The sequence below is a fragment of the Apteryx mantelli genome, chromosome 18 (assembly GCF_036417845.1).
Source record: "Apteryx mantelli isolate bAptMan1 chromosome 18, bAptMan1.hap1, whole genome shotgun sequence".
Classification (NCBI taxonomy): Eukaryota; Metazoa; Chordata; class Aves; order Apterygiformes; family Apterygidae; genus Apteryx; species Apteryx mantelli.
This window is the reverse complement of record NC_089995.1, coordinates 16,211,613-16,272,560: the sequence shown is the minus strand read 5'-3', so window position 1 is coordinate 16,272,560 and position 60,948 is coordinate 16,211,613. Positions and strand designations below refer to the sequence as shown.

At 48.3% G+C, this 60,948-nt stretch overlaps 1 protein-coding gene and 1 long non-coding RNA gene across 2 annotated transcripts; one reads left to right on the top strand and one right to left on the bottom strand.

Moving 5' to 3' along the window:
- Window positions 1–6,270: 6,270 nt before the first annotated feature.
- Window positions 6,271–34,853, bottom strand: SLCO4A1 (solute carrier organic anion transporter family member 4A1). The gene is made up of 12 exons (XM_067307844.1): window positions 34,820–34,853; window positions 21,459–22,460; window positions 20,281–20,371; window positions 18,853–18,974; window positions 17,679–17,790; window positions 13,521–13,675; window positions 12,668–12,863; window positions 11,877–12,039; window positions 11,276–11,448; window positions 10,852–10,916; window positions 9,951–10,099; window positions 6,271–8,914 (listed from the first exon to the last, which is right to left on the bottom strand). The coding sequence occupies exons 2-12, from the start codon at window positions 22,276–22,278 to the stop codon at window positions 8,765–8,767; spliced, it is 2,196 nt and encodes a 731-aa protein (XP_067163945.1). The 5' UTR covers window positions 22,279–22,460; window positions 34,820–34,853; the 3' UTR covers window positions 6,271–8,764.
- A 2,068-nt stretch (window positions 34,854–36,921) lies between these two features.
- LOC106498634 (uncharacterized) lies at window positions 36,922–42,069 on the top strand. The gene is made up of 3 exons (XR_010886005.1): window positions 36,922–36,950; window positions 39,875–40,094; window positions 41,987–42,069. It is a non-coding gene; the product is annotated as an uncharacterized lncRNA (long non-coding RNA).
- The last annotated feature ends 18,879 nt before the right edge of the window (window positions 42,070–60,948 follow it).

Genomic DNA, 60,948 nt, shown 5'->3' with positions numbered 1-60,948 from the left:
TTTTTTGGTGGGGAAGGCTCAGTTTTGATAACAAATTTGCCATTTGGAAAGTTTCCTGGGGGAAAAAAATGGAGGATTTGAAATTTTCAGAGGAACTTTTTATTATATGCAGATTCCTGGCTTAATTTTCATTTAGACATTTACAATAAAACTGAAAAAAAGGAGAAGAAACACATAGTGGAAATATAAAATTCTGATTAATTTTGGTAGAAATGAATGTGTGTGTGTTCAGGCTTTCAGCTCACTAAAGCCCTAAAGATTAACATTTTGTTCTCATCCAGAAGGGGAGAAAATATCAAAACCTTTACGATCATTATGGGATAGGAAAAAAAATATCGCTCCCTTTTAGTACTAATGATGCACAAAACAGTGGCAAGCTCCCGCTTTCCAAGACTCTTGCATGATTCTGTATTTCGGGCTTTTCTCCTATCATCTCCTCCCTTTCCCCTCATCGCTAATGTTCAAATAAAAACGCGAAGCATTTTGTAAAGACACAAATGAGATGAGCCTTACAGACAGGCAACATGTTTGCGACTGCCGGCAAAGAGGCATTCGCCGCGGCGCAGCCTGCTAATGAGAGCAACCTCGCGTTGCGGGGGAAAGCTAATCAATTAGACACACCGCGTCCTAACGACGGCTTTTTGCCTAATTAGATTAGTAAAATACGTGCACAGCAGCTTTCCTTTTTTGCCTTGCAGCTAGCAGCCCGTGCCCCCGAGGAGCGCCCCGCGTCCGGCCCCGGCTGCTCCGGAGGGAAGGTTCATTGCCTCCGAGAGAAGAAGCGCATGGTTTGATTCGGAGCAAGACGAGAGCCAGATAAGCCTCCAGAAACGCTCACAAGCCTGGAATAGTATTGACCTGCAAGGAAGCGTGGGATCCCTGGGAAACGCTGATAAGCTCTCCCGAGCGTTCACCGGTTTTGCTCACGGTTACCAGATTTCTGTGATTTCCGTGATTTCTGCGCATCGCCCGACCGCCCAGAGAAGGGATAGCAGTAACGGGGCACCCCAAAACCAGTCCAGGGAGGCAGCGTTTGCAGAGCCCATCCAAGCAAGGTTATCTTCAAAGGATCACACAAAACCAAACAGTCTTCCAGGCTTGCTGGTTAGGAATTGTGGATTATCCTGTGGAAAAGAGAAAAATCCAGTTTTAAGATGCTGTTGAACAAGGATGAACCATGCATCAGAGAGCATGTTGCTCATTCCAGGGGCCAGACTGGGTTTCTTTACCAACTTTGGCTGTTTTTCAGGAGAAAGTGTTTCTCTGTCAACACGCCATGCAACCTCCGTGCCTGTCCTCGCTCCGGAGAAGCAGCTATCCCGCACTAGGAGAAGGAGCTTTATAAAGGGAGTTAGACAGACAGCCTGTAACTGATGCAGATTGATATAAAAAAATGCAAACTTAACAGTGGCCAAAACTCCTTTGCTGAGAGTCTAAACACTTCGGGGTAATTCGTCACACTTTCCTGCAATGACGATGGTTAGCTAGCGATGGCAAAGGGAGGCAGCTTAAACGGACTCTCCCGAACGCTGCATTTAGTGCATCATGCCCAGAGCTCTCCGGGTGACCACAGGAGGCCGGGGGCTGCACATCACCGACGACAGCCCATATCTACCCTTTCTGGCAGGCCCAGCTTGGCCCCATTGCCTATTTTTGCAGAGAAACCCCAAAATATGCACGTGCACTTGGTGGGGCAGGCGAATTTGTGGGCGAATCCGCCACCTCCCTGGGGGCACAGCTGCTGTCAGACCCAGCAGACCTCCAGGAGGAGGAGAGATGTTGCTCACCTCGCCTTACACCGCAGCTTTTGGATGGCCGGCCCGTGAGAAACACATGCAGAACTCGTCGCCTTGCTGTATCGGAAGAACATAGATGAAGACGTAGAGGTTTAAGGCGAGTTACAGTGATTTACTGCCCCGTATTCACGAATAGCAGCAAGCCATGAATTTACCTCCATCCCTAAGAAGGAAGGCGTGCGCAGGTCGCAGGTGGTTCACCTGCCCTGCTAAATACAGGTTTCCCCAGTATGGCTTGGGTGGCTGGATTTAACTGCTGGGGAGATTTTACCCGTAATGCTGCGAAGGCTGGGGCAGCTCGGGATTTTTAATTCCCACCTCTGCCAATGCGGGAGGCTTCACCTGCGATTTCGCGTGCTCCTCTCAGAGCAGACTTGGTGTTTTGAAACCGGCTTGCTGGAAGAGGGAGAGCCCCCATTTTTCCTGTGAGCTAGAACCAGGGCAGATTAGCACAGCTAAAATTCGTGCCTACAGCTACAGTTTCTATAGTTACTGCTGCATTTGTGTTTCACTGAGCTGCTGCAATATTAATTTTACAGGAGCTCTGCTTCCCCACGCAGGAAGGGCTTGGTCTGTCACGGGGGGGTTGGTGGGCTCATCCCAGGTACCTACTTTTAGGCGATTTCTTGGAACGCTTAATTAACTCAGTGCATGTTACTTGGTAATGAAGCAGACGAGACACGACATAGCTGAACCTGCCGCCGCGGGGACGCGAGCCGGCTGTCCGCGTGCCGGGCGCATCCGTGACACCGGACCTGTCAACCCGTCCGTCTCGTGAGTCAGGGCAGCGGCACCTGCCTCAACCTTGTGCTGTGCTCCCTCGAATCCCACCGCGGATGTGGCGCCTGGCAGCGGATAAATCACCGCCGAGCGCAGCTGGGGCAACGGAGGCGAACCGATCCGAGGCACCAGCCCGAGCCGACGCGCTCATCCGTAGCGCTAACCCCATGTAATGCGTTTTAACACACACGTCCCTAATGGGAAACTCTGAGCAGCCTCATTTTCGTCTTCCAAAATTGCAGGACGATATGAAAACTTGCAGGGGAGACGAGGTGATTACGGTGTTTATCCTGTTGCAGAGGACGTGGTTTTGGCCAAAGGAAAAGCCGGTGCACTGTGCTCCGTTGAAAGCCCTCAACCCGCTGGGCACCGACACGGTCCCGCTCCCGGCACCACGCGCACCTCCCGGCGACCACGACCGCGCATGCCTGGGGCTCAGGTGCTGCCCAGCCCGGCCAAACCCCGGCACCCCCTTCAGTCTGCCACCGGCCTTTAGCTCCGCCTGGGTTTAAAGCAAGCTGGAAGAGAAAAGGCATCAATTGTGAGCCTGCTCCGAAGCCCGCTGGGCTCGATGACGGAGTTCCCACTGAATTCAGCTGGTGCAGAGCTCCCCGTGCTTTTCTGTGCTCCAGAACAAGTTTCGATCGCAACGGACGGAAAAGGCAGGTAGCTTTTTTCCTGCATGATAAAAACAAATGAGGACTTCCCGCGGAGCAGTAAAGATTTTGTCCTCCTATAGCTTAATTATTCTCTCACTTTTGTTTCTTGCCCTGTGCAGCTTAGCTGACTCCAGCCGATTCGATTTCTGTCCTAAGCAAGGGGAGATCAGCCCTGAGGAGCCTGATCCTGCTGTCGCCGAACGCTGCAGCCTCGCTCGCCCCTTTGCGCTCAGTCTTTAGCCATTTGCAAGTGGTGTTTGCTGAAATGCCCCAGGCCCCGCTACCCAAAGCATCTCCCAAATGCCCAGGAACACACGTTAGCAATGCTGCCAAGATGACGTGCTTTTGCACGTGCACACCCACACTAAGAGCATGCAAAACAGAGGATTTTTCCCGGCTGTTTCTTCCACAGAATAAGCTCACTCGATTTCCTATTTAGACTAGGCTACAAGGAGCGCCCAGGGTGCTAGACGGATCTGCACGTGTTTTTTCCTCCTTCGCTTAGCCCTGTTTTTATGATTTCTTCCAGCACCTGCTCTCCTGTGCAGAGAGGCAACTTTGCAGGGAAGCTGCACCTTGGATGAGGTCTGTGCATCACGCTGGCGGCTCCAACGTCTCCGCTGGTGTCCAGGAGAGCTGGAGGACCGTCCAGTTAACTTGGACAGGAGCGGAGCTGGCTTGTCTCATGCACCGAGCTGAGACAGCCCCTGGCGGCCTGTTCTTCCCTGTCGCAGGTCTAATTCCCAGCCCAGCAGCTGATTTACTCGGGATAAAATTCAGGGGGTGACGGGAACCAACCTGCCGGTGGGGAGCGAGTGCTGGGCTACCCCTTCGCCCGCTGACCCCTCCGGGCGCTCGATCTACCGCTGGGGGACGGTGCGGGAAGCGGAGTCCCCGGCTGCACCCTCGGCTATGCCGGCCGCTTGCAGAGCCGCTGCCGCCGCGGGGTCTCGGTCCTGCCTCAGCTCCCAGTTTCTGGGAGGAAACACACTGGCTCCCGGGAGCTTCCCTGCCAGCTCCTGCCTTAATTTTGTTGTTCCCAGGAGCAGAGCTGGGCATTTCCCAGTGCGACTCCTAAATCTTTCCCTTTTCCTCTCTTTTGCCATCAGGATGGGCTGGTTGTGACGGGAAAGCTGCAGTAACAGGAGGGATCGTCCACTTCATCCGAGGCTGTCGAGCTTCATTATAACCCTGCTTGGCACGTGCAACCGCCGTCCCCGAGCACAAGCTGCAGCGAGACCCCTGCACAGCCCGGGACAGCTGGGTGGCTTCTGGCACCCTGCGCGGGGAGCGCTGTGCCATCTCGGAAGCATTTCAATTTTCTAGCTGTGGGTAGTAATTAGCGAAGAAGAGTGGAGCGGTCTTAGCTGTATCCCTCTTTGGGAAGGGAAGGTTTAGAATACAAATTTGTCAAAGTTTCATACAAATAATACAGCTATCTGGACCCTCATGTGGTGCAGTATCACTTTCTGGTTACAAATGATGTCTGTTTTCCCTGGAAATATCTCTGATTCCTTTTTTTTTTTTAGGTGCAAGAACCTCAGGACCTTATTCGTGTCTTTTAAAATATATTTGCAACTTCACTGGTGTAAATCTGCAACACGACGTATTGATCTGCATTCGTACTTCGCCGAGAAGAACGGGCGCTTGCTCTTAACCAGCGCGCAGAGATGCTGGGAGAAGTCGCCGATAACGATTAAGCGAAGGCCGCGCGAGCCGCTTTTAGCCTCGCGGCTTGGCGAAGCTGCCGTCTGCATTGCCATCTAGCGGCACGGCCCCGGGCCCGGCCCCGGCGGCCCACGCGAGATCCCGACCCGCGGCGCTGCTCCGGGGCGGGAGAGGGGGCTGGCAACCCCCCGGCCAAGGCTGCCCTTAGCGGCTGCTGGTGTGATGCAATCAGATCATGCCACTCAGGTTTGTTTTGTTTTTTTTCCCCCCTCCAGGCTATTTGCTGAACTAGATTAATCCAAGTATAAAAAGCGAATGACGTATGTTTACTCCTGTTTCAATCCCTGGAAAAAATGAAGCCCTGGGGCGTAACGTAGGGATGAAACGTGGGAATCCCCAGGCAGCGCGAGCGGGGCCGCACCGGGAGGGAAGGGAGCCCTTCACTGGCGCCTAGAGAAGTCCTGGCAGGAGAAAAAGGAAAGCGAACGCTGCAAAATCAGCTGTCCAGAGCTTTTCTTCACCATCCTTTAAAAACCTGCAGGAAGCTTCTACACAAACTCTCCACTTCGGGAGAACAGCTCATCGACCGCCTTGCTTTTTCCCCTACAATAAATAGCAGTCCGTTCTTCCTGCTTGGACTCACTTGCGTGTGCTCATTTGTTTTTTTTCCCCGTTGCATGTCTTCAATACCCAGCATTGTTTGTTTGCACCCTTTCACAGAACGAACCAGCCCTAAAGCAAATTATATGTGGCCCAGGACTCTGACCTCATTTGCGTAGGGCAGGTCTGGGAGAAACTCGGTGGCTTCGGCGGGGTTGCTCTGTGTGCAAACGAGTGACGCCAAGTTACTCACCTTTCGCCCTTGGTTCTTCTTCCTTAACATCCCCAAACCTCACCTTGCCTTTGAGAGCCAGTGTCCTCCTTCTTCTCAGGAGGAGAGGACAGGCCAGCAGGAGAAGACACAAACCCGTGGCGTATCGAGCGGCACCCGCAGCCCAGCGAGCGCGACGGCGCTACTTGGAGCTCCCTAACCGAGAGATGCTGTATTTAACACCTCGCTTTAAACACAGACCTAAATCCAAACTCGCCTCGTGGGGTGGCGTCTCAGACCCTCGTCGGTCCAGCTCAGGCACCGGTAAGAGGTGGCAACAAGGCAAAAGCCTCGAGGACCCTCTACACCGGGTCCAGCTTGGTCTGCAGTGACCGTGGCCAGGCAGGTCTCCAGCTGCTGGGGACCTCAGAGCAAGGGACGGCTGATGAAAGACACGGACAAAAGTACCTGTGAAATACTGGTTATATTTCTATTCCTTTTATAGCAATATAATACTCTATACAAGACTGAGAAACATACTTTCAAATAGGTTGGGTTTTTTTAATTCCCTGTACACCTACATAACATGTTTATGCAATAAGAACACATTTTTGCTACTGAATTAAGCTCATAACTTTTCAGTCCCACATTGACATAATAAGCTACCAGAACCCTGTGAGGTTTTCTTTTGCTCTTGAAACACACATTCAGATAAAGCTTCATTCAGATAAAGCTTTTATAAACACTGAAATTGCATTGCAATATCCATTTTATATATATATATATATGCATATATTAAAAACAAAACAACACAGTTCTACCTTTCATAAATACATCATACATAAAATACGTTCCCAAAATACATTCATGCATTTCCCCCTTCTAAAGATCCCTGCTTGTAGCCGAAGTGTCCGTACGCTGCGAAGGGTGGTCGCTGGGACAGGGTTGGAAGGACGGGCTCTCGTGTGCACGTGGCTACAAAATCGGGCAAAGGTTATGAAAACCTTGCAGCATTTGTGTACCACTGGGGTTAATTCCTGCCTACGAGCCCTCGGGAAAAGCAGCTCCCAGTGTTCCCTGTGGCTACCTGCCCATCCCCTTCCTGGCTGCCTCCGGGGAGATACTGCTCAGAGGTGCACGTGCTCCAAAGCAAGCGTTTTTGTGCCCAAAACCACACTCGAAGGCTTGCAATACAGCAAAAAGCATGAGCCTGGTGCCGCGGCCACCCTCGCCGCCTCCACGTGGCACCAGCTGCTGATGTTCAAGCAGACCAAGCCCACCCTCCACCTCGCTGCTAACGCTCCCAGGTCTTTCAGCAGTGACCACGTTACCGGAGACGCCAAAGTCCTTCCAGCGCTAGACAACAGTTGGCAAATCTGGACTTTTGAAAAGGCAAGCCAGCTCCCGGGCTTTGGTTGAAGAGGATCTGCGAATGGAAGAGGTTTGCTTTCCGTAAAGCCGCTCAGGGGATGGAGATTGACCTCAGCCTCGTTTATACCCCCAGTACCACGTTCCCCGTTTGCAAGGGGAGAGGCTCAACCCCGAGCAGGCTTTGCCTTCACTCAGGGCAGATTTGGTCCTTTGATAACGAACTAAAACCAGCTTCCCATCCATCCTGCGTCCGCTTATGAGAACATAAATATACAAAATATACAAAATATCTACAGAGTAATTCTAAATAGCACCTGGCACAAAATCAGTGCCAGTTATGCAGCTCAGCACTGTGCGACCTGCCCCGGGGAGCCGGTTTCATACAGTGCAGGATCCCCAGGATCGGCCCCAGTCTTCCCACGGGCCTTCGCCTGCCCCCGGAGTTGTACCTGGATTTTTTGTCTGTGCAAATATCAGCAGACTGAGCAATAAACTGGCCTGATTGGGGATGTGTAGGGAAGTCTGGAACCCAGACGTACGACTGTCAGACACCGAAATCCTGTTCTTTACCCCTTAGAAATGACCTGTGTTCAACACTGCAAGCGCGCATTCGAAGGCTGTTTTGAGGACACTGCCCTCTCTATTTGCAAACAACAGTCCAGCACCCACTTTACACAATAAAGTCTGTCACTATGGCAAGCTCTCCCTTAAGCCAGCAGTCTAGAGAAAAAAAATTAAATTCATTCTGTTTTTTCACATGTACCCCAAAACGACGTCTTTACAGAGCAAACAAAGAGAAGCTTTGCATAGATCCGTATCCCATGTGTTCCTGCACCCCACGAGAAAGCATCTGATGAACAGCAGCAAGAAATAAGTTCAAGTTTCGTACAGTACATTACAAAAGGCATCACCTTCAAACAACACAACAAAAATGAAGTGTCACCACGCCGTAAATCCTGCAAGTGAAACCAGGCAGGGAAAGTGCAGTGTCTGACAGCACTTGGGGTTGCTGCCTGTAGTGTACTGATGAATTTGCTAGACAAATCCCATCTTAAACCTATCTCCCGTTGCACAGTAATATGAACTCTCATAATTAGATGCTGAACGGAAGAGTTCAGCACAGCCAGAGCACACCGGCGCAGACGGCAAGCAATGCTGGATGCGTCACGGGGAGAAAGAAGACACCGTCTGGGCTGCCTGCTTTGCGTACAGGAGTTTAAGGGCCAGTTGTCCTCTTTGAAATGCAGACTGCAGGGCAGCAGGTCTCTTTTCAGGCCCAAGAAGCCTCATCGCAAGCTTTGCTACAGTTGGCTTTATAATGGAGATATTAGGGACCAGATCCTCTTGTGGTTTAAACCACACACGCTCCATTGGAGTTACCGGTGCGTACGTCCACTAGTGGAGGATGTGGTCCTTGCTTGTTACAGACATGGAATAAAGCTATAATAGCCCTTTCTTTAAATAAAATTAAATAACTGCATATGGCATCAGCGCACAACTTTACATGTGCTTCTGCTGTTAAGAAAACAGCAAGCACACCACTGGTTAATTAAATTATCCTTCTTGAGCTAAAAAAGCAATAATATTACTATTAATTAAAAAATGCTAGGAACTGAATAATGTCTTGTCGTAGTATTTTTGAGACTGAGAGAGAGACAGTCACTTGCACGTTTATAGTGCTATTTCTCCTCTTCAGTCTGGAGCGAAGGTTTGTTTTCCTGGAGGTCACAGTTGCCATTTTCAGATGTGCCCGAGCTTCCCGGAGCGGATTCTGCCAGTGGCGGTTTGTAAAGTAAACAGGCGACTATAAAGAAGGCAGTTCCCAGCACCTGCAGCCACAAAGATATCCGTTAGCGCTTGCACTCCCCAAACTGGGCCCAGTCCTCGGCTGGTGCAACCCAGCGAAGCAACTGCAGGTCCAGCATGACGTCCGACCGCGCGGTGCCCTCGAGCACCCCGAGCCGCCGGCACGACGGGAGACCCCAGGGCAGCCCTGCTCGGCCCCAGGACTCAACAGAAGCCAAGCGGCTGCCAGGGATGGAAACCAGAGGTCTCCAAATTCGCGAGGACAGGTCTGGAATTTTTGGCACCAGCGGGCAATTCCGAAATGAGAGCGTGAATTTGTCCAGCGGCGGTTGCTCACTTTTGGGATGAGATTTGCTGACGAGGTTTTGGGGAGGAGATAAGGGTGAAGGCTAAACTGGGGAGCAGGGCCAGATATGGCAAAAATCTGAAGTTATTGGGCTCCCCAGCAGTGAGACACTGAAAGTCTGTCCAGCTGTTCAGGCACGGATAAATACCCGGAGCACAGCGCAGCGCAGACCAGCACTACCAGAGCTATTTTCTCAAAGGATTTTGAAAGCCTCTTTATCACAGCAACTGCTAAACCCTACTCTATAAGCCAAGTGCTTGTTTGGGAGCAGTTAAAATGATGCTTTAGAGCTAATAAATATGAAATGTGCAGCTAAGCTCTCGTATCTTCCAGCAGTGATCGGGGAATGGTTATTTACAGCTTGCCCATAATGCTCTCTCTCACTCTCACTAACACTGCCGTCATGTATTTAACTCCGTTTCTAGGAAAAGTCACTTTAGTAATTGCTAGGAGGAGATTTTTCATACACTGCAACAAAAACTGTAAGCCTAGAAAATAATGAGAATATAAGAGAATGATGGTGCCGAAGCACCAGTACATGGCAAGAAGCAAATGGAGCTTTGCCTTTAGTAAAGAACATTTCCTGAATTACAGCATAATTTGTGTTATGGGCAGATCCACATAACACAGTTCTGCAAAACCCTCTCTCAGTGCAAAATGCTGCCTCCTACAGTACTGTTCATTTTATCAGAAAACGAAACAATCGGCATCACCTTGTAGACGAGTCCAGCAATCAGGGTGTATCGGCTCATGGCTGAGTTCTGGTAAACGTAGCAAGAACCTTGCTCGCCGCACTGGTCCTGCCAAAGCAGGCACGACTTATCAATCATCGAGCCAAAGGCGATGGGGCCGGGAATGCCTCCTGCGGGGAGAGAGAAGGGACCTTCGGGTTACAGAGCATCTCTCTGGCAGCCTTGCAAATGCACCAGGCTCTGCTGCTGCTGGGACTCCCCAAACAAGCTGCACCCTGTAGGGCTGTGATTTTCCAAAGAGCCCCTAGCAAAACGGCACCCAAAGCACGCCGAGTTTTAAGAACGCACAGTCCAGTGAATACTTTGACCATCCTGGACTACGGATTGCACAAGGGTTGAGAGACACACACACAGGGCCTTCAACACCTCTGCTCCTTTTGTTCTTAAAATACAGGCACGTTGCCAGGACCCTCCGTTGCCTTTACCCCGTTCTGAGATGTGTTACGAAATTCTGCATTTTCATCTGAACAGCCAACTGGATGGCTAAAGAGATGCTTCCTTCCAAAGATGACCAAAGGAAGAGACCAACTAAAAGGAACTTTTAGCATCTAAAAGCACCTAAACATCTGAATCCCCTACCTGCATGACCGTTTCTCTCACGTTGCCCCAGAGCTGTGTGAGCTATTCATAAGGACCGATCTGTTTGCTATGTTCAGCTCTCTACTTCAGTTTGCAAACCGTATGCAAAGAGAATTACTTTTTTATGAGTGCACAGGCAAGAGAAAAGCTCCTTCTTTCAACATCGTATGTCTTATCCCCCTCCTTTCCAACCCTGCATCTTTCTTCTTAGATAACAGTGTCAGATGTGCTCCACCAAACCAGTAGACCACATCTATGTGCACAAATTCGCTTTGTACTCTACCTAGAGTTCGTACTACAATCCACTGGATCCCGAGCGCGAACGACCTTTGCCTGTCGGAGACACACCTAGGGAACAAAAAAGAGGGATCGTTGGAAAACGCTGCCGGGCTGCCCAGCACCTCCGTCCGCGCACCACCACCACGCTCGGCTCCGACAGCCTCGCTCGCAGCATGGGGCCTCCTTCCCCTTTGGAGACCGAGGTTCGCCCCGGGGCAACGTCACGAGCCGGGGGGGGAACGCCTGGGTGCCTGACGGCTAATTGCTTCGCTGCGAGCGCAGAGGACAGAGCTGCAAACGCCCGTATTTGCCTTCCCAGCTAGACTGCAACAGACTGCACATAGCTACAGCCAGCAGGATAAAATGGAAACAGGGATTTTGGGGGTTTCCTGCGGCGCCGGCGCACGAAGTGGTGATCCCGTACTTACCGCAGAGTTGCTGTCAGAGCGGGAATACTGCTTAGGAAGGTGAAGAGGATCACGACGAACATGAAGAAGAGGAGCAGGGGCCTCTTTGCACAAGAGGAGGTGCACTTCCCTGCCTCCGCCTCGCCGGGGCCGGAGCGGTGGCTTTCGGCAACGCAGCTACACTCGCCGTAGACCTGGGGAACGAACGCTCGCGGTCAGTTTGTCGGGGAGAGCCCGGCGATGGGCACGGCTGGGCGGGAAACAGAAAAACTCAGGGAGGGCGGAAACCCATTGGTTTTGCTACTGAAGCGGAGAGAACCAGAAATCAGGCCACATTCCTGACACACCTCTGTTTTCAACAGGTTATTAAATAAGAGAAATGGACTTTATTTACCGGGCAGCCCTTGGGTGTCACCACCCCGTACCCGACCTCAGGAGACCTTCCACCGCCCTCCCAGGTGGTGCCTGGCTCTCAGGTACGCCCCACCTTCCCCGAGCCGTCTCTGCCTTTTCCACTGCCTTGAAGTGATGCTCAAATCTGTGCAGGCGTTTGCAGACCAGCCAAAATACTCTACAGAGCGCGTGTCGATGCCTGGCTAACGCATGGCGCTTGCAGACGTACCTTCTTGCCGCTCTTGAGGTTTCTGGACGCCTTGCATCCCGCGTGGCAGGGAGAGTAGTACATAACGCCATCGCTGCCGCAGACGGGGCTGTAGGTGTCCCGCGGGCAGCCGCACTCCGCGTTGCACGCCGCCGACAGGTTGAGGCGGCCTCCTGGCAAAGCGCTGGAGAAACACGGGAGCAGTCAGGCCTCGAACCGCTTCTTCCAGGAGGAAACGAGGTAGAACCAGAGGAGAAGGGGGGGCGATAGGAGATGCTAGCGCAGGGCCACCCCAGAGGGCCCAGGTACAACGCCAGGCTGGGGAAGGGTTTTGTCTCCCCTGATTTTAAACATGAAACAGGAATTGCGTCCTGGAAGTGCCTGTTTCCCGCAGCTGCAAAGGGAATTTAAATGACCAGCTCATGGGGAGACATCTCCATTTGGACAGGAGATTCCCACCTATTGTCTAAACCAGTAACCTATGCTATTTTTATAGCCGCCAGAGACAGCCGGGGACCTTGTGAGGGCACCTGAACAGCAGTGTGAATCAAACTCTGGCAGTGCTGGTATTTCCCAGACTACATAAGGAACCTGTTCCATAAAAGCAGATTAATTGCATAAATTTGGACATCTGTATTTTGGGGACATGGCTCTCACCCTCAGTACCTGCCTGTGAGACTGACCATGCAGTCACACTGGACATTATCTTCTATCACCCACATGATAACACATGAATTAGCACTGCACATTCAGAGTTATCCTTATCTTCTGACCACGGCCACATAGCACAAGACATATGGGATTATCATTACCTTCCCTCGTACATCTGGGTTACTCCTGCCATAGGCATGTTAGGGCAGTGGATAAAAAAGATGAAAATAGCCAGCAGACTTGACACTGTGCAAAGTAAACACAATTTGATGATTCCTGAACAGCGGAGTTTAAATTTATTCACAAGAAATCCTCCCAGAAATGTGCCTCCCCCTCCGGCTGGCACAACAAGATAACCTGAAAAAAGAAAAACACACAAACAAGTTTAGAAATGCCAGCAAGGAGTTTCTGGGTGTCTGCATATATTAATTGCAATGTTTCTGCACAACGATAACCCTTTGGCTGCTCTTTGGTGAGAGTTCATTGGATTTTGCTACGAAGCAAGCAACGATAGCTGATCCTCTGTAGCAGCTCAGATAACAGGCCATGAACTTGGTAAGGCAACGCTTTCTACGCAGAGCTCTAAAAACTGTCTGTTTAGGAGCATATCATGAATAACAACACTTCTTAGACCCCACCGAGCCCAGATCCAACTTGCTTGTGACAGTTAGATATGTTCCACAGTTCAGACTGTCCTCGTTAGAGGCTGTTGGTAATGATTCCTGGTAATGCATAAGCAGAAATAGGCTACAAGTTATTTTGCCTTCTTTTGGAGGGTCGCAGATGGCTACAGAGGCAACGCGTTTCTTGCTAACCACAGTAGACACAGCTCTGAAAACACACTTGGTACACACGTGCCGGTGGGAAACGATCCTGAACAGCTAATAGCTGAAAAGGACAACCTGCCCACGAAGGAGCTGCAAGGTGTGTTTGCTTCCACTCGAAATGGGTGACAGCGCCCTTGTGCTTGTAGGCAAAAGGTAGAAGAACACTGCAGAGAACCAGTTTCCTTACCAAAAAAGGTAGCAGCTTCAGAGGCACTTAAACTAAACTGAGACTCGAGGAACTTGGGCCCAAACGTGGACATGCCAGCAATGAGGGTGGCTTCAGTGGCTCCTGCTAAGCAGAGGAAGATGAAGGTGGGGTTCTTCAGAAGCAGCAGTACTGACCTGGCAAGGACAAATATATGGGAATTGAATCTCTGTGGCACATTTTGATTTCAAGTCTGTCCCCAAGACCAGGGAACAAAGTTGTTCTTCATATTTATGTACATGTTACTCATATGTGCCCAGGTACTCCTGAGAGTAACAACCTCTTTTAACCACGGGTGTTTTGCAACTCATGGGAAATACCAAGCAAACCTTTCCGTATGGAAGAAGCACCTTCAAGACACCTTATATCCCACTGGAAAACAGAAAGCAATCTTTCTCCCACAAGCTAGGCACAGTTTTACTTTAGGATTAATGTGTAAGTTGAGCAAATACGTTTTCTTTTTGACCCACTGGGATTTAATAGAGAGACATAGATACTCCTGAAATATTGCCATGTGTCACTTATATGCAGAAAGACGATCCAGAAATGATTCCATCTCCGAGATCCAGAAACCCCCTCAGGCAGGCGGGATGGTCTCAATTATCTTCCACTCTCTCGGATATTGGACTAAGAGGGTTTTCGCTGCTTTGCAGGGATTGTTTTGTAACTAGCTTGACACTCTGCCACGTAACTTTCCCCAAGTTTTGCACGAGCGCGCCGAGCACTGCGACAAAACATCCTGCTTCGGAAACTGGAACAACGCGGCTCGCTCTGCAGCGATGGCAGCAACGGCGATGCAGCGGGCTGCTCGCTGCCTTGGAAGTACGAACCACCTCGCAGTTACCGCTTTGGAGGAAATGGGAAATGGGAGAAAAGCTACCGCAGGACAAGCGAGTGTGAGATGGGCTGAGGCTCAGCATCAGATATACCAGGATTTTAGGGATTTGTGCGATTTTACTCATGTGAAGTGGACAAGGTCATTACAGCAAAAGGATAAAGAAGCTGAAAGACAGAAATACCACACATTCCTACACCTTGATTTCAGGGGGCTTTATAATAACCACTGTCCAGCTGTTAGGATTAGTTTAATTTACGAAACAGTTCTCCAGGACCAACCTTTTCAACTGTGCTTTACTTGCAAGCATAAAGCCTAATCTGTTAGCTAGAAAACACATTTTCTGGAACTCTTGGCTGATGTATAAATTGTACGAATGCTTCCACCTTTGCACAGTTCAAGAGAAAAGGGAGGAGTTGCTTCATGGCACATGACACATGAGCCCGCTGGCCAAAGGTTATGGGCTAGACTCGCAGGTAGGAAAACACAGAGGAACTCCTTTCGGCACTAGGATGAAGGACTGCCTCATTTTGCCTATTGTTTGCAGACTGTAGGTGTAGCTGTGAGTTACTGCTGCATATAAAAGCTTAACAAAGCCAACGCAGATCTTTTCGCTGCTATCAGCAGGATTTTAATCATGCCCAGAAATTACCTAACTCTTCTGAAGTCTTGACTGTCCTCCATCCTTGCAGCCCAAGGGATTTCAGGAAGCTCAGCACTGCCAAGAGAGGGATTCTGCTACGTAGAAAAGTCTGCTCCTGCAAGTCTTTCCTCACCCAGGTACACAGGGGTGCTCTTTCCTCATGCAATGGTCCTCACAAATCTAGTTAGGACAAAGCGCTCCCGTCCTGCCTTGGCGCAGCTGTATGTGCACTCTGTTCGAATCCCTCTGCTCGGACATCTGGGGATATTTCATGTGAGCAACCAGAGCGGAGCACACAATAAATAAAAGTATGCTGACAGAATCAGATAAATGAAAATGCTATTTTATCAGGCCCTTTCAACCCAAGAATTAAGACTGATGTCTCTTCAGGGCAGAGGCTTAAGCTGTATGGGCTGCGTTCCTGTAAGCTCCTGCTATTTGGGAGCGCCGTGAATACAGCAACTCATTAAGCAATGCCTGCTCTCTTAGAGAGGACCTGACAGCACGGAGCAGTATTTTATTTCATCAGTATTTCTGCTTATCTTCTGTGGGACTCTTAATGTCTGCAATGTGAGAAAACATGTAGCATCTGATCCCTTATTAAAAGAAAAGCGACGGGGTCCTTTGTCCTTTTCTCTGCATGGGTCTGCACGAACACAAGTGCTGCACTCACAGATGCGATCTCTTCTTTAATGCAAGCTTCTAGAAGAGCATCCCTTCAAGGCACTTCCCTTTTATTAATCAAAACCAGGAAACACAGAAGTCTGTTGGGTTTGCGCTTTCAAAAGAGGAGACATTTCTGAGGTTTTAAAACAACAAAAACCACATTAAGATCTGGACTGATCTGACCTGCTTGTTTGACGTAAGCGGAGCGGCCCACCTTCGGGTGCTCATTGCTCAGGAACGATGCTTTGGGCTGCTCCCAAAGGATGAGCTAACTCCGCACCTTTCACCCAGGCGCATTCACCAGGAATCAATGAGAGCTTTGTTCGCGTGAGGCAAGCAAAGCATAAAGCACTGCTCCTCAGCCGTCTTAGCTGCCCTGTTTGTGTTGGTTTTAGTCATAACCTTATCATTATTTAAATGCAGGTTTTGAATTTAATTTCCGTGCAGAGGATAAGTCGTGACCTCGGAAAATGGCACCCAGTCAAGAATGCCATTTAATAACAATATTGAAATCTGTTCAATGTAATATTCTTCATAAAACTGCCTTAACCCCTGGTAAACTGCCTACGAAATCTCCCGCAACTTCAAACTATTCCTTACTATGACAGAAGTTGCTTTGGCACAACACAGATTGACTAGTGCTGAAAAATACTCTTCTGAGCACTTGTTTCAGTCCTCCTTTGCCAGAACAAAAGCAAATACCACACCTACAGTTCAAAAATAATTGCTGGCAGCTACACAAGATCTGGCAATGTTTAATGTTTGCCTTGTGCAGCTGTCACAGAGATGCAAGTTCTTCCCTTAAGAATAGTCCTGGGAGAGGTACAGAAAGAAAAAAATCCCCTTACTGATGGCCAATTCGCCTTCCAAAAGGAAACGATACCCAGGTGACCCAAAGTCTCTCTCCATATCCACATCTTAACACATTCAGTTAACACTAGGCTGTAAACAGAGAAGCATCTCCCCATCCTCCATTTAAATACTACTAACCAAAAAAAAACCAACCAACCAACCGAAAAAACATAACAGGCTTCAAAGATCCATGGCAAGTGTTCCCAGGTTAAAAGACCGCATTTTAGTTTGGTCCCTTGCTTGTTCCTACCCAGTGCTCTAGGATTCTTTTAAGCCAGTTCCTACTAAACTGAACTTGGTGCAAGCGTGCTTGCATACGCCGCAGAGCCAAGCAGCCGCCCTGTGATCAAGCACGCTGCTGTATCACCGCTTTGCAGAAGAGGTAAGAAGAAAAAACACATAAAAGGTGCCTGGAAGATGGAAAGGCAAAAAAGGAAGCCAAGAATAAAACAGAAAGGGAACCGAAAGCTACAATCAAGGATATCTCACTTCCTGAATTTGAAATGGAGATAAGACTCATTTTCATCCTTTTTCCCCTCTCTTTTCTCATTAAAAGGACAAAATAGGGATCTAAGATGAGACAAAAATAAGAGGAAAGAAAGAAAAGCTCAGAAAAGACAGAGGAGACATTGGACAACACCCAACTGTGCCAGGTGAGGCCAGACATGAGCAGACAGGAAGAAATAATGCCACTGAGGAGAGAGAATTAAATGGCGATGTCTGTGCACATAATATCACTTAAAGATTGGCACTAAGCCACACGCTATAAAACTTAGCATGTTGCATATGACTGTAGGTGATTCTTCTTCACACGGGGAAATGAGCTTCTGAAAACACTAGACAAGACTGCCTTTTGTTCCCTAGCCTGCCTCGCAATCTCCAGCCAGAATTTCTATTTAAGCCACTTTGCCCGGTTTTGAGCTGCAAGGAGGTGAATACCATTTATTCAAAAGGAGCTGAAAGCCTCTGGCAGCTGATGGGATCAGGCTCTTCACAAACTCCTTTGCGGGAAAGTGTCATCGCTATATTTGCAGATGGGCAAAATATTTTAACTAGTATTGTAGAAAGCAAGCTGAACTTGGGCTCATTCCTCTCAATTATGGGGAGAGTTCCCTGAACCTCATGCATGGGATGGTTTTCTCACCTAGGCAGATCTTTAACTGTTTTGCCGAAGTCAGGATCTGATGCTTTTTTGTGGCTCCCGTCCTTCAGTTGATGGGCCTCCGACACCCTCATAACAATATAGCGCTGGGATCCTGAAAACCAGAGGCAGAAAGGCACAAAGAGCATGTGAGATATGGGATGCAGATGCTGTGCAAGTGGTGAATTCACAGGGGGAGAATGCAACACAACATCCTCTGCCAGCAAGCCCGACTCAGCTGCTCGGCTGCTGCTCAGCAGCGTTTCCTTGTCAGAGAGGCATGTTTTTTTCCAACAAATGCTTTCCTCCAGGCATTTCCATGTCTGCGTTCCCTCTCTTTCCCAGCAATCAACAAGGAGTGCCCAATACCCTGCCCATGACACCTAATGACCGTAGGAGATCTCTGTGCTCCCCACCAGCCTGGTCTTGAAGAAGTCTCCCCTCCCTCTGCAATCCTTCTTATTAGTGGGACAAGACAACACAAGAACGGGGAATCAGGTAGCTGGAAAGCCAAAAGTGGGAAATTAATATATGAATTACACTTTAAAACACGAGAACCTCTTTCTCCGCCTGTCGCTTCCTCCCCCTTTGCCCTGTGTCCAACGCACAAGTTGGGAGTATCACCAAATGGAAGAAGGGAGGGAGGTGGGAGGGAAGCCAGTGTGCTGCACATCTGCCGACGGCCAGCAAACGCGGCATTTGTGCCAGTGGGCAGTGAATGACAACAAAAGGCAAAAGCAGAGAGGGCGAAGGAAGGGGAGGCCTCACCATGGCAGATGGAGACCAAAGACGCGCATGAAGGGCAAAGCCCGCAGGGAAAATGAATCCTGCTCCTTCTCCTTATATGCACGAGCGCATATGGCACGCGAGCCCAAACGTGAGCACAAGGACACGGGGGGCATTGGCAGAAGGCAAATCTCAAGCAAACAGGGATGCACTGTTTTGCCCCGGGGTAATTAAGTTCTAGTGACAGATCCCTCTCCCACACCAGTGCAAAGGAGCTAATTTGCAAGGTCTCATTTACAGCCTCATCAGATCTGACTGCCCAGAGGGACCCGGCAGCTGATGGCTGCTCAACCACAGTAGCCTGAACCGGCCAAAAGCGTAGGTGCGACACAAAGTGCCACGAAAATCCAGTCCTCTTCCCTTGTGATCCCACCTTTCGCGGCAGGCATACCTGGGAGGCGGTGAGGGTAACCCAGGATGGGGATGGAGATGAGGAGGGAGGCCACTCCTGCCCCAAGGAAGCCGATCCACCATGCCCCCACCCAGAGCGTGTTTTCCGGGGTGATGCTGATCCTGCAAGAAACACAACAAGAAAAGGACACAAGGGAGAAAGGTGGTGGTTTGAACAGCAGAAGAGCTTGACTCTCCTCTTGCTAATCCTGGCAGAGGTCGGGAGGAGTACGGGGGAACCAGCAAAGGAGACCTAGCACTGGCATGGGGCTTTGACCTCCCCCATGAGCATGGGGACACCAAAACCCCCTCCTGGCTGCCACATGGGCGAATGGCTTCTTGCAACCAAGCCCCCGAGATGGGCCTTCAGTTCAGAGGAACCTTTGGTTCACTTTGCATTTAAATAGAGGCAAAGGACCGGTGAACTCCTCCGCCACGTGCACGGCTCCCAGAGGAAGAAGTGAGGCCTGTTGGGCAGACGTGGCTCTCTGCACAAGGCAGCCCTGGCCCCGCTCCGCTTCACCCCTTCCACGTGTCCGCCCCAGCAGACATCCAGCATCGGCGGCTTTGCCATAGCATGGCCAGGGCACGAGGAATTGAGGCTGAGACCCAGCTCCACAGAGATAATTCTGGATTTCAGCTGGATGCTGAGAGTCTGGATGTTTACGTGTTTTGCCCAAGTTACACCAAAGGGAGGTGGCAGAAAAAAGTTCCCTAGCGGAAACCTAAAGCTCCCAAAATCCAGACCGGCACGCCAACCATCACTGCCTCCACACCCCGGCAGAGTCTATCTTACTGGAGACCGCAAGATTTGATGAGTGACTGCTCAGGAAATTACATTAGTTAGCCCTCCTTTAATGTCTAGTTTGCACATTCACCTCTTCAGATTTCATTTGTACTTTGGGGGATGCTCTGATCGTCGTTCAATCCCAGACCCATCCTTTGGGAGAAAGCCTGGGAGATCACCCATTCCTTCCCCCAGAAGCAGCACCTGGAGACCACCTCCCCCTTTTTAACCCATTCATTTGCCAAAGGGACTGCAAGTCAACAGGAGAAAACAATAAATTAAAAGTCCTACAAGGAGGGAACGGGTGTTGCGGCTGGATCACGGGGAGGAAGAGTGGCATAGTTGGCAGTGTTGCCAAATGAGGGAACTCATTCAAAAAATTCACCTGCTGCTCATCGCCCAATTAGAGCAAGCAGCACAGCGTAAGGACGGATTTAGGCTGACAGGTTGGTGAGCAATTTTCTTCCAGCGACAGCATTCGAGCTTCAACCCCCCCCGCCACGGCCTGCTCGCACGCTGCCGGGAGGAACGCCGCTGAGCGCGACGGGCACGCTCCCACCTAGCGATCCTCCAGATTTTTTGACCCCAAAGGAAACATACAGCATAAAGGAAAAGGAACAAGATTATTTTTTAGCGACTTACTCTCTGCCAATTTCAGTATAAATATTTAGAAACATTCCTCCTACCAGATAACCCGCTGCAGGCCCAAGGATTGCAGCAGTGTAGAAAACAGCTGAAAGGGAAAACAAGCAACGTTAGAGACGCGGCAGCATTGCAGGGGAGGCGCCGGCGGCAAGGAGCGGCGACGCCTGGGACTTCAGCTAAGGGAGCGCAAAACCGACTGCGGGCAAGAGCAACTTCGGGGATGGCGCGAGGTTAAAAACGGCACCAAACTGGAAGACGCCGTGCGCACGCAGCTCTCCCCACGCGGCCAGGCGCAGCGCCGGGGGAGGCCGAGCGCCCGCTTTGCAAGGCGGGGTGGCAGAAGAAGGGGAGCAAATTCCGGTTTGCTACAGCTCCGACGAGTTTTTTTTTTTGTTTTGCCCCTTTGAAAAACTCGTTCAATGGAAAAACACGGTTATGTAGTTACTATTTTGTTATTTACCATGGGTGCATGTGACCCCGCAAACACACACTGACTGCCGGCGTGATGAGCAAAACTGTTGTCTCACCGCCAACAGCAATAAGCAACATCTACACTAAATGCTGCAGCACCGGGACTTATTTTGGTTCACTGCTGTGGAAAGATCATTGACTATTTCACCCAAGCGTGCTATAAATATTTGGCAATCGTTAAATGATCAGCAATACAGAATAGTGGAATGAACTAAGCTTATTTTTTGGTAAAGCTTCACCATCCTTTACACTACAGCAGTACTGAAATGTTTCAGTGAACATCCTTCTCGTGCCGCGGTACTAACGGGGCAACATCCCTAGGACAGCAGGTTGGCACGAACCTCGTATCATGCCTATATTTGCTCGCGCTTGAGGGCTCTCCCATGCCGACACCTGCGCTGGAGCGGAAGGCACCTCCAGGTCTGCAGGGTGGATACAGCAGGAATATTTCAGCACTTGTAAAAATCATTCCTGCCTGTAAACAACTGGAAGGGGGAAAAAATAATCAAAACCTTCCAAGCAGCTGCTGCTTCTCTCTGATTTTCATCTTGTGTGTTATTTAGAACAAAAGACTTGGAGTATCTCTTGTGAAATTTCTCCACGCTGTCTATTCGGTGCCAACACAGATGGACCGGGTTTCCCTCCCACCAGCAAAGCCGACAGATCCAGGCAGGAGTTCTTCCACCAGAAGCTGCTCGACTTACCAATGTACACAGGGGAGTAGTTAGTCTTGACATTTTCATCTAGATAGGTCACGCCAAGAGTGTAGAGCGGAGTGGCTCCGATGCCGTGGAGGAACTGCCCGAGCATGAAGACGAACCTGTAGCTCGCGAGGCCGGAGACGGCCTCCGTGCAGGCCAGGCTCTGGTTAGAGGCGCACACGCCGACGTCCTCCGACAAAGGCACCTCGTAGCGGCCCGTGGTGAAGTGGGGCAAGGCGAAGAGCAGGGAGCCGAGGCCCATGACCAGCACGCCCCAGCCCAGCCACCGCGGCTTGTGGCCGTTCCCCCCAAAGTAGCTGACGAAGGTGAGGCAGATGCACGCCGCGATGTCGTAGGAGCTGGCGATCAGCCCGCTCTGGTAGCTGCGGAGATCAAAGCGCCGCTCAATGGAGGTGATGACGGTGTTGATGAAGCCGTTCACCGTCATTCCTTGCAAGAAGGACGCCGCGCAGAGGAAAAACAGGATGCCCTTGGGCGTGTTGAAGAACTGCAGACAGCCGGGCGTGAAGGCCCCCCACCCGCACGCAAGTTCCTCCTCCTCCGCGGACACATATTTGATCCCTTCGCCGTACTGCGCTTTCTCTTCCGGGGCTGCCTCGCAGAGGGGCTTCGTGCACGAGTCCGAAGGGCTGCTCGCGCTGGAATATAAAGTGCTGTTGCTTAGCGGTGTGTCGCAGGTGTCCTTGGGGCTCAGTGCATCAAAACTCAAGCTGTTCTCAACCGGAGCAGGTGGACTGGAAAACACGAGCGTCTGGGCGAAAGGGAAGCCATTTTCTCCTGTTAAATTATGGGGCATTTCCATGAATGGGAAACCAAAGCTGAGCAGCAGGTTGGGTTCTGTTGGGGGCGAGGGGAGGGATTGCTCGGGATTTCTCGCCGGGATGTCTTTGCAGGGTAGTGAGGACGCAGCTGCCGGGGAGCTGCAATCTTTGGCGCTTAGGTCAGCAGGAAGATGGCCAACGTCTGAGTCAGGAACATTTCATTCTGCAAAGAGAAGAGGAGATGCCGTTAGCCAGCTCGGCACACGAAGCACCCCACGACTGTCATTCGATCCTGAAACAAATCCTCACAACTGCTCCGATTCCTTCCAAACCTGCGAACAGGCCAGTCGAACGGCGTCGGTGACCACGCGAGGGCTACGCTGCCCGCCGCGAGCTGACGCCGCCTGGAGCCACCACGACAAAGACCAAAAGCCACCGCGCCTGTGCCGGGACAGGCGTTTGGACACATTCACGGGGTCTAGTTTCCAATAGTCTTGAGTGAGTCCACTCAAGCCTAAGAAGAGAGACAGGTACACCTGGAGGGAGCCGAATCACCTTGCCGCGCGCTTGTCTGTCTTCACTGACTATAGAGGCAGGTTGGATGTCTAAATTAGGCTGCACGCTTCTAGGTGGCTAAAATTAGATCATGTTAATCTCAGCCTTTCTGTTGAAATGGGTTTTTTAAATAGAAACATCTGCTTGACAAAGCTTTGATTTCATATAAAACTGCACCAAAACCTCCCAAGTGTTGTTCCTTTTGTAGGATACTTTTTCTTAAATACAGCAGCATTTCACCCATGCATTTCAGCTTCCGGCTAAGTGTTTTGGTACCTCAGTTACTGGGGTACCATTAACCACAGAAAAAACAATGCCTTTAGAAACATTAAAAAAAAAAAATCAATTAAAGGCATTCTCACTACCAATTGAAGCCCCTTATCTTTTTTTTGTTGGTTTTAGGTCAAAGCGATTCCGGTTTGACATTGGACCCTTAGTCTGCCAGGCACAGCGTTTTCACCTTTCCTTTCTCCTGTGCGAATCCTGTGGAAAGCTAAAAGTTTCCCACTGGTAAAAGTCCTTTGCTCTCTCTTTCATATTATGCTAATAACAGTTTATAATTATCCTGAAAAATTTCCACAGTCAGACTGATTTTATTTCGGGCCCCTAGATCTGTTTACAGCTCCTCACTAAAATCCTTTCTATAACTAATTAGACTGTACGTGCCATTCGAGAGCAAGCCGGAGGGCACAGGCAGCTGACTCTGAACTGATTACCAATCGCACATCGCCTTCTTGCAACTGGTTCTTGTGCTGTATTCTCTTAGTAGCTCAGCATCCAATCACTGCCAGCAAAAAAGAGTATTTTTTGTTAAATGCGAATGTGAACTATAGTTTATCAAAATAGTAAAGTTCTCGCTTGAATAACGATCTTAAATGTGCAACAAATGCTAGAAAAAAATATTGCAGAATATCTTCGAAGCATCCTGCGCTTCCTAATCACTAGGAACTGGTGAGGAGCTGCCAATATTTGTTCAAGAGGTTCCTATAAAAAATGTTCCTCTTTAGACTGTAATCAGCTTCCTAAATAGGGAACAGGAAAAATGGTCATTTGTTTGCCCAGTAAAACAAGCCATGTTCTTATCACTGTAATCTGGGAAAATTGCAGCCTTCGGCAAAGAAGTTAATATGCATCTGTGTGCTGCTGGAAAAGTTCATTGATTGTGGACCACGGAGCGCACTGGCACCCATTTGTTTCTTGGAGCTGGCGGTTCTTGCTGGCACTGGGGCAGGCAGACTTAGCAGCATTTGATGCTTGGAGGACCATCAAGGTCCTTCTCCCACCTGGGAAGGGCAGAGGCTATACCAAATATGCAAGCATACAACTTTAAGAGGGTACTTTTTACTTTGCAGGGTACTTTGCAGGTCCACAGCTAGCCTCCTCTGGGTAATTTATAAATTTGCTGGCTGTTTACAGTGTAGGATAACCCAGAAGCACATTTATAGTTCCTAAGCCACTTCTACTGTGTTAAAAGCGATGTTCTTTGGGTGCTGTCAGTACAAAAACCTCCAGACTACTGTTAACATTTGTAAATGCAGAAACTAAGTGCAGGCTTTGAAATTTAGCTGCAGAGCCAGACTTTTGTAATGTGTTGTCACAAAAAAGATAACACCTTAGATGCAGGGCTATAATTTTAAACTCTTTCTTCCCTCCAATGTCCTTATGAGTCTTATGGCTCTAAATCTATTTTCTTAGCTTTGGATGCAATATTGGAAGCAGTAAATAAGAGTGCTGTAGCCCTCTAACTTTATTAAAGTCAAAAGTGATTATTAGATATTGGATTAGACTTTTAGGGGTGCAAATGGTCACGTTGTCCCAGTGTGAATCAAAAGGGCCTTCTGCAAGGAAGCCGAGCGATACCAGCCGCACGCTTCCCCACGTTGTGCGTCTGACGCCACGTCGGACTGCGCTTGTGAAGAAGGTTACATAGCTGGTGGCTGATCTTGCTGTCACTGACCTCAGCAGAAAAAAGAAAAACCCACCTGGGCTGGTCGCTTAGCTTCCATCCTTGCTTTGCTGGCTTCCAGAGGGACCAACGGCTAGTACTAGTGATGCCCACCTAAAAATTACCGCGCCTCTAAAATCAGATGGGTGCATCCAGAGGATGAGCCGTCTGATTTATCTTAGCTATGACTGTCATCCACAGACCCCCATGTCTCTTTGCTGACCCGGGGAAACCCAGACGCTTCAGCCTTGGTGCAGACACCAAGGATGAGAAAAGCCACCCCAGCAGCTAGGGGCAAAGAGCATTTACCAAGCAGTTTCCAAGATTTTCATGAAAGTTTTCTTTACCTTGAAGCAGCAGGAGTCTGTGCACCCAGATCCCAGCGCCTGCATCATCCTCCCCTTCCAATCCTTCACAGAAATGCAGGGAACGCACATTTTCAAGAAAGCAACAAATCTTCCTTCCAAGCAGCAGATGTTCCCCCCTCCACACACAGAAGCCTCTTTTTCTGCCCCAAAGTACACTCCCTGCCCTTCTCCAGCCCTGTCTGGACTAACACTCTGTATCCCTGTGCTCCACGAAGGAAGCCAGTTTGCTACACATTAATGTCCACCAAGCTGCTTTTTATCTCTCGGAGTGTTTCTAAACTGTAACCGACACACTCACTAGGAATATTAGCTTTCATGTGAGCCATATGCCACTTTCGAGGACAAAATATAATCTTTAGGAAAAAAAAAACACCCAACAACTTCATGCAAATCATTCTTATTCATCTCAGCCATACATTTATTGCTTCTCGTTTATGTCTACTTTTACTGACTCAGCTGGTGATTTCTTGCTTACTTTAAACCATTCCCAATGCTATTATCTTGAAGCTACAGATTTATTCATTTTACTGTAAGATTTTATCTGAATTTTTAAAGATGCACAGCTGGTTCCAGACTGTCAACATTACCAAGTCAACCCAAGGAAAGTAGCCAGGCAATGAAAGCATTTGATTTGTATTTCATTATGAAATTTGTAAAGATTCACCCCCCTAATATTAAACATTAAATCAATAGTAAAACTTACAAGCTTTTCATCAGACGATCCTTTTAAAAATCACAGGACCAATTAAAAACATTCCATATCTCTGCTGGGGACTGCGATTAGATCAACGCTATGAATTAACTCATAACTGACACGCAAAATAATCCCATTTGCTGAAGCACGCCGAGTAATAGTTGATCTTCCCTTTTACTCTATGGATTTTGACTTTTATAGGGTATTACTGTGGCAAACAACGTCCGCTCATAACTTCTGCTTTCCATAGCTGGGCGCCGCTTACGGTACGTGGACAGACTTGAACAATTTCTCAATTCTAGGGCACGCGAGGAGGTGTTTGCGAGGGGGCAGCAGGAGAGGTCTCCCCTCCCCTCCACATCTCCCGGTTCTGCCCAGCCATCCTCAATGCAACGCTCCCAGCACCTCCCATGCTCCCGTATTTAAATCCCATTTTTCCCAGCTAGATCAGAGGATGCAAAGCCAAGTGCTTGGGGGGTTTCACGGGACGGCGCAGACGGCACAGTTTGCACTGCGCTGTCTCGGTTACTCTGCCCCGACGCGGGAGCGATCCTGACCGTGCTAAATGGGCGCTCCGGCTTTGGGAAAAGGGCAGATCTGAGTTTCAGGCTCATCTGTCACTCACAGAAGGGACAAATTCATCTGGGTTCGTGCTTTTCTCAGCTATGCATACTGTGTTTTTTTTCCTTGGGTAACTTGGGTTATGGGGATTATCTGTATTACTCCTGTCGCAGATGATAACCACCATACGGATAAAGCGTAATCCACTCACGGGCTTAGAAATGGGAAAGCCTCCCAGAAGTGTGACAAATCCCCAGCAGGGCTCTGCAAACAGGGTCTGTCCTTACGGCACTGACTGAGCTAAAAGGGAGATAAAAGAACAAATGCAGCGATCAGGCTGTTCTCTGGGACGTGCAACACTCTAAACTGTTTCCCCGGCAGGCAAAACAATTACAACAATTACAAACTTTATGCAGCTCACCCTCCGTCCGCGGATGTGCCAAGGCTGTACTTTTAGCTTCAAAAGCTAAAATGAAGCTTTTAGCTTCATCTAAAGAGCGTCCCGTCAACAACACCCCTGAAGCTGCGCTCTGCCTTTAGCGACAGTGCTGCCGGTGCACTGGCCGACTTCAGGGGAAAAGGCCACTGCAGCCTGTACCACGGCATAGAGCAGTAGAAGCTGGCTTTAAATTATCACACGGGCAAGGCTACATTTATAATTAAATAAATTCCAAATAGGAAAGCTTAGCACTCGCAAAATCCTTTGTAGGTTTTCCAAGCACTTTGCACTCGCTAGCAAATTAATGCAATAACATGCAAGAAATCAGGAAGGTGTCTTGGATAATTTTCAATTAGCTGCTGCAAAACGCTTTGAAGATAAATCTCTCCAGATTTTCTGAGCTTACTTATTTGTTCCAGCTTATCTGTGCAAATACAACTGGCTGCAGCTGTCTTAGACCATCTTTAAAAACTTGCAGTGCCAATGCACAGGGCAGCTTTAACCGGGTGACTATATTCTGCCATAGTAAAGATTACCCAGACAAAAGGTTCTTTTATAGTATAATACCTAACTCCCTCCCCCTAATGCCCCTCTTGTTTTAATGTCTTTTTCCTTCCCATAAATTTGATCGACGATGGAAACGTTTCCATGCTAGCACTGCAGTGTATTCTCCAGCCGTACTTAGGGCGGCAGAGCCGGACGTGCGCGCGGCTCCCACAGTGCGGATACAACCCCCCAGGTTTCCTACCATCTTGCTCTGCACACAGCAGGGCTTTATTTTCCAGCATTTGGGTTCTTATAACCCATTTAAGGAAGTTCTATATTCAGGATAACGTTTCAGCATGAGCCACTAGTCAGCTTTTCCCAACTATTACCAGTTATTTCCCGCAGATATCGCTTCTTCTAAGGATGGGGAAGGGAATGTTTTAATCACAATTTGAAAATAAGGTGGATATCAGCGTATAGCAGACATCATCAAAGGCTGTTTCCAGTGCCAGCCCTTTCTCTTCCCCTTTGGTATCTTCTCTGTGTTGACCATGTATACTGATCTCTCAGAACAGAAATTTGGTATCCCTTTACTGATGTGTGAGAGTCAGAGCCACTGAATAACAGGAAACAAATGCATACATATAACACTGTGTTTGTTAGGTGGAACATGGCTTTACTGCAGGCCCCAAAGGAGTAGGGAAAAGAAAGCCTTTTCCCCTCTTGCACGCTTGAAGGCTTTCCCTGCCCATGGGATAGACCTTTTGTTGGTTATTTATTACAAACGGGAGCGCAATTAGACAGCTATATTAGCAACAGCACACTACGAATGTCAATATTCTTTCAAACCTTTTTATAAAGACCTTTTACCCAAGTACTACTTTTTTAAATCAGCCCCTGAAAGGGCAATCCTGCAATAGTGCCGACCCGTGAATGCTGCAGTTCAATGAAGCCAGCTGCCTGGGCTGCCTGGGATACCGGAGAGTCCTTCTGCTGGGCTAGGAGGCATCTTCAACATATGAGAAACCCAGGGAAGAGCAGCATTTGGTATGCGAGCCACTTTATTTTTTGTGAGCTGCATACAGCTTCAACAGATAATTACCAAGAGGCAATTTAGGTGGCAAAGTTACGGACATTCAAATTTCAAGACGGCTGGAAATTAAGTGGTTGATCACAGCTTAACCTGGACGTCAGATGGATGTTTTTAGCAGCAAGGATATAATTAATTTTTGGAAAAGGCTTCCAAGGATTATGGTAGCTCCATCAAGAAATCAAGACCAGGCAAGAGGCTGGTGTCCTATGTGCAAAAGCAACTGGGCGAAATCCTATTGCTCATGGTATACAGTAGCTCATGCTAGCTGGTCATCTTCCCCCTTCAAGCCATTGAGACTAAATATCAGTATTTTAAATATATGTAGCAAGCTATTCAAAGCACCTTGGGAAGGACTCCTATATATCCTCTTCCAAAGACCCAATCACTTTGTTTCCATGCAGAAGATGCAGATTCAGGCACACCCTATATGACAGAAATTATCTAAATGAGTGTAACACAGAAGACCATGAGGCACAGTTCACTGTTGCTTTTAAGGTCGGGAGCAATAAAACTGCAATACAGAGCATCATCCTGTGTTACGCAATGCAAAGATGATGGATATGTTATAAATAAAATAACATAATGCTGACATCTACCATGGTTTACTGGAACTTAATTCTTTTTCATCCTCCTGGTCTGATTGGTATGAAAGCAAAATTGAAAAGGGAAAACCCAAGGAAACGATATCATGAAACTTTGGGAAGCCATCCCACAAACAGATGGATTTGGCACTAGTAATATTAGGCCCTTCTGTTGTACATAGTGTATTAACATTATATAGAATTATTGCATCCTCTTGATAAACAGAAGGCAACAGTCATTTCTGGAGTAGTCAAGTCTCCAAAATGCTTATCACAGGCTTTTTTATTACATTGCTGCTGAATAACAGGCTTTTCATTGAGATATCTCCTTCATCTGGCTTTTTTTCCCCTCAGTGAATGATCAATTTGTGTATTACGCTAGGCTGCAATCCTCTCGCAGAGTATTGGGAATCTATTTTTGGCTTGATTGCGAGATATCAAAAGCAGAAACACGATCATGCTTGGAGCTGGAACTATTTATACATTAGCTCAGACCAGCACCCCTCTTTCCACTGTCACCCATCCAAAAAAGCCAATGAACTAGTGAAATTCAAACATTTCCGTGTGGGTTTTTTTTAATACCCCATATGCCTTTGCTACTGAGGACTGTCAATGAGGAATGGTCACAAATGGGTTTCACGTGAATCCTGACTGGCAAAGAACCACTATTTCATGGGGTCTTATCTTCTTTTTCTTTTCAAAGCATAAGCAGGGCAAATGTAGGAGATATAAAACCTTAAACCCTCAATTTCTGCTGCAGTATGGGAAGAAATCTATACAAAATCCTGGACAGTATCCATTTCTGTGGAGGGAAGGAAGATTTGGTATGGGATGTACCCTCTAGACTGTCTCTTTTACATGATGTGGGCATAGTGGGTTGGATGTCAGCATCCAAATTACTGCTTCTCTTCTTTATGAGAAGAGACTGCCTTCCTACCCTCTTCATTTTAGTGCTTTAGTAAATGGACTTTCTAGAGAAAATCATGTACCATGGGGCCACACTGCACTACCAACAGAAGATAGATTGAGTGGATGTCTTAGAGAGCCCTGAGTTAAAGACAAGTTCTCCAGTTCAACCCAAAGTTGATGGGCTGGATGTCCATCTATTCCTGTCTTACACTGGATGACACAGAGATGAAGAGAGTGCATTAGAAGAGCAGCGTGTGTCATGGAAAAAGAAATTTGCTGATTATCAGGTGTCCCTAGGAACAGTCACAGTCTCCAAGTGATTGTATGACTACATGGAGTGCGTGAGACCAGCAGGCAGAGGGTGGAAACTCTGCACGGAGAGGGGAGCGCAAGAGAGGCAATAAATAAAGGGAGGATCCGGGGCGGGGAAGCCTACTTCCCACACAGCCCCACTTTTTTCCCGATCAGCAAGTCATAGCTTCCCCAAACATCCCCCAGAGCACAACCTCACTGGTGCACACCACTTAGTTTGCATCTTGTTTAACATTCAGCGATGCTCGCCAGTCTTCTTAGGTATTAGCCTTGAGATTCCTGCCAAGCACGGGAACAGCACAGCCTCCCAGACAGCACTTAGATGAGCTCACTGCTTCAAATGGGCCGTTTTGCAAAAGACAGTAAACTCCAGCTAACCTCAGATTAGCATCCGAGAAGACACTAGAGCACATCAAATATAAAGTTAAGTAGCCCTGATTTCTGTGTCTCAGACGAATCCCTAGGACGTCATTTTGCATTAAGAGTAGGATTTTTATCTCTTAATTACCTGTTTAAAAGTTAAGTGTCTAATCTGAGTTAGTCATCTCTATTGTCTCTCTGTTGCCCGTTGCAAAGAGATCACCACCTCCAGGTTATTTACGGCTCCTAGGCTGTGAAGCTGCAATCACTACTTTTTGTGTTACTAAATCACCCACCAGTGCAGACATGATCTGGAGCAGGAATGGGCACATAATCATATTTCTGTTGGATTAGCCAAGCCCATTATACCGAGTTTATTCTGGCCTTATGTTGGCTACCACAACACAAACAATATTTGATCTAGCACAAAGCCAGATGGTGCAAAGTTAACCCTTCAGCATAAATCTGATGTTGCACAAGTGAGTTCGCACTAGGACAGTGCACTGGGTCATACAGCCATAGGACTTCTGACTTGGTGTTTGCAGTCCCTAAGTTTCCCGACATCAAGCACTCCCTATCTGCTCTCCAAAGATGAGCTAAACAAAATGAGCATATTCCATCCTCCTAAAATAAATACTGTGTCAGCTTTGGGTTAATTTGCATTTGATCTTGCAATGTCCTAGGTCTTGACACATTACGGTATCTTTCAGGATTTCCCCAGAGGGAGCATTTCCCCTCCATATTGCATAATGGAGAAGAAATGATGACCCCTTTCAAAGGAATGACTTCTCTTCCTTCTCCGACTCAAAATCCCAAACCAGTACCTAGCCACAAACTACAACTACAGCAGTTATGAGATCAGGGCCAGGAACTCAGACTCAAAGAGAAAAGGGTAAGAGCACGAGGGCAGCACACTGCCAGTGGCCAAGGCTGCTGAGCGCTGCCAGCAAGCAGAGGTAGAAGCTGTAGGGAGAACATTATGGCCCATGGACTTTAGGAGGCTCTGAGAAGCCAAGCTGTAATGATTGCTTCCTTAGAAACTGGGGACACATTTCAATAGCCAGTCCTCATGAACAGCTCTGCTGCAAGCTCCTATAATGGCTACTGCTACTGCCAATGTCCTAATGTAGAAGGCACTGAAAACCTCAAGAATGGCTATAAAGCACAGTGGGTTGCAAATGGGCACATATACCTTGGTTGTGTCATCCTCAGTTGCCCATGTCTTCTGTCTAGCTCTCTGACTGGATCTAAATAAATAAAAATCACTGCCGATCAAGAGAAGGGGTAGGACTCCACTGACGTCCTTGAGAAATGCTGGTGGAAAAATGTTTGGAGCAATGCAATTCAGCATTAAGAGGCCTCTTTAAGAAAAACAACTCCATATAAAACGGCAGTTCCATACACACACACAGATCCATATACGCACCAGCGCAGGCACAGGGAGAGGAAGGCACGTACACAGGTGCGCATGCACTCCCTCCAAGTGCAAGAACCACTCGCTTCGCAAACTGCATCTCGTGCAGGATGGCATCTTTTTTCATCCTACAAGGTTCAATCAGACCAGTAATTCATTCTTACTGCCAGGGAGCAAATTGTTGCCAAATGGTATTTCTTCCTGAGATAAAGGAATAAACACGCATATAATGTTTCCATTGTCAACCCGAAACATCTGCTGGAATTCGGAGGGGGTTGCTGTCCATGCGTGCTGTGGAAAAGCTTCTACTTTGTACCCTCCGTTTTCTCACGCATGAGAAATTGCAGCATTAGACAGCAGCTGTTGGAGGATAGATTTACTTGGAAATCTGAAAACTGCCTTCTAGGGATTCCTGCTTCCATGCAGCAATATAGTGTGTTCTTCATTTCTGATTCAGGAACTTTTTAATAATCTTTCCTAAGGAGCTGCCTGCACCTTACCACCCCTGCAAAGGTGCTGTGAGAAATGGGCACAGGGAGAAAATCTTCTTCTCTGTTATCAGCTTGAATGAGGGTAATAGAGGGCAAATTTTGATCACTTTTCCCTGAAAAATGATGGGCACGATCCTGTCATTGCTGCTTACCCTTGAGCAGTATTTGTTCACATAAGGCATTAAAGCAAGGTTCCTGAGATTTCTCACAGGCAGTAAAAGACAGTTCAAGGGAATAAAAATTGGGTGTTTTGTGATGGTAGGCAAGAAAGTCTTTTTATTGCCTCCTGAAAAAAGGATTGCTTTAAAACAGTAATATTTGAGACAGATACTCAGTGTACCACAGGTTGGGTACATACTTTTCACTCAATTTAATTTCTTGAGTATCTCAAAATATTCCTTTCAGGGTTTTCCACCAAATAAGAGAAAAATAACCAACTAAATGGATTCCTGAGGTTATAGGGAGACTCCAGGAAATATTGATACTGTTATAACCTAGACCCACATCTGGCTTGAAGAGACTAAATCCTCAGTAGGACTGAATCCACTCCAGCAATACAAAGAAGACCTTAAAGCTGCTTTGAAAACCCAGACAGGGAGGCCCTTGTTGCTGGGAATTCTTATGCCGGCACAAAGCTCCGTGTCATCTGCTCTGTCCTCAATTATGCTTAAGTGGTGCAGGATCACATCCATCACAGGCAGAAGGCACCGATCCCCAGCAATGCAATCCCTTTCCAGCTAATGTAAAGGTAGAGCAGCCTTACAGCTGCTCTAACTTGGAGCTGGGACAAGGACTGAGCTCACATTTCCTATGGGACTTTCTTAAGAAGTCTTAAATTAATCTTTGAGGCCATACAGCAATATACATTAAAAATAGGAATCTGATTTTTGTTGCAACTACGCACAAGTCAGTGGAATGTCACAAGAGAAGAAATTGGCCTAGTGTCTTCCCTGCGCTAGGAATTTCAAAGGCTGCCAGTAACGCTTGCCACTTTGCTGAATGGTGAACAAGAAGAATAAGAATAAACAGAATGTTTCACGCCGTTAACATGCTCCCCTAGCTCATAAACTCATTTACAGTCTAGAAGTGGGATGACATTATTTTTGACACCTGCAATATAGTAAACCAGGGTAAAAGATTTAGGGGTACTTCTGCCTGAACAGTGATTTAAGGCTGGAATAAAGTGATGCCATTAATATTAAACACTTCCTCATCTCTTGCTCTACGCTGTGCTAACCAGAGGTCTGATACAAAATCTATTAAAGTTAGTGGCCCTCTCTAGGTACCAGTCTACAAATTCCTTAACCCAACAATCGAAGTAAGATGGATCTTTTTGTGGGGGATTCATAAACCAGATGAAGCCCTTGACCTTGCTCAGGACTTTTTTTTGCATAAAGTGTTTGCAGAATCTCTTTGTTCTGAAATTGCCAAGTTCAGCACCACTCAGAAGCTTAAGTTTGCCAGGAGGGTACAAAACTAATGATGTCATGGGAAAGTCTTTGCAAAAAAAAAGTTTTGAAAATAAGAAGGAAAACGGTTACAAGATAGAAGCAGTTCTTATGTGCAGAGAGCCCACAGCTAGGGAGGACTGCGATAGCTCAGGAGCCTACTGATAAGCAGCACTTATCAGCTGAGCATGGTGCTGCACAAAGGCAACTGTATCACTTCTGGAAGCCCAGCAGGAAAATCCCCTGTGTCCTACAGACACCATGTTGCAGTTCAAGGCAGCGCTGTTCCCAAATTTTGCTCTTCTGTGCACAAAGACCAACCCTCCATAGGCCCACAATAACATGTTTTTTAAATGTACTAGGAAAGCCCAACACATTTCAGAGCACCGAAATCAAAATCAGAACTCCAATGAATTGCACAGCAGCCAGCACTAAAAAAACCTTACGTGTGGTTAACAATTCCTTAATGTTTAACACAGCTACCTCATTTTATTCAACCTAAAATTAGAAGGGGGAACCTTTCTCCTGAAATCAAACCTCAGCATTTCACTGATCCAACAGACCAGCAACAAGCTGTCAGCTCTGCTAAACAGCTGTATTTGCAAATCGTTTCCACTATTCATGATTGCGTTAATGGGATTCTGCAAGAACGAAAGTCCCAAGCTCTGAATAATCAACTTACAGGCTGAGGTTCAAGGAACAACGTGAAGAAGACAAGAAACCCACATGGTAAAGCAGAATTTTCAGCACCCAGGCACACAAGAGCCTTCATCTAAGGGAAGACCACCACGTTCTCGGGAGAGGCAGGTGTTGCTGCACTTGGTGCACTCAAACAAAATGAAGGAAAGCGAACCAAGAGCTCAGGGCTGCTCTTTGGGATGGGATGAGCAAAACGATAGGTGTAAAGCATGCAATGATTCACTTACTGCGTTACTGCAGGTGTAAAGGCCTTAATCAGAGACCAGGACCACAGTGTGCTCAATGCAGCAGAGACAGACAAGAAGAACATTAAGGCTGCTTCAAGGAGTTTGCAGTCGGAAATCATGAGGTACTGAGCAGTTGGATGCTGATCTCTTTAAGCCAGCGGATATTTCTTTTGTTAGCGGCTGATCCCCACTTCCCTCTTGCCTGTAAATCTCCGTAGTCTCTGTAAAGATTTCATTAAGTACTTGCTCAGGTAGTTTCTAGCTTTGGTAGTCAAGAACCAAATTCCAAAGCCAGTTGCTGCTATCTGTGCTATCCTCGATCCCAGAGTTGCACTTAGGTTCTTTGCCACTGTCACTTTGTGGGCTGCATCCACGCGCGGGATGAATTAGAGCAACATGAGCAGATGGTCTGCTTTACACAGCTGAGGGGCTTTTGGCAAAGCTTTCATGCCTCAGCACCCTCCTTGCAAGCCCAGCGCCAGTGCCCGTTTCGGCCGAGCGGCAGCATGGCAAGGCAGGTGGCTGCGGTCTGACTCTCGCCACCCGACCTGAGCGCAGAGGTCTGCCTAGCTTCAGTTTTCTCTCATTTCTGGTAGCCTGCAGGCTGGACCTCTTTGCATATAAATAGCTTCACATTTTTTTTCTTTTCATTATTTGACTAATCTTCTCTCCCTGCCCTGTTTCATCCTTTTTTTCACATTTGCAACAACGCAAGTTATGTATCTCTAAAGATCTTCTTTGTGTTCATTCCTCCTCAAATGCTGTTTGAACATGTGCTTTTATAGTCAAGTGACACTACAGAAACTAGGAGCCAAGAAATGAAAATGGAGGTGCCAGACTGGGATAACTTCACATTTGTAGTGTGTTGCCTGGTAAAAACCAAACAGCCTATAAAATGGTAACAATATTAAACCAGCAAGCTCATGTCCACAGAGCCTTCTGAGGTCTTGAACCTGAAATCACACTTTTTTTTGTGTGTGTGATTAACATCATCAGAAGAAATAGGTTAGCAAGAATACTACAGGTCAGGTGATGGACACGCTCTGATTTCGGCTCACCGCACTGTTCGCGACTCCCTTCTCTAAGTTCAGTTACTGTTTGCTTGAAACAAGGAACGGATTATTCATGCCCTTTTCATTCACTGTAAGGATGACTTACCATGCCTACTTACTAGCTTTTCTCACCTTCTACCCCTGCCCCACGTCTTTTAGAACTCCACAGAGAAAGGCACGTTTTTTATAACGGAAAAAAAAACCCACCCAGAAACCAGTTGTGATAAAATTGGATTACAAGGCGGTAGAAACACAGTTTCAAAACCATCACCCGAGATCTCTCGGGAAGGGAAAATCCCAATAAGTTCGATTATTCTTGCGGATTTTTTTTTTCTTTTAAGCAATAAGGAGCGCTTTGGGGGCAGCGGGCACCGGGCTCGCGGCTGTGAGCAGCCCCGCTGCCCCCCGCAGCCCGCGGGGGCTCCGCACGGGGCCGCACCGGCGGGGCGGGCAGCGCCGGGCCGGGGCTCAGCCCCGACGGCTCCCCCAGCCCCACATCGCGGGACGGGACGGGACGGGACGGGATGGGGGGGGTCCTAGTTTTCCTTACCCAACGGGGCGGCCGGCGGGACTCCCCCCCCCCGCGCCCATCCCCGCCGCCTCGGGGCGCGCCGCTGCCGCAGACACGTGCGGGGCGAACGGAGCGGGCAGAGCCCGGCTCGGCCCGGCGGGGAGGACTCGCCGTGGGGCGGAGGGGGGTCTCCCCTTGGGGCGGGGGGTCTCCCCGTGGGGCGGCGGCCGGGGGATCTCTCTCCGTGGGCTCCCGCCGCTGCCCGGCGCGCCGCAGGGACCGGCCCGCGATGTGCCGCGATGCCGGCATCGGTGTCCGCCCCGCCGCCCCGCCACCCCTCCCTCCATCCCTCCATCCCTCCATCCCTCCATCCCCCGCCGCGGTACCTGCCGCCGGGCGCCGCCGCCGCCGCCGCTGCCCTCTCGCCGCCGCCCCCGCGCTCCCTCCCCAGGCCTCCGCCGCGAGGGCGGGACCGGCGCCCTGACGGACGCGCGCCGCGCCCAATCGGCGGCGGCCCCGCCGTGGCCTTACGGCGGGCGCACCAATGGCGGGGAAACGAAAGTGAAGGGTAACAAAGGCAGCGCGGGGAGAGGGTCGGGGAGAGGGTCGGGAGAGGGCGAGAGGGCGGCGGGCAGGGAGAGGGGCCGAGGAGAAGGAGCCGGCGGCGGGGGGGCGGGGGGCGGGGGAGAGGCCCGGCGGCGGCGGAGGGGCAGGACGGGGAAGATGGGGAAGCGGGATGGGGAAGCGAGAGGGCAGGTGGCGGAGCAGGTGCCTCCCGGGACAGACGCCCCATTTCCTGCGGCGACGCAGACGCGCCCCGGCCCGCAGCTCCGCGCAGCCGAGGTGGCTCTCTCGGGGGACGCGGGTGCCCCTTCGGGCCCGGGGGCTGAGCCCTCCGGCGCCTCGGGATGTCCAGGGAAAAGCCACGTGCTTGGAAACGCGTTTCGGGCTCCGTTGGTCCGCGAGGCTGGGGGGGAAGAGGCCTGCGAGGACGCACCTGTGGCTGCGGCAACGGAGCGACGGCGGGAGTTTGGTCTTTACCTCCAGCTATCCCAAGGGACCGAGCTCCTCTAAAAAGGGGAAAAAGCAAAAGAACAGATGCACGGGTGTCATTGCATCTGGGGCACAAACACGGCTATCGCAACGTTATCTTTATTGGTGCAATACAGTGCCAAATGCTATCCGGGTCGGATCTGCGGAGTTAATGATTGCAGGTGAAATACCATGCAGCCATTGAATCGGGCACCAGCGGGCCAGAGCCAAAGGAGCTGGGCTAAAGCGCTGCGTGCGCCTGCTGAACCGAGGGTTGCGTTGATTTGCACAAGTGCATCTGTTTGCACGTTTTTCTCTTCTGTTTGCTGACCTGCCTCCGCAGTGGTGGACTTTATAGGCACGGGGGGACAGGCAATGGTTACGCAGGTGACCCTCCGGAGCCAGCAGCTGCCCCTGGGCACTCCATGCCCTCCAGGGTTTTAATCAGCTGAGCAGGAGCAATTGCAGCAGAGGTGATACATGTGTGCGTGAGAGGCTTTAACCAAGCAGACTGTGCATGCCTACCAGTGCAGCTTTTGCAGCCTGCTTTGCATCTATTATAAGGGCTAATTCACATCACTTGGGAATTTGGCCTGTTTCTGCATGTTAAAAGATAAATAATTCAGGCACTGCATGTTTAGGTCTTTAAAGTGCAAGTCAGTTCTCTATTACTGAGGTTGGGAGTGTGCGGGACAACCTGGCCAATGGAAAAGCCCAGTTAGTGCTCCAGAGGGTGGCGAGGAAGACAAGGCGACAGCATCCCCAGAGGTCTGACATACCGCCAGCAGCCACAAGCCCGGCGGCACCTATCTCAGCATCGCGCAGAGCCAGCCGGCTGCCCGCGCACTCCCATGTTCCCACGCCGCCGCACTCGCGCTGCGCAGGGCTGGCTCGAGTACTCGCATCCCCAGCATGGTCATTCACCCCAGGGTAACTAAAAGCCATCGCAGAAGCAAAAGCCGACCTTGGAGCTCACCGAGGCGTTCCCTGCCACTGCGGGAACGTACCGTTTCCTGTTGCTGCTGGCTATCGTCCTCTGCAGCGATGGCTCATGGGTGGAGATGGAAGGCGCTGCCTTTCTGTCCTTTCCTTCTTGCTGTGCTGGACAGAGTTAAGGGTGGATGAGCTTCTTCCAGATTTTGCTTTCACTTAATAGGCTAAATTAGGAGTGGCTGAATAAGCTTCTTAGGCAAAAATTAAATGTGAGAAACACTGCTGTTTATGATGTGCTGTGGTCAGGAAAAACAGAAATTGTTTGGCTCCATGGATTAATGTGGGTATTGGTTTATTATATATGAATAATTTCCTGAGCTACTCACTGAACTCGGGGCATTGTTTTGGCTGGGTGCTGTACAATCACTGATGAGTAAGCCCCTGTTTCAAATAGTTTATATTTTAAATAAACAGGGTGGAAAGGACAGCAGATGTACAAAGGTAAAGTGATACGTCAAAGGCATCAGAGCTGGGAAAAACTTATGTTTCCTGTTTAATCAAGGCCACGCAAGCTGCATTCGGGACCCTCTGGCTCCAGCTTCATGGTGATGCCCGCCTGCTCCTCAACCCCCTTCCAGGCAGGGCTATGTGGAGCAACTCACTTCTCCACATGCATTTCAGTCTGTCCTGCCTTTGGTGAGACTGTCCTCAGAGGTTCAGACCACTTCTTTTATTTCATTTTGGTGACTTTTCTTACAGCATCCCAAAATATGTTATCTCTTGGGTGATGGAAATGAAAAGATATGGAGCTTGTCCCATAGATCTGCATGAGATAATGGTAACCATGATAACATGTCCAAGGAAGAAGGCATGGCAAGGAAGGACAGAGGTGACTGAAGAAATCTGTCTTCTGCAAAAGTGTTTAAAAGATGCCAGGCAGTGGCATGGCAAGTCAGTCTTGCCATCTCTGCTGATTCATTTCTAAATCTCAGGGTGTCTACTCCAGGAGTAAGTTTCATTTATGCTCCATTTAAAAGACCCCAGATATCAGTCTATCTATGGAAATACGCACCTTGACGTTGGCAGTGGCTGAGCCCTCATCCAGAGCCCAGACAAATCTGTATCCACCCAGAAGGACTGGACTCATCCCCAAAGATCTTAGTAGCAGTCTTGCGAAGGGATAAGAGAAGGCCACAGTTCATTTGCTAAAGCTGTAGAAACACATGAAATGCATGTGAGGCAATGAAGGCTTGTTGGGGGCATTAGCTGGAGAGCAGAGCCTGGAGCTTTCTCTTCTCGAGAAAGAATTAGCAAGGTTGGGCACAGCCTGCAATGAGCACGGAAAGAGACCTGCCTCGAGGATGTCCCTCACTCAGGGAGGACGGGCAGGGTGGTAGTGATGGCCAGTAACTGAGACAAGGGTGGCGGGAGCGTGGGGCTTTGCATGAACCCAGGTCTTGCCTTGTGGGATCTGCAAATTGGTCTTCTTGCACCTCAGTTTACGTCAGGCTCATTTTCTCTCCTCAGCAATACAAACCTGTGAAGGGGAAGAACAAAATGTAAGTGAATGTAAAGGTGCATTGAAGAAAACGTTTGAAAAGTATTCGCCAAGTCGTGGTCATTGTCTTGGTGAGAGCCACATACGCCACCTCCGGAGGGAAAGCCGTCCTCGCAGCCATGGCAGTGACAAGGAATAAGGAGACACAACCCTCTCTCCCTGCAGGGTCTGGGCCGTCTGTGGGCAGTGGTGAGTCACACTGGTCTTTGACAGGATCTAGCCTAAATCTTCCTTACCTCTGTTAATCTCCCATCTGGGGACTATCTCCTTTCGCTCCATCCCTTGTCAAGTTTAGCCAAATTGGATGATTTAGCTTTGCTGGTAGCTGGCACTACCAGCAGCTGTTCTTTAGGAATGTAAGGGAACAAGATTTTTGCTTGGTTGAGGCTTGTTTGTTGGCACAAAGGTTGTTTCGGAAAGGATGGGGCCATCTATGCCCCAGTCCATCATTAGAGCTGAGAATTACCATGGCAATGACAGTAACAATGACGAGACTGGTAATCATATTAGTATTATTATTACTAACATTATAATCATTATATCATCACTACTACCTACTCTCGTAGGGTTTGATAGACTCAGATCTTTTTAACTTGACTGAAACTCTGGTTTTACAGGGCATGTTAACACTTGCAAATATACCTGCAATGATTTTCTGTGTGAACTGTCTGGTCTTTAGTATTTCAAACCAAGAGGGATTTATGATGCATTGCACCTCTTTCAGAAGCTTTGGGAATGTTCAGATGCATACTTCTGGGCTGTTGTTTTTATCAATCTACATTAAAATGCCTGTTTTAATGAATGCAAGTTTTGTGCCACAAAAGGGAAGTCAGTTGGCTGGAGGCTTTCTGAAAGCTGGAGTTGCTCCATCAACAGCAATTGTTGAAAGATGTTTCTTCAAGTTCAGTCCTGTAAGACAAGTGGGGCTTCAGATGATCATGATAATCCTTGGGGTAAATCTGTACAGGCATAAACCTTATTAACTCCAATCAAGTAAAACTACACTCATTTTTCATAGATGCACAAAGCTGACTAAGAAGGAAGTGGAATTGTTGTACATTCATCATGTAAAGTCCAATTCTTGAAACATTTACATTTTTAATATAGTTAGGTGTGCATGTGTTGACAAGATTGGGTTAACGTATTCATAAACAATTTATTTAAAGACCCATATGGTCTAACACAGATAGATTTCTGGTGCCAGAAGTATCATTTCCTGATATTGCTGTTAAAAATACTTGCATGATTCAAATCTCCTGTTGCAGAACAAGCAACAAATCTCCTGGAAGGAAATACAGGACTGGATTTTTTTTCCTAAAGTAAGGTGTTTTTTAGAGTTTTCTTCTACCTCTAATTTGAGTCAGAAACTCATTCACAGGAAAAATGTAATGAATAGCTAATAAGGATCATTTCAAAAGCACTGGCCACTGTTGGCTTGCAGTGGGAACTGCACTTATGAAAATCCCACCTGGAATTTTTGCCAGACTTTTATCCTACATCTGTAAGACCCCATTGGTTTTGAGACCTAGAGCATTACGATCCATTCTGTTCAGCTTTGTGAACCATATTTATCACTATGAGAACAAGGGACCGCTTAAATGAGAGGAACAGGTAGAAGGTTTAGAGGAAACTCTTCTGCAGCTCGGGATTAAATAGCAGCAGTTGTTGCCAGAGGGCATTGCGGAGCCTGAAAGTATAACTATGTTCAAAGAGGGATTAGTCAAATTCATGGATGACACAAGGTCTGGCGGCTTTTCACCCAATAAACCTCAACGCAAACCTCTAGCTCAGGAAGTCCCTGAGCCGTGGCTTGCCAGAAACCAGGAGAGTGCGGGGAGAAGCGGAGGATCGCTTACGGCATGCCCTGTTCTCCTCCTTTTTATAAAACAGCCCCTGTTGCTGGCCACAGGAGACCGAGCAAATAGTCTGAGCCTGAAGGGCAGTTCCTGTGCACTCCTGCCAAATATATCATATAGCTCTAACCCCGCTGGGTCTGTACTATCAGGAAATATTGGTGCCTTTTCGAACAAGAGTCAGGATTGTCCAAAATGCCCGGTGACTCTTGGTCTCTTGATTTGCAGGTGCCCAGCATGAGATACCCTTGACGGCCAGACGCTGCCTGCCTGCCTCAGCCTGAAGGTCTGTGCAAGATGCGTGAACGTGGATGGTGACCAAACATAAGGTCTCCCAGTTTTCGTAACACATTATTATAGATTCCCCTGTGCCAGTCCATAGGACTTTCTTATTTCTTATTGTATTTAGCATATTTGCGTTGGCTAGATACTACTTGAGTTCAAAACAGATACTGTTGGAAACCTTGGCCAAAGCATAGAGGACAGCCTGGCCTGGGAGAGCCATCGTGCCCTTGCCACCCAGCTGTGCCTCTCGGGAGCTCTGCTGCTCAGCACGCCAAGCATGATATGTTAATACCTACTAAAAGAGCTGAGGAAGAGCTGCAGCTTCTCTTTTAGCTTTTTTCTGAAAGATTTCTGAAGGGTTTGAGCTCTTTTTTGTCAGGTATTTTCCATTAGGTGATGTGCAGGCAGACACAGGTGTTGTTTTTTTTTTCCTAAGATGGAGAGAAATTGAAGTGATTTCTGGCACTCCAGCTGAGTTTTATTTGAATGAAATATGACATTACACTGGAAAGAATCATAGAAAAGTCCAAAGAATACATCATCCAAAGACAAAAAAAAGTTGAATCTCAGTGCACAAACTATAGATATGTTCCTACAGGGTCTGAAAAGCACAGGACATCTGGCAACTCTGAGTTCGTATCAAGGACATTTCAGGCTTAGGAATTAAGAGCGAAATTTTGACTGTGATGATGGTAAGCACAATATTTTTGTAACTGTTGTTTTTCAGCAGAAAGCAGCCCAAATTGGCAAAGCGACACCATGGGAATGTATGTTCTGGATACAGGAGAGGCAGTGCTGTTAACATAAATACCCCGGTTGCGCTCCAGTCGCGCTCGTCCTGATTCACTCAGGCCAGTAGCTCCTTGAGGCAATGAGTGTCTCCTGTTATTATGCTGATGTATGGCACCTTGCACGGGAGCTCCTGAGCTGGAAATGTGGGTCCTACAGAAATGCAAATAGTAATTAACAATAACAATAATTATAATCATTATGTGGGTTGTGCCCAGCTCCAAAATTGAAATTCTTTTAGCATAATTAACCTGCTAAAGTTTTATTTAGAAGGGAATATAAATCATGGTCTGTCTCCTCAGATGAAAACTAAAATGCAGCGCACTCTGCATCTTACCTTTACAACTATTTCCTGCGCCCGAAGCTCTGCTCAAGGACAAGGAACAAAAACCTTGGAGAGTTGCTGATGTGGATGCAGCCTCAGTAATCCTCCAACTTGGGGAGGGAGCAAAGGGAGAGAGAGATTTACCCCAGTCCCACTTTTCCTCTGCTTGATTCATTGGGGAAAAAGCTATGAATAACAAATCAGAGAAAAACATGTAAAACAAAAGTGAATGTTTCATGATCACGTGACAGCTCAGAATTCATCAGTCCATTGTACCAAGTGGAAGGGCAAACAGGACCACGGGGAAAATAGGTTTTACTGATGTCTTTGCTTCTTAGTCCCTTGCTATGCTTTTCGCAGGGTGTCTGCTTGGAATATTTACCATTCATTTAGCAATAGCACAAATGCCACAGTGCCAAGGAACAGCCTGCTGAGTGCGCTGAGCCCTCACAGGGCACAAGTGAGGCTGGAGCATCTCAAATCCCAGCAATACTTCTGATTCTAGGGAAGTGGTGCAGAACATAGACACAAAGGTCTGGGTTTTGGCTTGAGCTGAGTTGCCATGGTCAATGCAACAGGTTTGTACAGCAAAGGAGGATAATATTCAACATAGCAACACCCTTCCTCTTTCCCCATGTTTTTAAAGGAGATTAATATCATTTAATATAGTCAGTAGTCATTTAACACTGCTCCTCTCTTGCTAGGGGACTAGAGAAAGAGGTTATTTGCAGTCATCACAGGTTTTACTTTTTTTTTAAATAAAGTATGAGGAAAAGAAACATTATAACTGAGGCATGAACTTTTAATGACTTTGTTTCATAATCTTTTTGAAGAAAAATTCCTGCTGAGCTCACCAAGTCTTTCAACTTTTCTTGGTGTTGGCTTAAAATGTTGGCACTGAGTGCTGCTCTGAATTTCATTTACTGTGCTATTTGTTGTGCCCAGTCCCCCCATCCTACAGACTTTGGTAAATTTTACCATTGCAGTATAATGAAGAACAGAGACTTACTAACAGTAATATCATCTGGCCATATGATATGGGAAATAGTCATGAGCATCATGTGTATGTGAGAAGTAAATTTGAACATGATATGTAGTGTGTTTAGTTAGCTGTATTGAAAAGATTTCTGGATAGCTATTGATTTTTTCCAGTCATGTAATTAGTTCAGCGATTACAAGGATAGAAAATTGTTGCAATTTGGTTCATTGCACCAAAACTATGGTATCACTGCAAAGCATATCAGCCTGTTGACTCCAGAAGAAGACTTTGAACTTTAGCAAAATATTGCCACTGTAAATATGGAGAAGAGAGTGACGTGGCTCATTATTTTGCTCTCTCAGATAAGGCCTAGATCCTGCCAGATCTGTGTGATTTCAAAAATCCATTCCCATAGTTCCTCTTTACAGGATCAAGGTCTAAAGAAGAGATCGGATTCTGTGTGATCAGGAGCCTGCGAGGCAGATTGCGTCGTGCCAGGAACTGCCAGTGCGGGCCAGGAGCAGAGCCAGCGTGGCCACGAGCAGCCTTGCAGGTCCCTCCGTCCGGGGGATGCACCGCTGCGCTGGGCCACATGGTCGCCGGGTCATAGCTTTCACGTAATCCGTGCTATGTGCTTATCGCCGTGCAGATGTATCTTGCCCTGCTGAAGACCTGGGTCACAGCCCCGTAGAGCGTGTCCCAGGCTCCTGAGCCCCTTTCCTGAACGCTGTCCCCGGCAGACGACGGGTGCCGTGAGCCGGCTACAAGAGGCTCGGGCTGTGACGGACGGCCACGCAATGACATTTCAAAGTGAGACTGCATTTGGCCTGGCTGCTGCTCTGTTCCGGTCTCCCCATTGATGCTTTATAACTTTAGACTTTAGACACTCTATATTGCTGCTGGAGTTGCTTAGTGCTGCAGTAAGTACTGTGCAGGCACACGCGTTGCATCGGACCCTGCCCTGTCTACTCATAACCCCGTCCACGGCAGCAGGGCTCACATTTCACAGGTACCCGAGCACCATAGAAAAAAATCCCGTTGATTGCAGCTCGGGCCGTGCTCGAACGCGTTTCCTCTTCCCCCGCCGCCATCCCCACCCCTGCAGCAGCAGGAGCGCAAGGCTCGGACCCACGTACCGGGAACATTTACAGGATATGGACAGGAGCAGCTTTAACTTGGCAACTGCCTTGTATTTCTTGTCTGAAGTGATTCTTGGACATCTCCTGTTTCCTTGTTATAATTAAAGAGAAACTTAATCTGTTCAACACCTCTTTGCTGAAGTAGGCCTGATTTTTGCATTTGACATGCAGAAATCCATTAGCCAGCAACAAGCAGCATCGCCGGTGATCGGCGGAGGCCAGACGTCTGTCTTTGAAGTATCCTCTTTTGTCAAGTCCTGTGTCATCGCAACAGCGCATCAGACAATCGATCTCTTTGTAGCACCTCTCCCATTTAATGCTTCTCTTTTTTTCCCCTCTCTCTTTCAGGATGGTAAGAGGGAGATAATAAGAGAGGAAAGGGATAAAGAGATTGGGAGCATAGAAAACCAGGTCAGAGTTACAGCAACAATCCTGTGTACCTCAGCATTTTTCCCCCACCTTTTCACCCAACTTTTAATGTATGAGGAATACAGATGAGCCATAGGCAGTTTGCTGAGGGCAGTAACTTCTCTGACCAGTATATATGGCCAAAAGTGGATGTGTGAATAAGCCCTCAATTAGAGAAACCCTAAGGCTGCTCTAACCTTCTCCCACAGACCCTGCATATCCCCGAGTCTGCAGAAGGACAGAGCTTTGTGCGTCAACTCAGCCCCATCTCCAGCTGCAGCAAGGTGATGCCCCCACGTCTCTAGAGGCTGTGGTGTTTACTGCGGTTACCCAAGGCTGTCCCCACGAGTTATAAGTTGCATTTGCACACGTGAACGTGCTCTGGACCTGCTAGGTCAGGAATTTTTCTGTTGCTTCCAGGCAACATTTTTTCATCTGTAGTTACCAGCTGAAGAAAGATGACTCCTCCCTGCTTCAGGAGGGGGTTTTAGATCCTCCCCTGTGAAGCGCACGAATGGGGCTCTGCTGAATGTTGAGTGACTCAAACGAGGTGACCTCACTGTCACACTGTGGGTGGCTGTTAGTTTTGGAAATTATGAGTAACTATGTCCAGAAAAAAAAAAGAAACTTCCTCTTCCAAAGAGGCTATTATTTCTCTCTAAAAGGATAATGGCAGATGTTTTCCGTGGAAGCATGGACAGGAAGCCCAACAGGAACAGTGAGGGCACTGCAGTTAGGAGGTAATTGTTATTATTTTCATTTCAGGGCCCAACTGTGCCAGATGCAAAACAAATTGATTGAGCTGCTTCTCTGAAAAGCTTGCAAATTAAGGAGGTAATGCAGACAGCAACCCCCCCCCCCCCAACCGAAAAGATAATTTCCCGGTTACAGGGATTACATATTTTGCCATAGTCATACAGGCAGTCAGCCAATTTGGCTATTACAAGATTTCTTCCAGAAAAAGGGAAGGAAAGAGATGTTCATTCTCAAAAACCCCAAGCCTTATAACACCAGAAAAAGGCAAACTGGGCAATCTTTGGTTTGGCTGAAAAAGTGCTTCCACAACCATATAATTTCCAAACACCCCCAACCCTGCCAAAAGCTCAGGACACATATCTCAGGAGACAGGAAGTGCTGCAGTGAAAGTAAATTTAGCAAGCGCTGATGTATCCTCATCATCCCCCTTCCCTCCCCCCGTGGGCAACGTCCGAGGCAGGAGGCAGCAGATGGCAGTGGCAAGTGGTCATCCAAACTCTCCCCCAGCACGTGCAATCTTTGCACCAGCATGCTTAATCTTTGCAGAAGGACAGTACAGCTGAGAGTATCATTGCGTAATGATACTTTCAGCTGTACTTTCCTCCCTTTAGGGAAAAGGTGTTGAGGAGAGGGAAGAGAGACTGCTGCTTTATTCTTTTATCTCCCAGAGGCACTATTGGGGCCACCTGGCTTCCTGGGGATGAGAATTTGGGGTGTGGATCAAAGGAATCAACTTGATGTGCTTTTCCTGCTTCTCTCTGCTCTAGGACAGGTAGATATGCATAAAGGAAGTATTTCACCCCAAGAATACATCTAATCTCTGTGTCACTGATGTCATCCTTGCATGACCTTGGTACTTTGCAGAAAGGCTACCACTGGGGTAAGAAAGGGGAACACTGGTCTTGAGGGAAAGGACCATACAGGTTCAAATTCAGTCAGACCACAAGGTGCAGAGAATTGGAGGCAATACCCCCAAAAATCACACTGCAGAGCTCACAGCAGAACCCAGGACTTCTTAATCCAGCCCCCACACCTTGAGGCAGGGATAGAAACCTGGCTGAACTAACACTAAGTGGGAGTGTTGAGCCAAGCGGCCACGCTGGCAGGGCTATGGAGAGCGGGGCGAGGGGAGCAAAGCGGTGAAGGGCGGTCTGGGACGGTGTCTTCCTCCCACGCTGGAGAGGAAGAAATGCGTGTGCCCTCACGTCAGCTCATCCGCCCCTTCGGGCCCCTGCTGCCGGGCAGGACGGGCACGCTGTCTGCAACGGGCTCTGCCAGTTTACGCCTTCCCAAGTTACCTGGCTTCAGGCCGAAACCCACGTGAAAAACAGGACACCCACTCAACTTGGATGCACATCTCAATTTTCATCTCTCTTTGATTTCCTATTGGGATAAAGATGGAAGCAGCTGAATTGTACTGGTCTCACTCTCCCATCTAGTGGTAAAACAAGGAAAAGTGGTCCAGATAGAAAGAAATAATTTAAGTTTTCTGTGGCTTTTGGGTGGGGTACATGGTACTATCCCTGTGGAGCTCTGGGGTTCTGAATTCAGCACTCTGGGGAAGAGGAAGGTCACAAAGCCAGCTCAGAAGAAGACACAGCAAAGTGCAAAGACTGTTCTGAACTGTTCCTCTACGAGGAAGGGGCTACCAGGATGTTGCTGAACAGCGTGAGAACTGAATCTTCCCACAAATAACCTGTCACCTCCAAATAACCCTCTCTGCTCTCGAGCCCCGTTTATTCAGCGAGCCAACACAGCTTTGCACACACACGGTTGTCCCTCACAGTTGCCTCCCCATCCGCATCACTGCTTTTTGCTCGAGTCGCAAGCTCCTCAGCAGCTCAGCCCGTCGAGCATCACCCAGGCCCCTGGGACCGCAGGAACCACCGGCCATTGCCGAATCTCACCCACGCTGCTACGCGGCGCGGTGTTTCCCGGAAAGATCTCCGCAGGCTCCCCCGAAATAGCGGCGGGTGGTATAAGCAGCAAAGGCTGAGTATAAAGAAAAGATTAGGTAACCACAGGCTCAGGAAATGAATTCGCAGAAACATGAGGCGTCAGCCCTTGTACTGCATGCGCTGTGCCTGTATCCGCCCCACGGCGGTCCCCTGCACCCGTCCTCTCGCCGTCATCACCGGGGCGCCAAGCGTTTCAGCAATGTATCAGCCTTTGAGACCCCTCTGCTCGTAGCAGAGGACAAGAGATGCTGAAGCAGGGCAGTCCAGATCAGCAATGGGTTACGTAGACCTGTAAGGCTGCGTTTAATTTTGTCCTGATCCACAGAGCTGGAAGGGAAGAATTCCACCTGTCCCACAAAACTTTAAGATTGTTAAACTGATTCAGTCCCAAAAAATCTAATTTAAGATACTGTGTTTTCCGCTCTAGTATCCAGAAAATTATTCCAGCCTAGACCTGAAGGCTTGACTAGAACCAATACATTCATACAAAAGATTTATGTACTCATCTAAGATCGAAGAATCATGACACTTCCAGGAAGAATAGCTGATGTTTAATTTTCAGCAAATAAAGTTAAAGAATAAGAAAAAAAATTCTTGTAAATCATCTTTTTTTTTTTTTTTTTTTTTTTAAACCAAAGCCCAGAGATGCAAGTGCTTGGCCATTTATTGCTGTTCATACAAAAATTCTTTCCTGGAGCAGCACGCTGCTTAATATTACTTTATCTAGGATGTCACCTGAATAGTTTGCAGCATGAATAGACTTAGTTGGAAAAAGATTACTCAGAAGAGCAAGTTACTCACTCACACACTGTCAGATTGAAGAAGAGAGGAAAAAAAAAGGCACTGTGCACATTTGGAAGGGCAGGAATTGGTCAGGCAAAATGGAGATCTTCCACAGAAGAAATAAAAGGATCTGCTGTGATCAGCAGCTTGCCCAGGCGGTTTCTCAGAAGGTGACAATATATTGCTGGAGGTGGGAAGCAGGTTTGATTCTAAAGTCAGCAGGATCCGGCGGCTGGGCCAGGCCACTGCTGGAGAGGCCAGTTCCTGCTGCCTCACTGGGAGGACGCTCCTGGCCTGAAAGGCAGAGGAGGGCGACTTCCCACCTCTTCCAAGAGCTTCGAGCCCCAAAGGAGCATTGCAAATCTGCTAAATCTCTGCAGCCAGTCTAACTATCTTAAAACTAGATATTTAAAGCTAGAAAGAATATCATGGGGGTAGCAGATCGAGACCCTTCCTTGCATGCATGCAGGACTCACGGTGAGCCCTGCATGTCCCATGTGGCAGGCTGCAGCATGCACAAGAGCCAGGTCGGGCTGCGCTCGCAGGGATGGGACATCTTTGGTGTGTGTGTGCACACTGCGGCCTGGACCTGGGGCTGACCGCTGGCCGAGGATGCTCTATCCCCATGCCGACAGCCAATCCAGCCTGCCTGCTGCGGGTGCAAGGCTGCTGAGTTGCATTTCAGCTGTCGCGTTGCTCAGACGCTCCTTGCGTCAGGAGAGGGCAGCCTTCACCGCAGACGGATGCAGCCAGAAAAGGTGAAAGGCATCCCACTAACAACCAGGCCCTATAACAGCACAGGAAGATGTGTAGCTTTTAAAGAAAAGCTTAAATGGAAAAGTTTAAGCGACACCCAATGTGGAAATGGGATCCCTGCAAATGAAAAAGGCATCTTCTCTTGTGAAGACACTGCCATTGCAAGGGATTAACCTCTGTCCTGCCTGGACCCTTGAGGATGTCCAGTAACGTGATTCACAAGGCCAAGCTGGCAGGGTGAAAGGCCAGCAGCAGGTATTTTCCAAAGCCCCTGGAGCAAGGAGGACCAGGACCTGCTGTTGCCAAGATCTCAGGCAGTTCTCCGCTCCAGCGGGTTTGTTTTCCCTGCCCTTGGGAGCAACAGGGAAGGCTGCATGCCTTGCAGCATGGTCCCCATCTCTCCCCCTTAATTCTGGCTCTCTGCAGGGAACGCAGAAGCCACTGGGAGTTTGCAGTGCCCCAGCTTGGGGCTTTAACTCCCACCTGCCCGGCAGGATGGATTCCTCTGCAACCCAGGGCATTCCTCCTGGAGACCCTCACCACAGCCAGGTGAGCTTTGAAGACCCTGAAACCAGATTCATCCATTTAGTTCCCTTGCAGTTATTCATAACCGCGTCCTAGGAACATGACCTGAGGACCATGCCCCCCCCCTGCTGCAAAGGGGGTGCTGCAGGGATATGCCGGCCTGGCCCGCCGGCTCTGCCAACGGCACGCAGGCACCAGCACGCATAGCTGCGAGGCACTATTACTGCCTGTCCTTCCCTGCCACACAGACACTTTCCTACTAGGGTTATAACAGGTTTCCCTCTTTCATTATAGCTAATCTACATGCAGCACAGGCCACCAGACTCATCCATTTGGCTGCGACAGCACCGTTTGCACTGCAGACTGGGCACCCAGGTGAGATATCCCAGGCTTGCAGCTCCACCGAGGGCACTGCATCCCCTTCGATGCCACGAGCAGGACATCCCCTGCTCCTACCCTGGAAAGGGTGTTCATGGCTACAGCAATAAAAAAAGGTTAATGAAGAGACATGCTGGAAACGTGGAAGCACAGTTAGTGCTACTGCTGTGACGCTTCATTTGAGCTGCAAAGAGAAGATAAAGTTCTGCCTCCCACTAGAGGTGTCACTGGGGAAAATTATTTCCTCCTTCTCTAAATCGCATCACATTGTTTCTCCTGTTCAGCTTGCTGCCAACTTGGTGTCACTGTCTTTTTTTTCCCTCCATTGAAATCATCTGGTCACCTGGCAGTGGTGGTAGCCCTCTATCCAAGCTCCCAGCCCCCAGATAAGATCATCACAAAACATATTCAAAAATAGATTCACCTAGGAAAGAAGGATAAATAAGGACTGCTCTTAACATGTGAATAGCTAATGAAGACCCACTTAGCAGTCTTGGCATATTCATCAGCTTCAGCAGATGATCATTGATTGTGTGTCTCCAGCTACTTTATTCTTCTTTGCTTATTATACCCAGGTCAAATTAAACACACACAAAGCCACAGCAGAAATGATAAGAGCCAATGGAGACAGCTATAAGAGTGACCCATTCCAACCGGAAAACTACCAGTTAGGATTTTTTATAGCCCATCACGTGGAGTTATTTCATCTAGCAGCAAGAGGTAGGTCACTTCTAATTACCAGGGGTGAAATCCAACTTAGCACACCATACAGTGTCTCTCATTAATAAGAGATGAGGCTGAACAGTCCTGCCTGGGAGACTTCTTGGAGAAGAAGCTGGGCACATGTTTCTGGGGCTGCTCAGGATTCGCGGCCACACTTGTGGTGCTGGTATTTCCCAAATGGCTCGGGGTTGTCTACACCACACTGGGTGCAAAGAGCTGTGAGTAAGGACCAAACAGGCTGGCACGTCTGCTTGGCACTCAGGTCCAGAGCGCCAGGTCAGAGCAGCTCAGGTCCCCGAAGCAGCTACGGCAACTACTGCCACGTCTCTGGCTGCGCAGCTCTCCTCAGCCCAGAAAGACTTTTCCCTGGTAGGGAGAAATTTTTCAATCACCTATGAGAGCCCAGTGAAGGTTATAGTGAATAACATATTTAAATATGTCATAAACTATATAAATAACATGAACAGGGTTTTATTCCTGAGTGCCTTCAGCCTAGGACACTTATTTCTTGCTGCACCTGTACCTTCTGGTACAGGTGCAGCAAGGCCAGCTTGAAAGACTGACTGAGCTTCGTGCCCCAGAGCTCCCCTCTCCAGTCTCCTCCTCGCTGGCTTCCTGGCCTGGCCTGCTCTCTCCGAATTACTCAGATTTCCCCAAATGTTTATGGTCCCTGCAGGGCCTGCTCGCTGCCATACCGACACGCTCACCCAGGCCAGACCCTGGCTCACCACAAACATCTAGGTCTTGACCAGTTTGCCACTAAACTTATTTTCTTTGCAATGTAGCAGCTATTGCAGGAGGGTTCCTTGTCTGCTCCAACTGCTGCCCTTGGCTCCAGCCAGCTGGGATTTCTGTGTTTGGGACTTGATCGCTAATTTAAAGAACAACCATGCAGGGTGAGAACTTGGGAAGGAAGAACTCCGTAGACACCAACTTGATGATGGTTAAGCACGTTACACATCTAGCAGTTTGCACCTCAGAGATTTCCCAAATCAACTGCTTTTTAACAACAGCATAAAGAGAAGATGAATAATAAACCAAGCCCTCAACAGGAAATTAGAGAACAGTTTTCAGAAGGCAAAAATCTTTGTATTGAGATAACATCTTTTTAATTCACAGGGAGAGAGACTGCAACTCTAATAGGCTGATCTGATAGGGGCCCATTTGAGAACTTGTTTAGATTTATATAGGATAAAAAAAATCCCAGTGGGAATTATTTGTTGTGCAGAAGGAGGAGGTGGAACATACATCAATAGAGAATTCCCTAGAGCTTTGGAGGGATAGCAGATTTTTGCAGTAGATGTACACTGAAGTGTTTGGCCCCTTTTCTTGACAGTCTTGGCAAGGAGAGGATAGATCTTTTTAGAAGCAGGTTGCACTAGTGCAAAATTGACATCTGCCAACGAATCAAGAGGCTTTTTTTTATGCAAAGGAGTGGAAAGGAAAACCAGAGCAAGGGTTTATTGCAAGGGTTTATTGCAAAAGACTGCTCGTTGAGGCTGAAGAATGCTGGATTTGGTGGGGAGAGGGGAGGCAGGTCAGTGCCTGCACACCCAGGTATGCTTCAGCCATACCCCAGCCACAGGCACCCTCGTTAACAGAAATATTAATATTTTCTCTGTGAGCTGAGAAAACTTGGTAGCATCAATACTTGCAAGAAAGTGGCTTCTAACACTAAGAATAGGTAATGCTTCACGTAGCTCAGCAGGTCAGACCTGCGTTGCCCCATCTGCACATGCAGATAATCATATTTTCCATGAGACTTGATTTATTTTTATTTATCAGTCCCCTGGGATGTCTCTGGTGGAAGGCACAGTCCTTTTCTGCACTTTCCTTTCTATTCACACTCTCTATTGCCATGTGTAAAGATGGAAAAGGGGTGTTGTAACATGAAGAGCTGCTGCTGCAGGATTCTGATGCAATCTGGATTACACCGCTGTGAAATTTGCTCTACTTACACTTCTCTGATCCAGCCCAGAGACCTCATTTCTGTGGTTACTTCTAGGCCCTTTGGCCTCTAGCCCTCCTGTTTCTAACCCAGTAAGCCAGATAGAGCAAACTATCTCACCAGTTCTGGGTCAGAGGAAAATAGAGGTAGACTAATAATAACATTTTATGGTCTTTTAATTATTTCCACCTCTGTGATTACATTAATTAGCTAACTGGTTTCTTATAGCTGTACAGCAGCTCACTTTGCACTTTCATTAATCACAGTGTGTTAGCTGGTCTGCTTAAGAGTCCATGATTTTTTGCGTTACGATTTGAAATAATTCAATGCAAAAGTAATCTGAAAGGTGTGTGTGTGGGGGGAATCAATAAAGAATAGACATTGTATTAGTCAGCAGCTTGGCTGAGACACTCTCTAAATATATTTAGAAATGTTATGATTTACAAGAGCCTGCCAACCACTTAGTGTCTGTAAAAAAAAAGGTAAGTCTGAAGTTTCCAATCACAACTCTTTAAAGCACCTTCTTTGATTCAAGACAGTTGACTGACACATTCAAATAGGATCAAAAATAAAGCAGCTGACAACACATTTCCTTTTTCTAATAGATGTAACCGTGAACTTTGCTTCATACACGCCAACGCGACAAACGCGAGACGGATCAGAAATAAAGAGACTCCAAGAGGAGGTAAAGTTTTCACCACTGGGAAAGACAAAAAAAAACACAGAAAAACACCACACAAAACAACTCCTTCAGATTTCTCAAGTGCTTCCTACAAATCCTCATCCACAGAGTCTACTTCACGTGCCAAAAGACATCTTAAAATAATCAAAATTAAGAACAGAGTGGCCTAGATTTGATGGCTTCAACACGCGCGCGGCGGGGAGCGCTCATCACCGCGGCTACGACAGAAAATAGTCATAATAATAATGGGATTTAATAACGTAGGGCTGCGGAAGCCCCTGCGAGCGGCAGGGAGCTCCCCCGGCACCGAGGTAGCCACCGCAGCCGGGCGGGAGGCCGCAGCGGCCTGGAAGGCGGCGGACTGGCGGGGGAGGCCGAATCCTGCCCTTTTCCCCCCTGTTTCTAGGCCGCTCCCATGCCTCAGCCGTTCCCCATGGAAGCCGCTGCCTTGCTCTTGGCGTCCTCGTCCCCACCACCACCACGGTGCCCGGCCAGGCCGAGGATCGGCCCCCCGCAGGCCGGCCGGGCCGGGGCACGCGCAGCCAGCCAGGAGGCCCCCGAAGCCTCTCCGGGGGAAACTCGGGAAAACGACGGCTGTTGGACGCTGTTCCCCAGGCCGAGCTCGGCGCTCGGCCGGCCCCGTGGTGACTCGCGGCCCCCCGTGCGCTCTGCCGCTGGCTCCGCGCAGGGCTTGCCGGTATCGGCGGCGGGCGCCTCTCCGCCCTCGGTTACCCCCACGCTTCCCGCGCCAGGACGATCCTTTCCTTACTTGCTCGCTCCGGGCGACGCTTGAGGATGGGCGACAGCAGTGCACAGAAGCAATGTGCTCAGCCAGGCCTCGGGCAGCAGCTGCCACGGCTCAGCCGCCACAGGAGGATAAAAACCTGGCTTGTGTGGACTTTTTTTTTTTAAAGCAGCAACCTTTTTATTTACTTATCTTTTCGTCATTTTAACCTCCAACCAGTAGTCTGCTGCAAAACTGAACTCTGAGGAAGGAGGCCCACGCTGGTCGCAGCAGCGCGGCCTTGCGTCCCTGCCTCCGCGCTCGGACGCGCCGACCCCGGCTTTGCGGGACCATGGAAGAGGCTACGATTAAGGTAAGAACTAATTCAACTTAATCCGCTTTGGCGCGGCATCGTTCGACTGTCCAAGTCAGTAAAACTCATAACTTTCTATCACAAGGCGCAAAAGCTAGCGTTGCATTTAGTTTTGGGTTTAAATGATCTTAGGAATTTCCCCAAACTTCCGGCACAGCGACGACGGAAAGGAGATGCATCAGTGCCACCTACCTGCCCCACGACTCCGGCAAGGTGAGTCTGTCGGAGAAGGCATTGCTCTCGCCAGGGTTTGGCCGTGACCAGGCAGGAGAAGCAGGGAGCTTTCATTTCCTGAGGCAGACCAAGAAGCTGAGGAGCCCGCATGACAAGCGGGCCATTAAAGAGAAAAAGTAACAATAACACTGAGCAAAACATTGCTTCAGGGAAAAATTTCTGTTTGATTTTATCACAGACATTGATATTGCATGCTCAGAAATGACTGCGTGGAAGCACATTTGCAGTGCGCCGTTAGATGAAGCATGGAAGCAACTTGGTGTGCTTGCAAGGGAGAAATCAAAGGCATTTAAAAATTAAAAGACATTAAAAAAATGCCTTCTGAAAGAGAAGTTATGAGGAGAGAGATTGGGCATCCCCAAATCACAGACCCTTAAAGCCAGAGTTTGTGACTACCCTGAAGCACTTGTCTAACACTTCACTTCCACAGAAGAGGTCTCCTGCTAAGGACCAGTCCCAATCCCCACAAATAAGAGCGTGGTGTGGGTGTAACAAGCCCACACCCTAAATCAGCTGCAGATGGGGCCCCCTTGCCGGCAGCGCCCTGCGTCTCAGCTGCAGCCCCTGTGCCCTTGCACGCAAGCACACCGCTCCGCACATCGCCCGCCCCGCTCAGACCGCACGTGCCTCAGCTCCCTCGTTTGCAAGCGTGCATTCATGTGTTTGGGCCCAAATCTTGTGAGGGGGACCTGCAGTGCGCCAAATTTCTCACGAGCGAGCTCTTAAAGCCCTGACAAGCAGGCATCCATCTTGGCAGGATGCCTGCGCCGGTGGAGACACTCTATGTGTAAATTCAAAAGAGAGCTTATCCACACAGCGCCCTTAGCATCTCCACGGGCAGATACCTACAAAGCATAAAGGAAGGCATTTCAAAATATGGATGTCATCCTTTCAAAACCTGGAGCATTTCTAAGGAGGGCTTCCTGCGACATTTGTGATGAGGGAGTCAAAGGCTGTGGCTGAGCTCAGTTTCGCTGGGCATCGCACACCTGAAGGTATCACACAGCAACGCTCTGGTACAGCGCAGAGGTGATTGCTCTGCACTTTGCATATTCCCTCTGTGCACTGGGTTGGGATTTTTCATTTCATCCATAATTCATATCTTGCTGCAGCGATTCTACAGAGGCAGTACAGGACCTCAGCAGCACCAGCGATAACAAGGAGAAGAGATATATTCCTTTTGTTGCCAGACGGCAAACTGTAGAGCTTGGGTCCAACTAGCACTGTAACTTTATAACACCGCCCTATAGGCAAAGATGCAAATGGACAAAGGAAAGAGAGGAGATGCACTTGGGTCTGAGGAAGGATGAGCTGCCAGTCCGGGTAGTGTGTACAGACTGCTCGGGAGTGCAGAAAAACCATCCTCATGGCCAGGGGACCTTCCTAGCTCAAATCTGCGCACAAGCCACCTTTGCTTTGGGTCACTGGCAGCAAAGGCTGAAGATGGCTACTTGCAAACCCACATCCCTGCTGACTGCATGGGCAGGCTGCCTTGGCCACCGTCCTCTGTTTGTCCTCGGGGGGACGGCATGGTTATCCCGGCGCTGGTGCAAGCCAGAGAGCAGCACAGATCTGGGTATTGATACAGCTCTAGGCCTGTTTTACACATGCAAATGCCATCGCTAAACAAGCTCAGCGCTAGATGCATACACACCATTAGGTTTTGGAGAGAGGTTGTTTTTCTTTTTAATCTGGCTCTAGCAGCACTAAAGTGTGACAGTGGTTGCTGTCACTGCCGATACGGAGCTCGTTGCGTTCCTCTGGCCGTACCGCATTCATGAAATGGCCTGCGCTCGCTTCCAGTGCTATAAAGCTTTCCCTCGTAACCCCTCTGCCTTCCCTCTCCTTAACACGCGCTCCGAAAAACCCAGTTTGTCAGAAACTTAAGTGTTTGGGGAGATTAAAATGTAAATGTTGCGCTTGGCTTTTCAGAGGGGGGTTGATATTTTACTTGTGACTGTGTGAGGAAATAGATTTTTTGATAACTCTGCGGAACTACTGCTACCCAGACACTGCTGCAAATAGGTAAAGCCTTAATAAATAAATCCTCTGTCAGCCAGCTCTGAAAACCAGCTTGCCCGTAGTTTGGAGAAATATTGGGAATTTCAAAGCAGCCGTGCACAGGGGGACCTGCAATTACAGCAGCCTCTCCTGCGCCATCTGAGTTTCCTGGGGTTTGAAAGGAGAGGAGGACTGCAGACTATCCTGTTTGGCAGTGCTGGCAGTAAACACTGTGTATTAACTTTTTACTGTATTTACTGCATTGAAAATTTGAGGAAAGGTCCTTGTCAGCTATTACGCCTCACGCTGCGTAAGTGTAATCTATTAATACCAGCATAGGAACATTGAAAAGCAGCGTGAAAATGATTCACCTGAAATTTCTGGCTGACTTGGCACCACCACGGGCACCAGCACAGGCACAGGCACAGGCACGCCTGCCACCAGCCAGGTTTGCAGCCTCCTCTGCTGTAGGATACCTGCAAAAGGGTCTGGCTGAACCCAAAACTCGGTCTCTCCTGAGGTAATATTTTTTCATAGATTCTTGGACCTGTTCCCACTGAATATAGCAGGCTTGGAGGGGCAATGTAGGAAAGTAACTGAGTATGGGATCACGCAGTTATGGGATGAATATATATCTAAAAGCACACTGTACAAACCCCATCTCCCTGTGCCACCATCTGTTCCCAATTCCCGTCAAGATAGCCCTTAAATTTAAATTCCACTGCTCCGGTTCCCATCTCCTGTGGTCTTTCTCCGCTTTCCTATTTGCACCCTCTCCTCATACCCTAATGCTTCATCCTGCCTCTTCTGCTCATCTTTCCATGGTGGATCCAGGTCTCTTTTCCTCTGGATGTTCCAACTCTGCAGCAACCTGCACCGCACTGAGCATTCACCACTGCACCCGGCTTCAGCTACGTGATACCAAATAGATGGCATCACAGTTAGTGAATAATCCAAGCACCTTGTTCAAAAGGTTTTGATCCAGTCTCCAGTCAACACTGGTGGAATTAAGGAAAAAAAATCAGAAGCAGTTTGCTGACTTTTTGGAGTTCACCAAAGCTCTCAACTCACCAGCCAGTGTGTTCAAAAGTGAGCTGCCTGAATTTTTGCATGCTCAGTCAGCATACTTTTAGTATCAGAAGCTTTTGGATCACTGGTCTCAGCTGAAAACTATGAATAACTTTCATAGCTCTAATACCAAAAAAAAGATCATGAGGCTAAGTCAACCTTACCAGCATAGTACATGTAATAACCTCAATATGACCACTGCACAACTCGACCAGCTGCACTCTGAAATGATCAGTGAGTCACAGATCACTTGCAGGATTAATACGACAAATAATTTCAAACAATTATGATGTGTATGGGAATGAACAGACCACTCATTAATAGAACCTGAGCCTAATCCGTAAACTTGGCTACTCAGTTTTTATCCCTTAAGTAAACTACGAAAAGCGATGTATTTATGGCACTCCTGACGTAAGCATCCTTCGTGAAATACTGTGTGTAATAAATATTCTGCCATCTTAGAAATCCTATAGGACAGAGCAGAACGAAGATACTGCAAAGACAAACACGATGTGCCTAACAAGTCTTGGTGACCTGCCAGCCAGCTGAAAATATCGCAAATGAGAGAAAGCAATGAAAATATAGGCTTACTATTAATGCAGCATAGTATTTTATTAACATAATCGCAATGCAAGGTCACTGACTAAAATCTTTAGGCCTTTTGGCTTTCCATGGCACCTTTAAATATCGCTTCCAACCATCAGCTTGGAGTTTGGTCAGTTTTATGCAATCTTTGTTGTTTGTCTGCCATCGCAAGCTTTTTTTCTTCCCTTTATGATGTAAAGATCGTAAGATCTTGGCCCTTCTTCCCTGGCGCATTGTGCCAGCATTGCTTTTTATGGGATTACAAATTACACAGTGCATCTGCATTAAAACAAAATGAGTTCATCACCATTTTTAAATAAGGATGTCATTTGTAAAGGCTTTATTCATAATTAATGGAATTATTACTGGATGCAGCCACATTCTTCATCTGTGTACAATAAGATATGTTGTAAAGTGCATTAGTAAAAAGCTTTATGGATGAGGATATGAAAACCCGACTGTGAAACACATTATATGATGTACTGTAGCTATTGTTGTAACAATCTTTATGCAAGATTTTAAGTTATCAGTCAGCCGGGGGCTGATTGATGGTGTAAATGTTAATAATTAATAATAGGATAATGTTGATTATTAATTAATAGTAAATGATGAGTATGGATCTTTTTTTAGTTAGTATTATGCTAATACTCATTATTCACTGAATCATAAAATCACATATCAGGGATGCAAAAGTCTTCTCTAGTTGTCTCGGTCTATCTCACTGGCAAGTCAATACTGCTCTTCTCAAAACATTTCCAAAGCAGTTCCTGTTTCATCCAGCTTTCCTGCTGAAATCTATTGATTAAGAAGTGTTCAGAAAGCAAATTCAGAGTATTGTATATGTGTGTACTAGGGTGTCTGTGAAAATACTGATCAGGAGTTGGCCTTTGGGATATGAATGCAACAAACCTACCTCCTCTGGCGGTGAGTTGCAGCAATGGGAGACCCGTGATTTGAGGTGGACTCCTCTGCATTTATAAGAAAATAGTTTAAAATGAAGAAATTGGCACTGTACGTTTTTTTTCAGTTATGTGGGGCATACTCCAACCATTTAAAAACAGGTTTACCTTTTATACGGGGTAAGGGGATTCCTTGTGCTGATAAGCTAACCTGTAATGCCAAGTGATGTATTAAGACAGTGACAGAAGGAGAGAGGACTTTAGGGGAGAGCTTTAAAGATTGCTCAACAGTATTTTTAATTTTTTTCAGCTGACATTACATTATCTTGTTTTATATATGCTAAGCAGGATGCAAACCAGCATTACATCATGCTGGTGAAGTGAACGTCTGCTTGCCGTGGTGCACAGACTGCTAAGAGGAAATCAAATGCCAATACCAACCTCAAAATCAGGATTTAGAGGCTGACACTGGGTATGGTCCCTGGGGGCCGCGCTCTGGATTCAAACACTTCCAACAGGGAAATCTTCCCTTTTCCACTTCCACTAGCTACTCATCCAGTTACCCCTCGAGCAGGCAGACTGCCAGCGCGGTGGGTGAGACTTGCAGGGCTGTGCGGGGTTTGGGAACCCGGGCTGGGAGAGCCCTGCGGACTCCAGGGCTGCTCCGCCAGAAGGGCCGGGAGCGGTAGCTCCGTGAATTGTGGTTTATGGAGGGAGAGAAAAGCAAGGAGCAGTGTCGGGAGAGCTGAGCCACTTTGGACTGATGTCTTCTGCCAGGCTCCAGCGCCAGGCTCCCGTGCACGCCTGCAAGCTCCCTGTGGCAACCCGCGGCTGCTCGATTTGTCCGAAAAATGGCAGAGAGTGGGAGCTAA

Excerpts from the sequence above, each read along its gene's own strand:
- SLCO4A1 (XM_067307844.1), bottom strand. The coding sequence starts at position 22,278 with ATGGAAATGCCCCATAATTTAACAGGAGAAAATGGCTTCCCTTTCGCC. Across the intron at positions 10,917-11,275 it reads GCTCTGACAGCAACTCTGCG|GTGTGTCTCCGACAGGCAAA; the intron begins GTAAGTACGGGA and ends TTTGTTCCCTAG. Across the intron at positions 8,915-9,950 it reads TTGCTGGACTCGTCTACAAG|GTGCTGGGAACTGCCTTCTT; the intron begins GTGATGCCGATT and ends TTGTGGCTGCAG.